Source organism: Azolla caroliniana, unplaced genomic scaffold, assembly GCF_043228905.1.
Source record: "Azolla caroliniana isolate FFs.n. ecotype wild unplaced genomic scaffold, voAzoCaro1.0.p SCAF_15, whole genome shotgun sequence".
Classification (NCBI taxonomy): Eukaryota; Viridiplantae; Streptophyta; class Polypodiopsida; order Salviniales; family Salviniaceae; genus Azolla; species Azolla caroliniana.
The window spans coordinates 17230239-17302327 of record NW_028230450.1 but is presented as its reverse complement, the minus strand read 5'-3'; the positions used below and the strand labels follow the sequence as shown (position 1 = coordinate 17302327).

At 41.4% G+C, this 72089-nt stretch overlaps 4 protein-coding genes and 1 non-coding gene across 5 annotated transcripts; 1 reads left to right on the top strand and 4 right to left on the bottom strand.

Annotated features, from left to right (window-relative positions):
• Positions 1-14998: 14998 nt before the first annotated feature.
• Positions 14999-15080, bottom strand: TRNAS-UGA (transfer RNA serine (anticodon UGA)). Its single transcript has one exon. It is a non-coding gene; the product is annotated as a tRNA-Ser (tRNA).
• Positions 15081-35929: 20849 nt separating this feature from the next.
• On the bottom strand, positions 35930-38469 carry LOC147854864 (histone deacetylase complex subunit SAP18-like). The gene is made up of 6 exons (XM_087331316.1): positions 38323-38469; positions 36971-37003; positions 36776-36886; positions 36588-36683; positions 36430-36507; positions 35930-36324 (listed from the first exon to the last, which is right to left on the bottom strand). Exons 1-6 carry the CDS (start codon positions 38452-38454, stop codon positions 36292-36294), a joined length of 483 nt encoding a protein of 160 aa, XP_087187442.1. The 5' UTR covers positions 38455-38469; the 3' UTR covers positions 35930-36291.
• A 1759-nt stretch (positions 38470-40228) lies between these two features.
• On the top strand, positions 40229-42988 carry LOC147854863 (pentatricopeptide repeat-containing protein At5g27110-like). The gene has a single exon (XM_087331611.1). The coding sequence runs from the start codon at positions 40484-40486 to the stop codon at positions 42896-42898; it is 2415 nt and encodes an 804-aa protein (XP_087187737.1). The 5' UTR covers positions 40229-40483; the 3' UTR covers positions 42899-42988.
• Positions 42989-45245: 2257 nt separating this feature from the next.
• On the bottom strand, positions 45246-47768 carry LOC147854862 (Ribosomal protein L14p/L23e family protein). The gene is made up of 2 exons (XM_087331723.1): positions 47638-47768; positions 45246-45851 (listed from the first exon to the last, which is right to left on the bottom strand). The coding sequence occupies exons 1-2, from the start codon at positions 47732-47734 to the stop codon at positions 45466-45468; spliced, it is 483 nt and encodes a 160-aa protein (XP_087187849.1). The 5' UTR covers positions 47735-47768; the 3' UTR covers positions 45246-45465.
• A 4444-nt stretch (positions 47769-52212) lies between these two features.
• Positions 52213-54076, bottom strand: LOC147854861 (uncharacterized). The gene is made up of 2 exons (XM_087330994.1): positions 52613-54076; positions 52213-52398 (listed from the first exon to the last, which is right to left on the bottom strand). Exons 1-2 carry the CDS (start codon positions 54074-54076, stop codon positions 52213-52215), a joined length of 1650 nt encoding a protein of 549 aa, XP_087187120.1.
• Between the last annotated feature and the right edge of the window lie 18013 nt (positions 54077-72089).

The following is a 72089-nucleotide window of genomic DNA, read 5'->3' as shown; positions in this document are numbered from 1 at the left end:
CGTATGACGAGTACCCGGCTACGGAGAGCCGGATGGTGCACAGACCCGGTGAGAACCGGATGAGGAGTACACGGCTACGGAGAGCCGGATGGTGCAGACCCGGTGAGAACCGGATGAGGAGTACCCGGCTACGGAGAGCCGGATGGTGCAGACCCGGTGAGAACCGGATGAGGAGTACCCGGCTTCGAAGAGCCGGATGGTGCAGACCCGGTGAGAACCAGATGAGGAGTACCCGGCTACGGAGAGCCGGATGGTGCAGGCCCGGTGAGGAGTGCTCACCGGATGAAGAGACATATTCGTAAATATGTTTCTGAGAGTCCGCCGCCTGTGGCGAGGATTGTGAGCACGAGGTCGTTGCCTCCGTGAACTCATGGTTGTACATTCTAACATAGTGATAGTTTGCAGCCCATGGGCTGCCGTGGTTTTTCCCTTAGTTTGGGTTTTCCACGTAAACATCCTGCGTACTCATCCCTTCTTCGTGTCCTTCATTATTTCCCGTTTTCTATGTATGACTCTAAGCTCGGTTGTGGCCGAGCGTTGCGTATAGGGAGCGTGCAGTTCCCGTCAAGTGGTATTAGAGCAAAACGACACAGAAAATGGACGAATCATTTGGCGGCATGTTCAAGCTCACCGGCTCCAACTATTCAATGTGGAAGTCGAAGATGAGGGACATGCTCGTGGTTAAAGATCTTTGGTTACCGGTTCAGTTCGGGGACAAGAGACCGGACAAGATCGACGCCACAATATGGGAGGTGATGCACATGAAGACAACGGCGTACATACGGTGCTTCATCGACATGAGCCTATACAACAACTTCAATGAAGAGAGCAAGGCTCATGAGCTCTGGGAGAAGATCGGCATTATGTTTCAAAACAAAAATGCAGTTAATCAGGTTTCGGTATTCCAGAAGCTAGTAAGACTCCGGTACCAAGATGGCTCCAACATGGCAGAGCACATGAATGCCTTCCAGGGGCTGATCCACCAGCCAACTTCATTGGAAGTACCTCTCGCCGATGAGGTACTAGCGCTACTCCTGCTCGGTTCCCTCCCGGATAGCTGGGAGACGATGGTTGTCAGTTTGGGCAACGCCGGGCCGGAAGGAAAATGGTTATCCCTAGCAAGAGTAAAGTCGAGCTTGCTAGATGAGGAGGCGCGTCGGAAAGATAAAGATACGAGCTCCGACTCCAAAGCGCTCCTTACCGAATCGGAACACGGAAGACATAGAAACCGTAGTCCCCAGAACCAGGAGAAGTCAGGGACACGGTCAAAGTCAAGGGGAAGGCCTACTTGCTTCTATTGTGGCAAGCCGGGACACTTCCAAAAGAACTGTCGGCATTTCCGAAAAGACAAGGAAACCGACGGTACCAATGCGAAGCAGACCCCGGACCGGAACGGTAAAGACCGGAGGGGGCCGGACCGGAAGGGAACAACGGCAATCGCGGCAAGTGAAGAAGAGTTGATGCTCATCACCGAGGAGAGTGAGATAAACCTTGCCGGCGACGAGATGACCTGGGTGGTAGACTCCGGAGCGTCGTTCCTCCTTACCCCGGACCGGAAATGCTTCTCATTCTACGCAGTCGGTGATCACGGTTGTGTCTGGATGGGGAATGAAGGTACATGCCTAATTGTCGGCATAGGAGATGTGTGGCTGACAACACCAACCGGATGCAAGTTGCTGCTGAAGGATGTCCGACACGTTCCGGAGGTTCGTCTGAACCTGATATCAGTCGGTCGGCTAGATGATGAAGGCTACATGGGTAGCATCCGGAACGGTGTCATGAAGTTCAGCAAAGAGAGCCTGATTGTGGCTCGGGCCGGGAAGGTAAACACGTTATACCTGATGAATGCCCAGCTATGCCCGGAAGAAGTGAACGTGGCATCCGACACTGTCGGTGAGCTGTGGCACAAGAGGTTGTGTCATATGAGCGAGAAGGGGATAAAGAGGCTTGCAAACGACAACCTCATTCCAGTGAAGAACGTACACTTAGAGAAGTGCACTGATTGTTTGGCCGGTAAGCAGAACCGGAACTCCTTCCGACCAAGGCCACCGATGAGACGTAATGCACCACTGGAGTTGGTGCATACGGATGTGTGTCAAGTAGACATGAAGTCACATGCCGGAGCGCAGTACTTCGTGATGTTCATAGATGACCACAGCCGGAAGCTGTGGGCCACACCGTTGAAGACGAAGGATCAGGTGCTATCCGTCTTCAAAGAGCTCCACGCGAGAGTGGAAAGAGAAACCGGTCGGAAGCTGAAGGCGGTTCGAGCAAATAACGGAGGAGAATACCGGGGGCAGTTCAAGGAGTACTGCCGCTCGAATTTACCGTGCCGAAGACGCCGGAACTAAACGGACTGGCCGAGAGGATGAATCGGCCCATAATGGAGAGGGTCCGGAGTATGCTAGCGCATGCAAAATTACCCAAGAAGTTTTGGGTTGAGGCATTGTTGACGGCGACATATGTGATAAATAGATCACCCTCAGTACCCTTGGACGGAGACACGCCACAGAGAGTGTGGACCAGTAAGGAAGTATCCTACCGGCATTTGAAGGTGTTCGGGTGTCTCGCGTACATGCATGTAGCTAAGGACCAGAGAGGAAAGTTAGATCCAAAGACCCGGCCATGCATATTCCTCGGTTATGGTGACGATGAGTTCAGCTACCGAGTGTGGGACCTGGTCGACAAGAAGGTATTCCGGAGTCGAGATATTATCTTCATGGAGGACAAGACGCTCGCCGACTGGGAGTCGGAGAAGAAGATAATGAACTCCGAGTCGACCGATAAGGATCGACTCTACGATGAGCAGACCCAACCGGCAAGAGACCGGTTAGCACTGAAGGGACCAGCCGGTTACGGTGAGGATACCGAACAGGCTGAAGAAGAAGTAGAGGAAGCTGAAACCGGAACCGGCCAAGACCCCGAATCGGATTCGGATGAAGAGCAAATGGAGGAGCCGGTTACCGAATCCCGAAGACGGAGATATCCACTTAGAGAGAGAAGGGCGCCCCGGAGATTTCCGGATGCAGAGCATGTTCTGCTGACCGATGAGGGGGAGCCGGAAAGCTTCGAAGAAGCGAAGGATGACGCCCACAACCGCGAATGGTTAAGTGCCATGTAGGATGAGATGGATTCCCTGCATGAGAACCATACGTACGAATTGGTGGAGTTGCCAAAAGGAAAGCGGGCACTCCGAAACAAGTGGGTGTACAAGTTGAAACCGGGAGATGCCGGCAACCCCCCGAGATACAAAGCCAGGATCGTGGTGAAGGGGTTCCAGCAGAAAAATGGCGTGGACTTTGACGAGATATTTGCCCCGGTAGTAAAGATGACCTCCATCCAGACGGTGCTGAGTATAGCGGCGAGCATGGACCTCGAGGTAGAGCAGCTGGACGTGAAGACGGCATTCCTTCACGGCGACCTCGAAGAGGAGATCTACATGCAGCAACCGGAGGGATTTGTGGAGAAACGAAAGGAGCACCTGGTATGCAAGTTGAAGAAGAGCCTGTACGGACTGAAGTAGGCTCCCCGGCAATGGTACCGGAAGTTCGATTCCTTCATGACCGATCAAGGGTACCACAAGATGCATGCCGATCACTGCGTGTTTGTCAAGAAGTTCGAAGGAGGCGACTTCCTGATACTCCTTCTGTACGTGGACGACATGTTGATCGTCGGACGGGACCAAGCCAAAATATGGATGTTGAAGAAGGCTCTCAACCGGACCTTCTCAATGAAAGACTTGGGTTCAACATGTCAGATGCGAAACCGGTCGGATCGACACTTCCAGCAAACTGCAGGCTATCCGGTAAGCAAAGCCCGAAGACGAAAGCAGAGAAGGCGGATATGATGAAGATTCCATATGCCTCTGCCGTCGGGAGCTTGATGTACGCAATGGTGTGTGCCCGACCGGATATAGGATACGCAGTCGGAGTGGTGAGCCGGTTTATGAGCAATCCCGGCAAGGAGCACTGGAATGTGGTCAAATGGATACTCCGGTATTTGAAGGGCACTTCAAATATGTGTCTCCAATTCGGCTCCGGAAAACCTCAACTTGACGATTTCACCGATTCGGACATGTCGGCTGATGTGGATACCCCCAGCTGTTTCGTGGCAGTCAAGGCTGCAGAAGACGGTTGCATTGTCAACCACGGAGGCGGAGTACATGGCAGTTGTGGAAGCCGGCAAGGAAATATTATGGATGAAGGACTTCACCGGAGAGCTCGGTATCCGGCAAGATGAATACCGACTCTATTGCGACAGTCAAAGTGCCATCCATCTTGCTAAGAATGCGGCCTACCAGTCCCAGACGAAGCATATCTAGCGAAGATATCACTGGATCTGGGAAAGAGTTGATGACCAGTAGTTCGCACTGACGAAGATCCACATGGCCGAGAACGGGTCAGATATGCTAACCAAAGTGCTGATACCCGACAAGCTGGATGCATGCCGGAAGAGGATTGAACTAGTAAGACACCCCATGCCGGAGTGAAGGGGGAGTTTGTTGGGAGACAGGTCCCTCCGGATGGGAAGGGAGAAGAGCAGTGCCGAAACTGTATGACGAGTACCCGGCTACGGAGAGCCGGATGGTGCACAAACCCGGTGAGAACCGGATGAGGAGTACCCGGCTACAGAGAGCCGGATGGTGCAGACCCGGTGAGAACCGGATGAGGAGTACCCGGCTACGGAGAGCCGGATGGTGCAGACCCGGTGAGAACCGGATGAGGAGTACCCGGCTTCGGAGAGCCGGATGGTGCAGACCCGGTGAGAACCGGATGAGGAGTACCCGGCTACGGAGAGCCGGATGGTGCAGACCCGGTGAGGAGTGCTCACCGGATGAAGAGACATATTCGTAAATATGTTTCTGAGAGTCCATCATGGCTATACTTGTAAATAGCCGAAAAGTCATATTAGTATAAATATGACTTAGGGCCATCTTTTAGTGGTGGTTGTTATTCTTGTTGGTGCAAGGAGAGAGAGAGAGAGAGAGCGACAGTGTACAGAGAGAGAGAGAGAGAGAGAGAGAGAGAGAAAGAGGTCGTTGCCTCTATTGTAACTGCTGCTTGTGGCGAGGATCGTGAGCACGAGGTCGTTGCCTCCGTGAACTCACTGTTGTACATTCTAACATAGTGATAGTTTGCAGCCTGTGGGCTGCCGTGGTTTTTCCCTTAGTTTGGGTTTTCCACGTAAACATCCTACGTACTCGTCCCTTCTTCGTGTCGTTCATTATTTCCCGTTTTTTGTGTATGACTCTAAGCTCGGTTGTGGCCGAGCATTGCGTATAGGGAGCGTGTAGTTCCCGTCACAATGGAGGCAGAGCCGCAGCCGACTACAACCACAACAACGGCGGAGCCCAACCCACTAGCTCAAGAAGAGCCCACCGTACCCGGACCGCCCACACACGGCGACTGCGACTCCGGGAGAAACCATCCCGACCAAACAGAGGAGCCACACCATGATGCACCTACGGGCCCTACGTCACCTCCGAACGCGGACACCGCAGCAGAGCCAAACATCCGGGCCATTTTGGAAGAGGATTAACGGGATGGGTCCAACGTGCCAGGGCACTGTCCCACAAGCGTGCCAAGTGTTGTCCGCCGGAATAGTAACCGACGGACAAAAGCGTAGGAATAAGAAATTATATAAGAGCATAACGCATATAACAGTTCACGCAGGAAGCGTGAACGGCTAAATAGACCCTGCATATATAAAGGGCAGAAAACCTCTAATAGAGGTGCGTGTAATTTGGGGGAATGTAAAGAAACACTTGATAATAGAATTCTATCTTCTCTGATTTCCTGTGTATAGCTACGGCTAATTCACTGTGTGTGTGTGTCTTGAATACCTAAGCGTGTAAGTACGTAAGTGTAACCCGTGATAGGGATTTGGTTGTAGCTGTCTCCCTTATGCACTGATAGGTTACAAGGATTCTTCCCCTACGCATTACGCTTAAACACCTGTTTGTTGTTCCACACCCACTTTGAGGTCTAGGTCGAAGGACTGACCGCGGACCGTTTTCCTAATCGGCAACTCTCACACTCTCTCTGTGTCTATCTGTACAACGATATCTCTACACACATCATAAAGTGATTGCCCTAAGTCATATTTATACTCATATGACTTTAGGACTATTTACAAATATGGCCATGACAAGCACATTGGAAACATATTTACAGATATGTCCCTGGTTCCGGTTCACACCGGTTCCTTCTTTCGGCATCGTCCGATCTGGCTCCTTCGGTTCTCATCCGGATCCCAACCGGAGGGTTCGCATTCCCAACAAAGAGGTCGTCAAAAAAGCCATGCTAAGGGGAGAAGAGGAAGGTTCAAACCAAAGGGCCGAGGCATTGCCAAAGATGAGTGTGCTTTTTGTCATGAGAAAGGGCACTGGAAGAAAGACAATCCGAAGTTGAAGAGGAAAGGAAAGCGTCTACAAGATGCAAATGTTGCAGATTCCAATGATGCGGGATCATGTATTTCCTTAGTAGTTATTCCTTTAGTGTCAGCACATCCAGATGAGTGGATTTTGGATTCCAGTTGTACCTATCATATGTGTCCTATTCGAGAATGGTTTTTTGAATTTCAGGAAGTCAATGGTGGGGTTGTTTACATGGGTAATGATCATCCATGTAAAATAGCCAAGATAGGTTCGATCAAGCTACGCAATCATGATAGAACCACAAGAATTTTGAGGGATGTGCGGTACGTGCCAAAGTTGAAGAAGAATCTCACCTCAATAAGGGCTCTTGAATCTAAGGGCCTAGTTGTGATGATGCAAGATGGAGTTCTTAAGGCAACTTCAGGAGTATTGGTAATTTTGAAAGGCATACGGAAGAACAATCTGTACTATTACCAAGGTAATACAGTGGTGGGGACATTGGCAACAAAAACTTCAAGTACCAAGAAAGACACTGAAGCAACGAAGTTGTGGCCTATGCGGTTGGGACATGCTGGTGAAAAGTCTTTGCAAATTCTTGCAAAGCAGGGATTGTTGAAAGGCATAAAGACTTGCAAACTTGATTTTTGTGAGCATTGTGTTCTGGGAAAGCAACAAAGAGTGAGGTTTGGCATTGCAATTCATAATACCAAGGGTATTTTGGATTATGTGCACTCAGATGTGTGGGGACCTACCAAGACTCCATCCATCAGAGGTAGGCATTATTTTGTAACTTTTGTTGATGATTTTTCTAGGATAGTTTCGGTGTATACAATGAAGAACAGGAATGATGTGCTTGGAGTTTTCCTTAAGTGGAAAGCTCAAGTTGAAAACTAGACAGGGAGAAAGATCAAAGTTCTCCGAACAGACAATGGTGGAGAATACAAGGGTGATCCATTTCTGGAAGTATGCCAAGATTGTGCATAAAACGGCATTTCACCGTTAGAAGAACACCACAACAGAATGGGGTGTTAGAGCGTATGAACAAGACACTTATGGTGAAAGTTAGTTGTATGTTGTCTAATGTTGGATTAGGCGAAAACTTTTGGGCTGAGGTTGTGACATACGCTCAACATCTCGTCAATCGTTTGCCATCATCTGCTATAGGTGGCAAAACTCCATTAGAGGTATGGTCTGGAAAATCTGCAACTGATTATGATACTTTGCATATTTTTGGTTCTACTGCATATTATCATGTGATTGAATCAAAATTGGATCCACGAGCAAAGCAGGCTCTTTTCATGGGCTTCAATGATGGAGTGAACGGATACCGTTTTTGGTGTCTTGAGGCAAAGAAAATGTTTATCAGTAAAGATGTTACCTTTGATGAATATGCCATGTTGAACAAGGTAAATCTGGAAGAACCGGATAATACTCCGATACAAGTGGAGGGTACTTCGAAGTAGGTGGAGTTTGAGCAGACAGTGGTGACTCTCCTATGATAGAAGAAGAGTCAAATGAGGAAGAGGTTCCAACCCAAAAACTTCTAAAGGTGTTCAGAACCAATTGCAATAAGAAGACAAAGACGAGTAATTCAGAAGCTTGGTCATTTCGTTGACATGGTAGCTTATGCAATTCCAATTTTTGATGATAATGTTCCATCCACCTACCTAGAGGCCATTCAGAGCATAGAAAGTGGCAAATGGGCTAGTGCAATGGAAGAAGAGATGCAATCTTCAAAAGAACAAGACGTGGAAGCTAATTCATCTTGAGATTTTGTAAACTAAGAGTTAGAGTCTAACTAATTAATTAAACAAAACATATGTAATTATAAAACAAAAAATCAAAAGGGGAATGCCAAACCATTGGACCACCTCCTAGCAACAACATGAGACACACCCAAACCTCCTCGATGTCCCACACCATCGAGGGTTGATGTGTGTCATACCTTGGGTTATGCAAGGATCGCACGTTGTCACGTTGTTTAGCGCATGCGTGGAGAACGAGGTGGGACCACGGGGGCCTTGGACCGAGAAATAACCGAATGAGAAGAGAGGAAGGAAGCTACCGACATACTTCACACGCGCACAGACACACACATTCACAGGAGCTGAACAATGGAGATAGAGCGAACGTATATGTATATATAAACCAAGGAGTTACAACCGGCAAGCCGGCAAGTGACAGGCTCCGACGCTTGCACACACACACAGAATGCAATACCTCCACAAGATGCGATACCCCCTTTTCACAATACCTCTCCCTCTCTTTTATAGCCCAAGGAGGGAGGCCGTTACCCCTCATTACATCATGTTTATTCCCTGTCCTTTCGGACAGGGATACGCCTCGATTTTCTCCCTAATGAATGTGTGCTACCTAAGATTTCACCTCAACCGACTTGTACCTATTTACGTACTATACATCAAAACTTGTGCCCACGTGTAAGGACCGGTTTACGCACGTTATACTCGGTTTCCGCCTAGGGATGGTTTTCTCCACAACATCCGCCCCCACCTAACCGCGCATCCACCGGTATGTGCCAAAATTAGACGCTTGCCGGAGAAGACCGGCCCACGCTTATCCTTCATCTCCCGAATCGTCATCCGTTCCGAGCCGGTCGTTGTCGCTATCCAGGTCGTCCGGGTCTAGTTCAGCCTCATGCCATTTTTTGAATGCTTTGACCCTCTTCCCCGCCACCGGTACCGCCATCCTTGTCCCGTCGAGCTCTACGAGATGGTAGATCCCATTGTCGTTGGCGCTCGTCACCGCATAAGGCCTAAACCATCTTCTTGCAAACTTCCACATTGCCTTGTGCTGGTTGTTGAGGTTGTTGTCATACAGTAGAACCCAGTCGCCTTCCTCGATCTTCTTCGGTCTCAGTCGGTGAGTCCGATCGAACCGTCCTTTGTTCTTTACCCTCGCCGCCCGTAGCTTCTCTGCGGCTCGGTCCACGTCCTCCGATCTTCGTTCCAGCTGCCGAATCCATGCTGCTAACAGCTCCTCCCGGCTCATCTTGTCGTTTCAGTCCACCGTGGCCCATGAGGAGATTTTCTGCTCCGTTGGCATGATCGGCTTCTGCTCGTACATTAGCTCTGTCGGCATGAATCCGGTTACCGAACTGTGCGTAGTTCGGTCCGCCCACAACGCGTAGGGTAAGAGTCACGGCCAGTTCCCGACTTGGCCTCCACACGCCCGTACTAACGCTTTGATGATCGGCCCGTGTCCGCGTTCCACCTTCCCGTTAGCCTCCGGATTGTACGCTGTGGTGAGCGAGAGTTTAATCCCTAGCCGGTCAAACATCTCTTCCGCCTCTTGCGCGTCCAACTCCCCGCAGTCGGCCACGATCTTACATATGCATCCATACCGGCATACCACTTCTTCGATCAGAAATCGGCACACGGCCACGATCGTTTTGTTCTGCAACGCTTGGCCTTCCACTTGGTTCATCAGGTCCTCCCGAGCCAGCACCAGATACCGCATCTGCCCTACCCCCATCGGCATCGTTACCAGATCCACCATCCACTTGAAGTGGACGGTCGAAGGGTAGGTCGGGTGAAGCTCGTCCCGATGTCGGACTATGGAGTGCACCTGACAGCTTTCGCAACTCGTCACGAACCGATGCATGTCCCGGTATAGTCCTGGCCACCAGTACTTCCCATTTAGCTTCTCGAATGTGGCCCACCTCCCGCGGTGTCCGGCCCAGGGACTCTCGTGGTACGCCGTCAGCAATTCTTCCTGTTCCTCTTTCTTCGCCACCACTCGGAGCGGGCGTAGGAAGAATCGGTACGCTTTCTTCCGAATCTGGTTGGTCTCTTCCTTCGTCCACGCCGCGTCCGGTGTCATTGTCTTCAGGAACCTGCCAATCTGGAGCCACTCCCAGCCGTACTTGCTCTCGTCAAATTCGTTAAGCGCCGGAGTGCTCCCCTTTCTTGTTGTTACGTTAGCTGACCCGAAGAAGTCCTCGCCGACTTCTTCGTTATCCGAAACCATGTCGTCCTCGTCGCTGAACCACGCCCTTGAAAGCATATCGTTCATGGCCTTATCTTTTCCGGAGATGTGCCGTATCTCCGGGTTCAGGGACTTGATGTACGCAATCCACCTGAGGGGTACGGTAGGCAGTCCGTCTCGACGATCACTTCCATCCCGATCAAATAGTCCTTGTCAGCCTTGACTGCCAAAACGATACCCCATAGCTCGCGCTTGATTTGGGCGTATCCTCGCTGCCGCTCGCTCAATACCTTTGGCCCGAACCAGATCAGGAACCGTATGCCGTCTTCATCTTCCTAATTGATCACCCACCCGATTCCAGTGGGGCTCGTGTCCATCGTCACGTAAATGGGAACTTCCTTACCGTAAACCGCTTTTCGAAGAGCCGGTGCCGCAACGAGCGCCTCCTTCAGTCTCCGGACTGACTCCGCGTGCTCCGTCCTCCATTCAAACCGGCGCCCTTTCTTTAATAACCCGTAAAGCGGCTCCGCAACATGCGCGTAGTGCGGAATCCAAATGTGATAGAACGCACACGCCCCAAGGATCCTTCGGACCTCCGTGACCGACCCGCAATCATCCTTCATCGCGGAGATGGCTTCTACCTTCACCGGGGACGGCTTCTGGCCATAAGGCCCACACAGGTGTCCGACTACCAGGATCTCCGATTGTCCGAAGGCTGATTTTTCTCCTGAGAAGGTGAGTCGCACGCTCTCGAGTCTTTGTAGCACCTTCTCGCAATCACGGATGTGATCTGTCACGAACCTCCGACAACCGTCAGGCCCGACCGACTCGTCCTTGTCCTCCACCAAACATCCTTTGATCGGGATGTCGTCCAGAAACGGCATGGTGATGTCCGGGATGCAGTTCCTCAACACCTTGTTCATCGCATTCACCATGTGCGCCACCGAGTTCGTTCCTCCTTGCGGCAGGGTACACATCCAAACTAGGCCGAGAGGAGTTTGCATCATCACGACATCCCTGCTCTCTACGGCTAGTTGGAACTGATCGTACCCTAAGTACAAATCCCCGACCGAGTAGATCGACCTCCCTGCGAAGGCCTCCGCGAACTCATCGATGGTCAGTCCGATATCTGCGTTTCGAATGGTCACCTTGTTGACCGGCTGCAGGTCCTATATGAAGCGCAGTGTGTCGTTCTTCTTTGGCACGGTAAACCACCGATTCGAATATGGGGCACTTGACAGTTCGAGGATGCCCATCTCCACCTTCTGTTTCAGCAGCTCCATCAGCTTCGGGATGTGAGCTCTGGGTACCAGAATCGGTTTGAGATTCCACGGCTCATGCGATATCATGAAGATCACCATTGGTTCCACAACCTTCGGGTCTACGCACCCGATCTCCTCCGATGAGAATGCGAAAGCCTTCCCGTGCCTCCCGAGCATTCTCCAAAACCGGTCCTCTTCCGCCGGCAGTAGAAAGTCACCCCCACCGATCTTGAGCTCTCGTAGCGTTATGTCGGTGAACGTGTGTCCTATGCTGGCCGGATCTCGTAAACTTGGGTCCGACGCGACCCCCTTTATCCATAACTGGCTCTTGACTCGTGCATATGCCGAACTGTTGTCCAACACCTTTGTCTCCATCCGTGCCGCCGTGATGTACGGTTCCCCAAGTATAACCGGATGCGAGGACATCTCCTACACGAAGAAGTGTTGATCGATCTCGACATCGCCGATTTTCACTCGTACATTCGGGCAGGCTCCATGCAGCTCTTCCGTGGCGCGCGTTGCTGCCCGTATTTTCCACCCATGCTTGGTGTTGATCGGTCACTTCCCCTTCTTATAGAAGTTCATGGACATCAAGTTGATTTCTGAACCGTGGTCCACCAACGCCTAAACCGGCTCTTGAACATCTCCGATCTTGACGGGGGTCTCCGTGGTTGCTATGGCCCAATGTGGCCTTGAATAGTGGCTCTCCGCCAATTCTTCTTCTAGAGCCATGTCTTCTAGGTGCGTCATTCGCACCTCCACCGGCTTCTCCGGCTCCGGCTCTATCAAAAGCCTTTTCCGCTTCACCAAGTCCACGATGGAGTCGTGGAACTCCTTCTTGGCGATTCTGAGCACTTCCCTCAGTAACAACTCCACTTTGCTGTTGAGGATACGTTCCTCGAGGACCTTTTGCAGGTCCGTGGTCCTCTCAATCTCCATGCTCAGTCAGTACCCGGCCATCTTGGCTTTATCCGGTGCGCCGGTCGCACTGGCATCATTTTGATTTTGCCCGAACCGGGCTCATACCGCGTCGCACCACAAGCATCGGTTCCCAGCTGGAGGCCTTCGGTCATAGACTTGTTCACCGTCGTCCCTCCGTGTTTGTGCAATCTTGAGGTCCCTCACCATCTGAGTCAACTCCTCCAGAGCCGCTCCTCCGGACAAGCCTTTGACCATGCCGGTCGAAGTCGAGCCGGTCTCAAGCCAGTCTCGGGTCTCTTCCCTTCGCGCCGGTAGGGGTACCTCGACCTTCCTTGTCGCAACAGAACCCGCCCCCGTCAAGCCTTTATCGACCCACTCACGCCATTTGTCAAAACGACCACAAACTCTCTTTACCACGGCCCAGTCGGTTGTTAGGCCGTCATCGGTCTCCAGCAGGAAGCCCACTTGCTCCCCATCCCTTGCGTCCACCGATTTAACGAACAATAGGACATGACTCTTGTCCAGTACAGTTCGGTCCAGCGCTGAAAGTCGCGCGAAGCGTTCTTCAAACTCCCGAAGGAGCATCAACGCGTTTCTCCCCTTTTCAGGGGTCTCCACCCATTCCATGAAGTCCCGCTTTGATAGCCAAAGCGCGTCATCAAGCCCGTTTTTATCAAGGAGCCGACCTTCAAACTCTTCCCAGGTCCGACTCTCAGCCCGTACCTCAAGTACCTCTGCGTGGATGCCCGGCATCGCCACCCAAGGGAATCCGGTCAGTTGCATGTCCTCCGAGATGTCCCTCATCACCATTTCGGCTCGGTAAGCCTCCAAATAGCTCGTGGCGTCCTTCCCACCAAACCGGCCTATCATGTCGACGAATGCCTCAATAGCCCTATCGAGGGCGCCTGTGCCTTCGCGCGCACTCACTATCCGATCCACAGCCGAAGCCATGGCTTCTGCAAGATCCGACCCTCTCATCTTTCTATTCCTCTACCGCCTGTTCACGTCGGGTTCACCAAATATGTCGCGTTGTTACGCGCGTGTGTGGAGAACGAAACAGGACCACGAGGGCCTTGGACCGAGAAATAACCGAATGAGAAGAGGGGAAGGAAGCTACCGACGTACTTCACACGCGCACAGACACACACATTCACAAGAGTTGAACAATGGAGACAGAGCGAACGTATATGTATATATAAACCAAGGAGTTACAACCAGCAAGCCGGCGAGTGATAGGCTCTGACGCTTGCACACACACACACACACAGAACGCAAGATGGAGACTCTGCCAGAAGCACTCGAGCGTTCCGTGGAGCAGAGTTAGCCTCCCAAAATCTGCACAAAACGACAATGGAGAAGACAGAGGAGGAGAGCTCGGTTCTGGTCCAACAGCACTTCGTCCTCCACAATATGCGATACCCCCTTTTCACAATACCTCTCCCTCTCTTTTATAGCCCAAGGAGGGAGGCCGTTACCCCTCGTTACATCATGTTTATTCCCTGTCCGAAAGGACAGGGATACGCCTCAATTTTCTCCCTAATGAATGTGTGCTACCTAGGATTTCACCTCAGCCGACTTGTACCTATCTACGTACTATACATCAAAACTTGTGCCCACGTGAAGGACCGGTTTACGCACGTTATACTCGGTTTACGCCTAGGGACGGTTTTCTCCACGACAACATGCTTAGCTAATAACAACCATAGCCATGCTCTCATAGTCTCAACATAATTCAAGCCTCCCTGAAAGAAGGTAGCTAGCCTCCTTATTTAGGCAGAAACCCTAGGCCCTAATGTGTTCACATTGACTACTTTATTTGAAGTGGTTGAGTAATAACACACTTAATAGTTATCCCACACCATGGAATTGAATATTACAATTCATACCCTAGTTCCTTTCAAAATTAACCCACATGTACTCATCATAAGATTAGGGAAAACTACGGAAAACCTATTTCCTAATCAGTTACTGACAATAGGATTTGAAATGACGCAAGCAATGACCATAAATTTCAAATCTATCGCCTTAACTGCTCGGCCAAGTCAACCATATGTTGGTTTGACTTAGAGTTTATACTATTATTACCCATTGACATTCTACTTGCTATGCACAATTTACAATCGATTCAATATTCTACACCTTGACCATAAAAGGAGGAACGTTACAAAATTATACACATGATTTTTTGCATTGGAATGATGTGTTTCAGTGTTTGATTGTATGATTTGAACATTTCACGTTAGCCACTCACTCAAATGCACCCATGGACAACGTTGAAAATTGATAGTAATCAATTCTTGCAATGGAATCAATTTAGGGGCAGTGTGTAATATATTTCAAGTTCCTTAACCACCTAGCCGAGTCAACCATATAGATGGCTTTATTTTATTATTACCCATCGATATTCTAGGTTACAATTGATCCAAGAAGATAAACAATCCTCAAGGAAGATGTTTGTAATTGATACAAACAAAGTTTTGGAATCATTTCCATTCGTTGACTGTAGGATTTGAACCTACGCAGGCAATGCCCAATAGATTTCAAGTCTATCGCCTTAACCACTCGGCCAAGTCAACTACATATTAGATTTTGTTAATCTATTGCTACTACTTGCCATCCACTTGCTATCCACTCAAGTTAGAGGTTATATTATAATTATCCATTGACAGTCTACTTGCTATCCACGATTTACAATCGATTCAATATTCTACACCTCGAGTATAAATATTCCTCTGAGGATGAAGGTTGCAAAATGATACAAATGATTTTTCGGATTGGAATAATGTGTTTGCATATAGGATTCGAACATGTCACGTTAGCCACTCACTCAAGTGCACCATATAAATGGGTTTATAAGGCATGGCCTCTTAAATTTCAATCTAGAACCCTCTAACAAGTAAAAGCAATTAGCGGGTATCATATTTTTACACATCAACATCCTACTTTCTATCATCAGCTTACAATATACTCTTACTTCTTGAAGTCGAGGATAATTATTCCTCTAATGAGGAAGCCCGAAAATTGATAGAAATCAATTTTTCCACTAGTGTCATTCATGTGTTGAGTGTAGGCGTCGAAGCTATAGAAGCAATTCCTAATAGATTTCAAGTCTCTCACCTTAACCACTCAACCAACTCAAGCATACATATAGTTTTACTTTATTATTACCCTTCAACACTTTCTATCCTCGGCTTACAATAGATTTTCAACTACTTCCTCAAGGATAAATATTCCTAAAAGATGAAGTTTGAAATTGATATTACGTAGAATTTTGCCCTCGAGGATAAATATTCCTAAAAGAGGAAGTTTGAAATTGATATTATAATTTATTACCTAGAATTGTGTGTTGACTACAAGATTTGACTAAGGATTTGAATTTACACAATCAATGCCTAATAAATTTCAAGTCTATCACCTTAACCACTCAACGAAGTAAACCATATGTTAGTTTGAATTATAAAAATTATTACCCATAGAGACTCTAGTTTCTTCGCTCGGCTTACATTCATTCTTGACATGGATGATAATTTTTGCACTAGAATCATGTGTTGATTGTAGGCTTTCGATGTTATAGAGGCAATTCCTAATAGATTTCCAGTCTCTCACATTAACCGTCTAGCCATTTAACCATATTTTGTTATTACCCGTATTCTAATAGATTTCCACGATGCCTAATAGATTTCCAATCTCTCACCTTAACCATCTAGCCATTTAACCATATTTTGTTGTTACCCGTATTGTAATAGATTTCCAGTCTCTCACCTTAACCATATTGATGGCTTTATTTTGTTATTACTTACTATCCTTAGGTTACAATAGATTCTCAAAATAAATATTCTTCAAGGATGATGTTTGTAATTTTTTCTAACGTGGAACCATGCATTGATTGTAGGATTAGAGCCTATGCAGGCAATGCCCAAGAGGTTTCAAAGCTATCGCCTTAAACACACAACCAAGTCGACAACATATCAATTTAACATATTCTAGACTGTGTATAAATATTCCTTTAACAAGGAAGGTTACACAATTATATAAATGTTTTTCTGCATTGGAATGATTTGTTGACCATAGGATTTGAACATATTGCATTAGCCACTCACTCAAATGCACCATATAGATGGGTTTATATTGGTTTTCGTTAGAGTGTATTGTATTTTTACCCATCGACACTCTTCTTTCTCTCCTAGGTTTACCATAGACTCTTGATTTTGGAAATTGAGGATAACTATTCCTCTAATGAATAAGGTTGAAGCTATAGATTTTGAGTCTCTCACCTTAACCACTCAACCAAGTCAAACATATATATGAGTTTATTTTATTATTACCCATCAACACTTACTTGTTATCCTCGACTTACAAGAGATTCTCTACTCCTTACTCGAGGATAAATATTCCTCAAGGAGGAACTTGTCTGAAATTGATACAAATCAATTTCTTACATCGAACCATGCATTGACTATAGGATTTAAATCTACATACTCAATGCCCAATAGATTTCAAGTTTATCGCCTTCAACATTCGGTCAACTCAACATATACTGGGTTATAATATTTCTCTTCCAATGAGGAAGGCTAAAATTTTATAGTATTAATCTTTGCACTAGAATGATGTGTCGATTGTAGGTTTCGAAGACCATATAGGTAATGCCTAATAGATTTCAAGTCTCTCTCCCTAACCACCTAGCCAGGCCATATAAGAATTGCCTAATAGATTTCAAGTCTCTCTTCCTAACCACCTAGCCAAATGGCTTTATTTTGTTAATACCCATCTATACTTACTTGCAATCCTCAAGTTACAATATATTCTCTATTCTTTAACTCGATGATAAAGATTCCTCAAAGAGGATGTTTGTAGTTTAAAGTTGATACAAACCAATTTCTTTCTTGGAATCATGCATTGGTTGTAGGATTCGAACCTAAGTAGGCAATGCCCAATAGATTTCGAGTCTATCACCTTAACCATTCAACAAAGCCAACCATATGTTAATCCTTTTTGGATTTTATAATGTTATCACCTAATTGTCGGTCTACTTGTTATCCAAGATTCCGAATAGGTTCAACATCAAGGATAATTATTCCTCTAATGTGGAATGTTGAACATTAATAGTAATCAATTTTTACACTAGAATCCTATGTTGATTGTAGTTTTCAATGCTATAGAGGCAATGCTTAATAGATTTCAAGTCGCTTGTGTTACCACTCAACCAATTCAAGTATATATATGGGATTATTTTATTATTACCGATCGACACTTACTTGCTATCCTCGGCTTACAATAGATTCTCTAGTCTTTGCCTCGAGGATAACTATTCCTCAAGGAAGAAGTTTAAAATTGATAAATCAATTTCTCCGTTGTGTGGAGGGGTTCCATGTTTGGAACCACAACACACCACCTCGACGGATTGAGGTGAGGGCCTTCTCGACAGGTAGAGAAGGCCACGTGAGTCATGGGCTTGTAAGTTTTCTCGACGGATGGAGAAGACACCCATGATTCACATCATGGGAGGATAAGCTAGAGAAAAGGGTGGTTGGGCGGTATGTTTAACACGTCCAAATTCCTTACTTAGTTATCATTCATGTAGTCAAGCAATGTCGATACGCAAGTCCGAGTTCGAGTCCGGTCGAAGATCCACCCTAATCACAAAATTTCGGTGGTGTAACAAATGGGGAGAGAAAGGGGTATGAACACCATATAAAGTTAAAATTTATCACGTTTTCGGACTTGTCTTTGGCCTTAACAAGTTACTAATTCACGCTTAGTGACCGGAATCGGAACCCGAAAAATCCTTCACGACCATCATTGCGGAGTAATTGGATTGACAAGATTGGTTTTCCAGCAAGATGGCTCATTAATGTGTTAAATACCAAATTCGTTAAATTCTTGTAACTTTGTTTCCCAAGCTTGGAATTTCGTGCAGAAAATTACGATTTGCTCCTTTTTTACCATGATTAAGTTAAATCAGTGCTTGTACAAGATAACTTAAATATAAATCATATTAAAAAATTTTAAAAATAATAAGTTCACGAGAGCATGTAAATACAACAAGAATATTCTCAGCTCCATACATAGAGTGATCAAGAGATAAATGAAAGAAGAATAGGTAGAAAACAGTACATGGAGAAGAAAAGATCACAAGTGGAGCTCCATGGGTGGGTATCTTCGAGTTTCGGTGCAATGTCTCAACAAACGATAGCCACATTGCCTTTTTGTCGTTGTTGATCTTGCACGCCCTCTTGATTTGTAGCCCTTGAGCTCATTTTGGATTTGAGTAGCATTTCCGTGTTGTTACTAACTTCCCCCCTCAACATTGAGCCCTCTTCACCCTTTTATAGAATTCGAGAGGTTCTCTCTCAAATAAAAATAGTGGGTGTTTTTTCTTTGGGGTGTTGAAATGGAATGATTTTATCAATACTCAAATACGTATTTATATAGCATGGTTTGAACACTTCAATACTCAAACACGTGCTTATATAGCATGGTTTGAGCACAAGCATGTTGCCACTCACAAGCATGCATGAACACTACTTGGCATTCATGCAAGCATGTCACTTAGCATTCATACAAACATGACATTTTGTGATCATGCATTAGCCTATATGAGGTGGCGACATTTCATAATATCACATATTGATGTATTGAAGGTTATAAGATCATTATATGTATTATATGATCTATCTTTGTATTTAAGGTCAAACATAGTTTCTTTTTTGACGAGTTTGGAGTTTTGGTATGTGTACATAAGAATACCACCAAGTTCAGATATTGATCGTACCTTAGGTTTGATGAAGATGGAGGCACACATGTATGAAGCTAGAGCTCTGCCACACTACGAGAGTCTCTATCAAAATAATAAAGATGACCCCTTCATGAAGGTAGATAGAACATATGCTTGTGTAATCCTCTCACATTTCCACAAAATATAACACGTTCTTGACAAGAACCTCATGAATCTTAACAAAAAACAACTTTACACCCTTCCTCAATTTTAAAACATTTGTGGCCTTAGTTACAAGGAGCTCTCCACATACAACATACCAAAAATATAGAGGTCAAGGACGTCCAAAGTTAAACTCTCAAAATGCATTGGAAACACGTTTTTTAACTATATCTTGTTTACCTTATCCGAAACACTATTTTTGTCAATGTCCTTTAGAGATATGCCCAATTTTTCCATTTTTGTGTTTTTGTTCTTACGGATTTTATCTATATTAGTATATTACTTATCAATAAAAATGTCAAAGATGTTGCTTTTAATGAGAGGTACCAAGTTCAAATCTAGAATCCTTTTATGTTCAAGTTGTAACTACATCTTATCTATCTTAGCAACAAGAGGTTCTCAGTTCAAGTCCAAGCATGTTCGAGTTTTAAGCGCACCTTCTTAATTTTAACAACATAGGTAACAACTTTGGTTATGCCCTTTAAAAATAATGAATGTAACATATCGATATCAATCATTTGAATGCTTCGCATATTTACAAAGCCATGCAATTCGATCAAAATGGTATGACTTTGGTTTGAAATGCTCATCCATGATAAGGTTTTCGTTTGATCGACCTTGAACCACACACATCTATTTAGAAACACAAAATATCAACTTTCATAAACAATATATATGCAATCTCGAGTGTGACCATCTGCACGCATATAACAAAAATAAATAAAGACTTGGCACTAAATATCTAAAATCCGATGGCCCCCTTAAAGTAAACGGAAATCATATGATGACGAAAACATAAGGTAATAAGATAATGGGATCGTCCACTACTCATTTCATCAATGATTACGATTAAGAAATGGAACTATTTGCACTTATACCAGCGTCCAAATTTTGAAGGGACTACTAAGGCAAACACATCAACTCACATCATCACGAAATGAAAGATTTGACATTTGAGCCATCACCAAAAAAGCTCGGACCATAAAGGAAAGGATGGGACGAACATGCCATAATGGCCGAAATAGATGCATGAAGTGGGGGGCACTTTCACAACCCATTGAGGGAAATGGTTCAAACTTCAAGGTGCACGCACGTAATATAAGATGATGATGACGAAGAAGAATATGAATGCAAAATAGAAGTCGCATTGAAGCCAACCAAGATTTTGACACTTCATCCATAGTAAATCCTTACATTCTTCACCATATGCGACAACATTGTAGACTTATGATTCTAGTGCTGGATAAATGAAGAAAATTACATGTGGCGATGACCTAGCTATGGGGCCAAAAACAACGCATTATGGTATCCAATACTCCCCTGTTCTCGAGATTAGTTTTACTTATCATCACACACATCGTTACTTCGAGGTACCCATGCATAGGAGCCCAGGATGGCCCAAGGAGAGGTTGTTGGTGGTCAAAGAAAAATGTAAGTTACAATAGCTACACTAGAAAGGAAGAAGCATAAACATTGGTATGTCCCCGGGGAGTTACACTACACTCCAGTAGCACCTAGACTACGCGTACATGTGCATTGGCCCAGAGCTCTAACATTACCCCAAAAGGCACCTAAACAAAATGCAACTAACATTTTTTTGTAGTGCATGCCATCCTTAGTGATGACATTCCCCACTACCATGGAATTGAGAGCCACGGTGAGAGTGAGGGTGAGAGAGAGAGAGAGAGAGAGAGAGAGAGGGAGGGAGGCATGCCTAGGGCATTGGATGGAGCTAGCTAGCAAATAGATCTCCAATCCATGGATCTAAATGTCGGTCGGTCGACGAGAAGGTTGTTGACACATGAGCGTGTGGGCACATTGGAAGTACGTTTGGGGCGGCCCAACTCCCGGCCACGACAACAAAGTGACAAGTCGAAGGGGAACGGGGCCGGGGCCGGGGGTACGGAGAGTTAGGTACTTAGGTTAAGTACCTAACAATGAGCTAGATGAGCATTCAATGGACTCGGGGTTGGAAGGGTGGATTAGGTCGAGCTAGGATGCGCATAAGAGCTCCGGCATTCCATGGATTCAGATCGATCGGAAGGATGGATTGTGTTGAGCTCGAGGTAGGGTACGCGTAAGAGCTCCCGACCAATCAACGGACTCTCGGATCGATCGGAAGGATGGATTATGTTGAGCTAGGGTTAGGGTGCATGTAAGAGCTCGGCTACGCCATTCAACGGACTCTCGGATTCGATCGAAAAGGATGGATTATATTTTGAGTGGAGTGAGAGCTCGGCTCGGATCGGTTGAAAAGGATGGATTATATTTTGAGTGGTGTAAGAGCTCGGCTCGGTATATAGAATAACCGCCTGTCCATGTCGGTGCGCTCGGGATGCCTGCAGAATCATTACTACTACTACTACTACTACTACTGACTGATTGATGGACTTCAGATGCAAAGATAGCCATTGTGTATATATAATTAGAGAGATATGTAGAGGTGTGAAAGTAGTAGTCTACTACACCACTAACTAACTAACTAACTAACTAACTAACTGCCTATAACTTAATTATGTAGGTTAGTGAATCATTAAGGTGCTAATGAGGTGGTTAAGTAGCTAATTGCTAGTTGAAAATTCATGGATTTGTAAGGGAGGTGAGGGCATTGGTGAGAGCTTGGACCTGCCTCTGCAGGGAGACGATGTAATGGGCAGCTTCCTCCAGCAGCTCTTCCACCCCCTGATTAGCATCTGGGCCCCCCAAGAGCTGGACTCCATCATCATCATTAGCTCCTGGTTGTGCGTGATTAAGGTCCTGATTGTGGTTTAATGGGTTCTCATTATGTTCTAACAAGTGCTGATTAGACCTCCTTGGGCGGAGATTAAGGCTTGAGTGGAGCTTCTTGGGGTTCTGTGGCAGATAATCACGGAACGCGGTGGCCTGCTGGGCCCGTTTCTGGGAGGGATTAAGGAGCATATTATTCTGGGCTAGGTTTAAGTGGGGGCAAGTAGCGCCTAATCGGAGGTGATTAGAGAGGAGGAGGGAAGGGTTAGGGAGCATTGGAAGGAAACGGTGAGGTCTTCTGCTGCTGCTGCTTCTTCTTCTTCTTGAGTGGGGGCGATAAGGCCAGCGATTCAAAGAGAGGAGGCGGCGATGGCGGCGGCGGGGCCCAAGATGGCGGCGCAGGGGAGAGGAGACAGGAGGGGTAGTACTAGTACTAGTACTAGTAGTAGTAGTAGGGCTGAGAGGAGAGGGAGCGGCGGCGGCGGCGGCGGCGTCGGAGAGGGAGAGGTGAGCGGCAGCCCTGAGGGCCAAGAAGCGCCGCCCGAAGAGGCGGAGAGCGTCATCATCATCATCACCATCACCATCATGATGGTGATGGTGATGGTGATGGCCATGGTGGTTATGACAGTTATTGTGAGGAGGAGGGGGAGAGGCGGCGCCGGCGGCGGAAGGGCGGCGGAGGTGGAGATGGCGGCGGAGGCGGAAGGAGGATCTCCGCCCCACAGCTAGTGGAGATGGAGGCGTACATTTCACCATCTCTCTCTCTCTCTCACTCTGTGTGTGTGTGTGTCTATCTCTCTCTATTTGTATATCCTTCTGTGTGTGTGTGTGTCTCTCTCTCTCTCTCTATTTGTATATCCTTCTGTGTGTGTGTGTGTGTGTGTGTCTATCTCTCTCTATTTGTATATCCTTCTCTGTATGTGAGTGTGTGTGTGTCACTCTCTCTCTCTATTTGTATATCCTTCTCTCTTTGTGTGTGTGTCTCTCTCTATGTCTATCTGTTTGTGTCTCTCTCTCTCTCTCTGTATGTCTATCTGTGTGTGTTTGTCTCTCTCTCTCTCTCTCTATGTCTATCTGTGTGTGTGCGCGCGCGCGCGCGCCACTCTCTGTCTATCTGTGTGTGTGTGTGTGTCTCTCTCTCTCTCTCTCTCTTCTCTGTGTTTCTCCCTCTCTTCTGTGTGTGTGTGTGTCTCTCTCTCTGTGATGACACCAAAATACATACACACACTCACTCATTCACACACATATTTATAGTGTGTGTGTGTGTGTGTGTGTCTCTCTCTCTCTCTCTCTGATGACAATGCCAAGGCATCATCCATATGGTTTATTAGAACCATTACCAATTCCAAGCAAGCCGTGACAATCCATTGCTCTAGACTTCATCACAGATCTTCCAGTCTCTAAGGGGTTCAATGCGATTATAACGGTGGTTGATCGATATACGAAGATGGCTCACACACTCACTCATTCACACACATATTTATAGTGTGTGTGTGTGTGTGCGTCTCTCTCTCTCTCTCTCTCTGTGATGAGACCAAAATACATACACACACTCACTCATTCACACACATATTTATAGTGTGTGTGTGTGTGTGTGTGTGTGTGTGATATTTTTTTGTTTTTGTTAGTAGTGGTAGTAGTAGTAGAAGGAAATACCCCCACCCCCTATATTTGGTGTTCTAATCACTCACTCACTCTACAAAAGAAAGGCTCCTTCATACATACATTACATACATACATACATATAGCCATCAGAAACCTAGAAACCCCAAATGGGAGACCAGGAGGTCATGGGTTCAACCCCGTGCATTCCACACATTGGCATTTAGTGAATTGAGAGATGTGTGTGAAGAAGTAATAGAGAAAGCGAGAGAATCGGGTTTCGAACCCACGACGCAGTTCTAGTTGTGTAATTCTAATTACGAAAAGAAAAGCTGAGTGTGGGTGTGTGCATGTGCCAATTTTCAAGAAACATTTTGCCAAAATGCATGAGAGCATTGCTCATTCCTCGAATATCTCTACTCCATCGTTCCGTTCCTTCTGTCCCGAGTGTGTCCATTAGAAGCTCAACTGCACAAGTGTGCTCGCGTGTGCAATTGAGCTTCCAGTGATTCCCTAACAGACGTGCGTATATGACCTGACACCCCCGAGGAGGTGCGGCCTTCTGTTAATGTGTTTAGCATGTCTCGTGCACACCTGATGTAGATGAAAGACGTGACAGATAAAACCGAATCAAGGTTTGTACAAAGATCATTGTTCCCAAGGGAGAAAATGCTAGTACTTCCCTTGAGTGTTTTTGTGGTTCATGTGGACATCCTACCCATGCAATGCCCCGAGACATCAGGCACATTGTGAACAAATTTTACATTGCATGCATGCATATGCATATCGCACCCACAAACAGACCCACCAACCTATTATTTTACCAGTACAAGATACTTGTTCTCATCATCAGGGTCCAATGCAAATTCTTTCATTCATTGCTCACTTTGTGATCAATTGTTCAAGAACAAAATTTTCAAGAGCTTGTCTATCAACAGGAACGAATTTTCAAGGTGTATGTTCGGGATAACTTTCATTATATACCAAAGTATATTAAAAAATGTTGAAAGGTACTTCCGTTTTCCTTTTTATATGTATCACGTGTTTGCAAGGAGGGATGCGCACTAATTGCATTGTAACTGTTAAACTCGATTAAAGATTCATTGCTTTGAGTTGTCGAGCTTGCTTTTCCTACCAACCCCCCACATTGGCTTATTTGAGGGTCGTCTACTACAGACACATTTATTTGACTCTTACATTCTTTTCAAATTCGTTTTAGTTAGGAACCATATCATGTTTTATGGAAATATCTAGTATAAATATTCCTCGACTGGTTTTAACAAAAATATTTCTCAAAGTGTTATTATACACAGCCACCACTCCAATCCTCGTCAAAAAAAGTCAAATCCAAGGATTACGCAAAATGTGAGAAACTCTCATGCGGACAAGGATTAAATCTTTGTGATTGGCAAACGCCCCATAAATTTGGTCTAAGTTGGGTCTTTTGTACTGAGATCTCTTGTTGTAGCAAAGAGGCATTCATCTCTCCCCTTATATATGTTTTAAAGTTATTAGAGGCATTGAAGTTATTAGGAAAATGAAGAGTGGAGACATATTTTTAACACTTTCCTAAACACACTTGAATGAATGAAGTGACAGAAGACCCGCAGAGGGAGTTCTAAGAGACTTTTGTGATTGAATAAATAAGGTAGACAGAATATTTGTCCATCAATTTTCACCTTTAGATTGTTGGTAACTAAAGTTGGTTCTTCATGTGGTCTCCATAAAGAGCACATGTCTATGGTCTCTTTGAATCTTCGGAATTTATGCCTATGTATATAGATAGCGATTAGAAGACTATATGTAGGCACTAGTATGGAAATAGAGACCTCTTTCTTGGCCAACATTAGTATTTTGTTAGTAAGTATTTTCTTTCTTGCTTTTGGTCTATCATCGAATATTAAAGGTCATATTCTTGAGTTTACGAAGTTCACCTCCACTAGATATTGCAATGTTACTGTTTGGACGTATCTTTAGCAAAACATTGATTCTCAAATCTAGTTATGCATTGTCATTCATTTCATAGCAGTAACTAGACTTTCTAATGTTACACTTGACTCATGGATGGAGAGGAGACTTATTGTCCTCTTGTTGTGATAACATCCAACCATTTTCCATCCTACTAACTTAACCTAAGATGTGCTCCACATTCACCAAAATGTCGTATGCATCTATACCCAATGCCACATGGATAGAGTTGTCTATGAAAACATATTAGAACTACTGATTATAGAGCAAGTATATGAAGTTCAATAGTATATGGCCATGATCATTATAAAGACTTTTCCCTAATCACATTTCACTATCAACTCTCTACATGCATGCATCGCTAGTAAACTAAACCATAGGAACATGCATATTCCAAGCGGATGACTTCAAATAGATATTAAATTATCACACTCATAATTTTCCAAGATTCAAGTAGATCGTAGCTTGTACCTCTTCATATGTCATACTAATGCATTATTTAACTCTGGTTGTAATTGGTGTGTGGATGGTAGTAACCATTAAGAGTAAGCAAAATTATGGTTCGATTATAACCCACAAATTCATATTAGGTTCTTGGTCCTAATGAAGTCCATCTCTTCCACACAAATGAAGACGATGTTACAATGAGTAGCCCAAGTGAACAAAGTTGGCCTTTCCATTTAATATTGTTGGGTTAGAATCCAACTTAGCAAATTCCTATAGTATGTTGACCAAGAAGCTTTGTGGCCCTATCCTACCCCCTCTAGAGTTACATACACCACACTAAAGTTTACGATATGTTGCTACTAAGCTATCTACAAGACACATAAATTAACCTAGATAGTAAATTAGACTTCCTTATATTAAGCAACATACAAGACACTCAAGATTGCTACATGTTGTTAGAAGGCTAGCTTGCCAATACCACGCATGGGCTTTACTCTTACAACAACTTTTGTGTCATCCTTTCACCCTTATTTTCATATCTTCTTATCATCATCTCTACCTATCCCCCTCACATACTAGGATTTTCATCCTTTCTCCCTCTACCACCACCTTTTGTAGGTGGTGCATAGAGCAACACATAAGAAACACAACTTTGAATCACTTGCTCTTATCTCTATACTACACATGGCCTTGCAAAAGCCGTCACCAACACCTTCTTGTACAACATCGAGTACCTAAGCCACTCAGGTTAGACCTTTGTCTCCATTTAGCAAGACACTTCAAAATTTGACATGTCAAAAATAGACTTATTAGCTATGTTTGGCAAGTAAACTACAAAACGGTTGAGTAAGTAGCAACTTAAACTTTAAGACTTCCCATCATAATATTTTCATCACTTCTTTGTATAACATTCTACTCTTGAACAATTGCAAAGGTAAAGTAGCAAGGTAGAAAGCACTCGATGGTTCATCCAACGTTGATAAACTTAACAATGAAAGAAAAAGTATGGGTACTATACCGGTCACTATGTCCTTTGAATTGTGTTTGTGGGGATTTGTTTGGCTTATAAAAAATTGGGACAACTAATTGTACTTCGAAGTCACATTCCATTTTCACAATACAACTTGTCTAACAACATAGCTTATTTGAGCTTTAATGAAGTTGATCAATGTGTTTTACTAGTCAATCAGTTTAAACTGCTACAACTCTCTCTTTGTAGTCCAAAAGGCTATGTAAGTAGTCTCATTTTCTTGAACTTGATCGGAGGGAGATTCCCCGATTTGTGTATAAGCCTCCTTATATAGTCTCTTTGTAATAATCCTTCCTAACTAATGGGAAAGTAGCTTCATTTTGGAAAAAAAATAGTTTGTTGTTAATAATCAGTCAAGGAATGGAAATGACGAGAAAAACAATACCCATGCATCAAGGAAGTGCCACAAGCATAGATCTTTTGAGTCTCATCATAGGCAAAAAGAGAACCAATTGCTAAATAGGGTCTAGTAACTAGTGCCGTTTTTTAAAGAAAAAAAATTCAGAACATGCTCCTTAACTTGGGTACAATTTTAGAACTACTTATACTACAAACTACCTAAAATTTCAAGAGTTTGAATGCCACTTGTTGGTGCATAAAAATTGGTAGGACATATGTTATCTTTTGCAAGGAGAAAGAACATTAGATTGTGTAAAAGCAAGCAAGACTATAGGCATGCTTTTTGGATCCTAATCTTAAGGTAACTGTGTCCCTTTTAGTATGGGAGATTAGAGCCGATTTACCGTATGTAGGTTGTTCAAGCTCAACAGTGTAAGAAAGCACATGTTTAGTGAAGAAGCTTGCCCATACCATATAGATGGGCCCATCATAACAAAATGAAGACACGAATATGAATGTGGTACAAATGTTTCACAAAGCATAAACAAGAACTCTTGATACTAAATTGGTGGTGATTTTGAAAGACTTAAATTCAACACATAAATGTGAAGTAATAGAAGGTTGTATTTACATAATTGTATGTCTAGAATATTGTCATTTCAATCAATCAAGGATAATCAAACAAATGGATTAACTAATGAAAATGAAGGCCTTATTCAACATATGTGACTTCAAAGCATAAGATTAAATGCTATGTTAATGGAAAACATTGTATAAAATGATAGTAATTGACGCTATTGACTACTCTACTACAATAGTTCATGATTCTCCGAGGAATTCACAGTTGTTCATCTTTAAAATAACATCTCTAATCTATTTAGCTAGAAGTTATTCATGTGCCTCACCCTAGATTCATGATTAATCCTATATTTTGACCCTTTCCCCTCATTTCAAGGGGCACATCTAGTATTTAGAGTTTGCCTAAATTTGGTACCATTCCCATAGCCCCACACAAGAACATTGTTTTACCCCTAAATGGTTCAGTCAAATATTGTGATTCGATGCATATCAGGGAGAACCAACTAGTTCTAGGTTCGAGTGGCATTCCAACCCTAACGACAACTCATTCCTTGGATTTTCACCATCACTTGATTCAAACCTCCAATTAGCTTCACCCAAACTTCATCTTGGTTATGCATAGATTACTCAAGTTTGAGTTTATAACCAATGACTATGCCCCAATAAGACTCGTTTTTATTATGTTGTTTGAGATATATGGATTACGTGCATGGCAACAAAAATATTGCTTGAGAACAATCAATTGAAACTTTCCATATTTGGTGTAATGCATTAAAATTAGTTCAATTAGCTCATTCAATTAAATGTCATTTCTTGGACAATATGAACACATTAGGAAATAATAGCTAGAGTAGAGGAAAGAATCTACCTTCCAACCCATTGGACACATTAAATCAATGATTCATAGCCATCAATATGTGTGTGAGATCAAAACTTGGGGATGTCAAGCCTAAATTGATATGTTTCATAGTCCTAGCACATTTTTTAGGGGACAATAGGAAGGACAAACATTGCACATGGAAATCAAATATCCTTACATATTTGCCCAGTTGTAGTGCATGCAAAGCCACTCGTTCTGTAGCATGAACATGCCTCCTTTATTCACATATATTGAATTATTCTTCTGTGTAAACATTTACGGTAGTCAGGGTGAGACTAAGTTAGGCATTGGATTTTTCACGAATAAAGGTTATATGCAATATTTCATTCATGTACTTGCACTAATTTTTTTACCTCAACAAAGAGAGATCATTGTGTGGTTTTGACATCATGTGAAAACTCAACTAGGGTACAGAAACTAAGCAGAACCTTGCTTGAAAAGATCGTGGAATTGTTTCACAACTTTCGAAGTGCCAATAAAGTATATAGTATACTAGTTTATATCACTTACACATGTTTATTATGGGGTCTTTTTCATCGTTTTGGATGCTCATATTGTTTCCTTACATGCTTGGGCTCTAAAATATTGATAATTGGCTCCTTCATTTATTTTGTCACACTTTAAAAAACGTATTTCTGGTTCATAGAGCACATTGTGAGGGGATATGGGTAAAGGTAAGCATCACAAATGGGTAAACCCCCCACTAGCTTTCAAATATTTATCATGCTCTGACATGCACCAAGTTGTAAGTACTATATAGTATAGCATTTGCCAACTAGGAATGACCTTGCTTGAAAGAGATGGCCCTGGGCAATTTCTATCGAGCCACCAATAAACTTTAGTGCTCTCATAGTTTAAATGTGCATCTACGTATATAGGCACTAGAGCCTCTGTCACATTTTCCATGGGCCTCCGTTTCATAAGATCTCCTTAACCCCCCATTCACGGACATCTTTAATAATTGGTGGTGATCATCCAGTTACCTTGTCATTATATCAAGCCATTTGAAAGTAGCTACATGTTATTGAATGGGGTGCAATGGCAGCAACTCACATTTCGAAAACAAGCGAATACTTCTCTTCCCACCATGTCATTTGTACATGAACAAAATTCAATGATGAATGAGCTCTAGCGCTACTGCATTTGAATGACACACATCACACACATGTATTAAACAATGCACCAATATTGTGGAAATTTGTTGTTTAACAAATTCCAAGGTTGAGATATGTTTGGCATGTGAATACGTCATGTTTGCATGCATGTTACCCGACATAAACCTAAACATAAATGGGGACGTACATATAGATATGTATATTATGGGAAATGGATGATTATTATCACATATACATTTCTACGTAACTTACATTTCTACATATTTTACAACTCAAAGGACATGCATATATAATCAATGTAAACATGAGTTTGTGAGGCATGTTGCGAAATACCACACCAATTGCATGAAAGCCACATATATTGCTCATTTTCGGTTTTCGAGACTTCCAATCTAAAGTTTTTCGCCATACAATAATCCATTTCTACGGAAACTTTTCTCACAATTCTGAAAATATAAAAATCTTCAACTTTTTAGAAAGCCAAATTTTACTAAAATCACCATGAACAAAGTTACAATTTATGAAATGAAATTCTTAAGGAAGCTTGAGTTGCATTCTCCAAATGTAAGTAATGGATCTAAGCGAACTCTTTCGCGAACACCATCTACCAAACACTTCTTTTTACAATTTCATTTTCCAATGCATTGATGAGATTTGAGATAGAGAGATGTATCACTTAGGTTTCTTTCCGAGTTCTCTAGTTCTCTGGGCAAATGTATCAGTTTTTTTTAAGGTCTACTATGGGATATCCTCCTTATTTAAAATCAAATTTCCAAAAGTATGAACCTTTACCAGCCAAGATTGCTATCAAACTAGGTTGATTAAATAAGTCTTTAAAATTTGTACTAAAGATTGGGTTATTGGATGTATATGTATATATTTGTAGACTAGATCCTAGAGTGAAAAGACATAGAAGGTGTACAAATTGCATATGACTCATGACTACATTCACATTTATAGGATACATACAATTACTACACACAACAACATTGCGTAGGCCAAGAAGCTAAAATATCCTAGTGGCATCCCGAAACTTGTTCTAACCTCTAACATGATGGAGTGGCAACATGGCATGGCCCAAACGGTGGTGTGAACGTACCATCCCATTCCCTCAAAAGATAAATAAATTATCTTTTTTACTATTTTATTTTCATGCACCCTATAAAAAAGAAAAATATGTGATGTGGCAATTATTTGTTGGTTTGTTTATTTGTGTTTTGATTGGTTGCACATGCAAGCATGTGATAGATGGAAAACTATAAATTAGAGCACGTGCTCCCGTCACAATCCATGCTATGTGACCAAAATGATGCCTTTTCATACTTGCCCGGACAAACTCAATGCTCTTCCAGAGAAAACCTTGCCATTTTCTTTTGTCCAACACAAGTCAAGGAGAGAGAAATGACCCAATTCTTAAGGGTGATCCTCACTAATTAGACTTTGTTTTTTTGTGTGGGAGAGGGGGTTGCTTTTTTCCACCACAAGAAGAAGAGAGTAAAAATATCAAGTATGGTTGTGTCTTTATTGTATGTATACACTCTTTCGCTATGGTTTCGGAGATCAAAGCATGCCATGAAGATTGGTAGGTGCAAATCACATTGAACTCTCTAGGTCAAGGCGAAGGGGGATTTTAATTTTTGGTCCCTCCCTCTGAACATTGAGATTTATTTACTTACTTATCTATCTGTAAATCATCCCATCAATCTGTTGCGACTTTCTCCTTTCCCATCCTTGTTTGGATCATTGCAACCCACCAACCAACCCACCCACCCACCCAACTACACCACCTTTTTACCCCTCACGTTTTACTACGACAACGGCTCGTAATCCCCACCAACTTACAGCTTGAGTTAGTGGACATATTTGAATCCATGCATTTTTACTTGCACTACACATCCACACATGCAGATACTATATTCAATGCAATCATTTCACCCCACCATCAAGCAATGTCTCTCTATGCACGTGCATTACAATTTATGTCTCTATTATAGCGTCAATGTCACGAAAGTCGACTTTCAAAAGTGACAACTAAGTTATGTACCTAAATTGTAGCCAATGAAGAGATAATTGATAATTACTATTGAACCCACTCCAAGGGCTACTAAATCATTTTTAGTCAGTTTATTTCAAACAACTTTCCCTAATGGGTTGGAGAACTAAGCAAGCAAACTCGGCATAAGCATGATTGTGACTTTAACTTGTTTTTAATAAAACACACAATCAACACAAACATAAAAGCTATTTCATGCGCTAGGTATAGATTAGTTGAGTTTTTTTAATTGATATCCAAGTTGATGTGACACCTATAAACTAGAATTACGTTAAGGAATAGTGCTGACTCATATAGAACTTACACCATGTTTACACCTATGTCTAGGTCGCATCACATCATTTGATTCATCATGACCTTACACGATTTACACAATTGTTTCCATTCCGCAAGTTATGTTCCATGTGAAAGTAAGTGCTGCCTTGATGATTCCGTTTGCAAACCATTATCATTTGTTGATATTTTTGGGTATGTTTTAAAAAAAAACATTGATGATTAATGGGGTCCCATTGCATTCAATTGTAGAGTTTTCTATTTCACATAACCTCTAGGCCAACCCAATTTTCCCTTTAATAGGTCTAAAAAGAATGTTCACATGCATATGCTCTACACAATAGCATTCAATTCCAATCAACATCAACAACCTTATATGGGGATTTGCTTGCATGGCCCCCTTAACACCCAAAATGAACTAAATTCTAGAGTAAGCAATGTCGGATGTATTTTCATATTTTGTACAAACCATGAGAAAACAAATACTATCAACAAACATAAGTAAAGTGGGAATGGATACGGGTTAAGCGCTAAAAAGTATTTACTACAACCCATTTACTCATGTATGAGTATTCAATCCCCTACCTCTTCCCTCATTCAAACACATGAGACCCACTTTGTTGAGAATAAAGAAACAAGTTTCAAGTGCTCCCATGTGCAATCAATAGCATGATAGTGAACATGTTTGTACACGTGTATGAGTTCGAAGTCATTTGGTTGTGCACATGCATTGTCATATGTGTTTTGGTTTTCTCTTTCAATCCAATTTCTAGACTAGATCCAAAAGGCCAAGAACATCCATATACACAAAATCATGTAAAAATGGTTAACATTTTGAAACTTGAAGGACACGATATTTTAGTGACAAAAAAATTACGATTGTTAAAATCAAGCAAAAATACTCTTTTTCTCTTAGTAGGCAAACCGCACTACATGTAGAAGATCATTCATGTCAACATTGAACGGTTGACACCTTGCATATGCCTACTTTATCTTCTACCAAAGAGAATGGGAAAGTGGTGTAGGTACATTGAACATTGCTAGAAGTGATACTCATTTATAAAAACATGATTTATTGCGTGCCCAAAGGAGATCTACTTCATTCAATACGACATCACCGATCACATTATCGCAATCAAATCTAATTGACAATGTCGGCATACTAGTTATGTATTGCATTGGTAGCGTCTTACAAAAACGTGTGCGCACGCGCGCACACTTTTATCGATGCATTATATTACTGTTGGGAGACATCAAAATGAAGTAAAAACTAGTTGAGGCCCTCACTTTCACACACACACACACACAAACATAGACAGGAACATGCATGATCATTTAAGCATAACCAATAAAGCTTCTTTACATTACAAATTACGATTTTGTGATATATTCTGATGTTATAAGTGATTTATAATGCATCTTTAATGTATACATGTACAATGTACATCCTCCTGTATATATTAACTATTAGACCCCAAACTTGAATGGAAGGTGAATAGTCATAAACGTTAAGTGCACCTATGTCCTAGAGGACAAAATCATGTTGAGAGTGTAATACATTAAAGAAAGCAGATTATTTGTCTTTATCCCACGAGGCTTACATGTGGAAGTACCATCAAAGGTCCTTACAATACTTAATATGATTTTTTTTTATCTCATCAAGTGTCCTTGGATAACCATGATTCACTCTCTCACAAAACATGCGTTGACACACAAACTAGTGGTAAACGTTTGGTGACTGGAAGAAAAAATGATCAAATCATTTAGTTAATTGTGATATGTTGATTGCACCAATTTAGTACTCAACAATGCTTTGTTCTACTTAAGGAGAGACATCTATGGACATCAATAACATGCTTGTAGAGAAACTAGCGAAAAAAGGACACGATATTCCTAGACATTGTAGGCTTACAAATATCACTAGAAGAATAACTATTGGCATTGTCACACTCAAGTAGTTTACACAAATATAATGCAAATAAGAGCTACATACTCTGGAGAAACAAATAGATTTATCCATTCATGTAAGTTACGACAATTATGAATTTTTCAATATACTTTCCATATCATGCTATGTATAGATGGATTACCTAATATCAAGCAAGCTCTTGAAACATGAAAACAATTTTCACAATACAACACCAAATAATGCAAATCATACATTTGGAGAGAAGATGGAGTAACATTTTATGGCAGGCGAATTTAGTGGCCAGATACACAAGGACCTAACCAAACAAAATCCTTCTCAACTGAATATATTTACGGAGGACCAATTAGTGTTCATTCTTGTTTGATGGCCCATTGGCACAACTTCGTATAGGTCACAATGAAAATAATGGTTGCTCAACAATATATCGCAACATTTCATTTTTCTTTGACACTCGAATCCTCTGATGATTTTAGTGGGAAGTTGTTCGTAGGCTTCAATGGTAGACAACATATATGCTCATAGTTTTATTATTAATAATTCCATATTCAATTATAGATATTTGAATTAATAATTATATGTATTTAAAAGAATCTGTGAACATTAGACATCGTATGAAGGAAAATAGAAAATTTACTGATGTCATTCATTCAATAAGCGTCTCTTCTCAAGGTTATATAACCAAAGAGATATAACAATGTTGTAACACAGGTTTGTTTGAACAATAAGGAATCATGGGTGTCATGGTGTACTTATGTTTTTAAGTTTGTCACCTATTTGCTAGGTGCTGACCACACTAAATATTCACAGCAAAAAGAAGCTACAAGAAAGCACACATTTTCAAATTTTGATATACGCATTGGTTCCCTATGTATTCCATAGAGGGGAGGGGGATCAATGGGGATAGCATTTCTTTAACATATCACTAGCCTATTTGGCAAGTAATTGAGAAGGCAACTGTACCGAAAAGTTGTCATAAGATGCATTGAAAATATGAATGTTGAAATATGATCTGCCACATTCAGAGTTGAGTGGTGTAGTTGATCATGGGAAGGAACAAAGAGATCATCCAACAAGCCCTTTTCGCGACTAGTCAACTACCATCATAGCATCCTCAAATGTGGATTCTATAACATCATTCATGATTTTTATTAGGAGATCATGTAGTGAACCACAAGTTGCAAACTAGTATATGGTAGATGGATTCTTATTCTCATTCAACACCACCGATAATTCATGATTGCGTCCAGTTTGTTCATTACTACCCAATATGAACTTTTCTAGCTCTCATAACTCTCATAATTAGGGGGTGGAGGATTGTCTACTCTATTGTAAGCGATCCCCAACTTTGTATTGATTAGTTGCATTGGGAAGATTCCTAGGCCCTAAATGAGTTCCCATACGTCTAATGAAAAACGTGTATAGATAGCTGTATGATAATCAGAAAGAAACTAATTAATACAATTTATGACCCACGTGGATAGAGAGAAGGGAGGGACGGTTGTGATGCATACCAACATAAATATATACATGAGTACAAAACCATAGTTAATCCAAAAGGCTGTAATTTGATTCAGCATGTCATCATAATCTCAAGATAAATGACTTCAGCCATGATACATATATTTGCATTGCATATTTTCTGCTCACTCTGTTTTGGTTATGATAACGTGAAGTCCATTTCATGCATACTTGCTTCAAGGATGTATCGCCCACAAGAGCAAAAGAGACTAAAAACATTAACATTGTCACATGATAACCTATGGTTTTAAATACGCTCATACAGCTGAATGGTACTCGAGCAGTTTGCATAGAGAGATGAAAAGTACCAGTGGCAACCGTATCATCCTTTGTAACCAGTGAGTCATTTTTTAGAGTGAGTGATTTGAACAACACCAACATGTCATTCATCACAGTATAGCTACATCAAGAAAATCTCCTATCTGTAAGATCAAAATCATGGGCAGTTAAAACAATTGATCCAGATAAATATACATAATAAAGCACATTGTGAGGCTAAAAGAACATTTTCACCATGAACAACAGACCTGAAAGCCAAGGTCACAGAGTGTACGATGATGGTCATCACTTCCTCTCCTGCTCCCATTAGCATTGGTTATTCCCACCTGAATTTCTTTATCAGTAACTTATGTCTATAGAGAGAGATGAGGACTGCAGAAAAATTACAAAGTAAGTAGGTCCTTACATTACGAAGGATATTCTGACCTCGACGATCCGGATATACAAAAGCAAAGGACAATCTAGCATCTCTTCTTCTAGCCTCTGGTGCCACTTCTTTGACCTGAAATAATAGCATATCAAATCAAGAACCAAAACTTTAATGACTTCTTCTAAAGACAATTTTTTTGTTGAAAGCAAGTGGCAGGTGATCACCAGATCAGTCAACTCCCTTAGTGTTGCATCCATCCATGTATATATTTGCACTTCATCTCTTGGCACTTTGCCTCGGTTAGCATAATCCTCCATTGTATGATGCTCTCCGGTCTTAAAACAAGACACCACGTTTAGAAGAAGCTCACTGGCATTTCTTTGAGAGGGAACAAGAAAAAGAGATTCAAAGAGACTTACCTTAGTAAAAACACGAATGAGTAATGGACATGTCTGCATGAAATCAAACCAACAAAAAATCAACCCCTTAATGGAACTTCTTAAACTTTCCAATTGAAACGAACAAATATGAGCTTAGTGTGTTACGCAATAACGAACCATGCAAAAACTCTAGCTTAGAAGGCCTTTAATGATTTTCATCAACTCCAACAAAGTAGCCAAAATGTCAGGAAAGAAAGGTTGAAAAGTATGATGATGGTTTCCCAAAAACCTTCAATTTGCAAGGAGAGTTGGATCAAGCACTGTGCAGTCCTGTTCAGAGATGTGGTACTGTAAATCAGGGACCATGGTGTCAAAAATCCACCAGGGATGCTGAGTCGATCATAAGGTCAGTTTTCCAGATAATTTCGCAACTAGCAGGGGGTTCTTCAGAAGCATCATATGCTGGTCTCTCTTGCTTTTTTGCAGGCTTAAAGAGCATCTGTTGGCATGTGTTGTGTAGATTTCTAAGAAACTGTAGTTATTTGAAATACGTACGTCAAGTCTCCCTTCCTTTTCTGTATGTTCACATGCATTGTGTCATTTAGTCATCAACTGAAGTCAGGAAATGAGTTTCCTACCTAAGGAAACATTTTTTTATGCAACATATCTGTCTTATACCTGTTGGAAATCATGGAAGAGATCTTCCTTGTACCAATATGTTTGTATGTTGCTTCTCTATGCAGATGATCTAGAAGTATGGATAGATTATGGTAGCACTTAGATGCTTAAGTCAATCTTTGTGATGCCACAAACATGGATCATCCATTGTGCGCTCTAAAAACTTCTGGCCATTTGAGATTTTCACAATGCCAAAAGCATTAGGCATAGGTGATGGGTTTCAAAGATACATTGAATGAGAAATGCAATATAACATTGGATGCGAGAGATTGCTGGATTTACATACACATCTCGGTGGAACCGGATATGGCTCTGCAAACTTTGGCCTCAGCACAAAAAAACCATTGAATATATTACTGAAGGTCTCTTCACCTATTCATCTTAGTTGTATGTTTCAGTTTTTCGCTATATGTGTTTGGTGTGTTTATGCATCCTCTCGGTCCTGAAAATGTTTGTATGTTCGAACTGCTGTTCGAATTCTGGGGACTTGGATGGGTTGAAGAAAGCAGGCAGTGTTTAAAGGCACGAACAAAGATAAAATTACATAAAGGCGATGCTAGGGATCCTGCAAAACACGAAGAACGGAACTTTTGACCAAGGGGGAAAATCTCAAGGTATATTACTGATTCATTCGCGCACGGAAAGGAACTCTCTCTCTCTCTCTCTCTCTCTCTCTCTCTCTCTCTCTCTAGACATGGAGGAAGGAAGCATACCTTCTCTCTGTCGACAACATAAGGAGGTCGAGGGGGTGCTCTGCGCTGGGGGGGTCCAGGTGGAGGAGGTCTTGGCTTGGGCAAAGGATGATCTCCTCCAGCAATACCAAGCTCCGCCATCGCCATCGCCATAGCCGCTGCAGCTTCTTTACTCAACAAATCAAAACAAAAACAAAACAAAAGTGGGAGGGAAAATTTTGAGAGAGGGAAGAGATCCTCCTCCTCAAATCCTTCCATTTCTAGAAACCCCTAAACCGGTGGCGGTTTACGGTTTACGGTTTACGGTTTACGGGTTTAGAATTCGGAGAACCTGGTCCCCCGCATGCTGCCCCATGAAGAAGACGACGAAGACGACGAAGAAGAAGAAGAGAACCCATCACAGAAAACACTTGGGCCGGGCGGCCGCACCGTGAGAGAATACGAAAACCTCGATCCACGGGCCCCGACAAACTTGCGTGCGTGTGCAGTTTCTACCTCTTTTTCTATCTCTTGTTGCAGTGCAAGTCTCCACATGACAAAGCATATCGGGGCGAGGCAAGTTCTGCCCAGTAGCAGATTTTTAAGGGGATAGCCCTACAATTGATTCAGGTATCGACGTAGTTGCGAATGTTTTGTGTAACAGCTAATGGCCAGAGAGAGCATAAAGAACTCTTGAAAGCGAAAAGCAGAGTCTTTGTGGATGCTTCAAGATTCCACTTATTCTCTCAAGTATATGAGTCCCTAGACATATGTAGTAAATATCTCCCCTATACCCGAAGCTTGCAGGCCATGCAACACTTTGAGCCCTATGTTCCTTATGTTCCCTAAGTTCGAGTTGAGATGTGATGAGTTGAGAGCTTTATAGTGTCAATGATGAGTCGTATGTTCTCGATGGGATGAGTTGAGAGCTCTGTAGTGTCAATGATGAATCGCCCCCTTAGAAATGAACCACATTCGAAGAAACACATGCACCCCAAAAAAAACATGAAGAGTGTGGAAAAGCTTACATGTCCAGACAAGCTCACCAAAGGAACCCTCTAACTTATAGATATGTTCTTGATGGGATGAGTTGAGAGCTCTGTAGTGTCAACGATGAGTCATCCCCTTAGAAATGAACCACATTCCAAGAAACACATGTACCCCCAAAAAAACATGAAGAACGTGGAAAAGCTCACATGTCCAAACAAGCTCACCAAAGGAACCCTCTAACTTATACGTATCCATAACAAAGGGCAAGTCCCTAAGCCATAAGTGTATCTACCAATGACCAAAGTTGACATAATGGTCAACAATAGGACCCCATAAAAACGTTGTCATGATTGTATGTTATAACATTAACATTCGTGGTTGATCTTATTCACATGGGAATCTTGCACATCTCAATCTTAACTCGAAGAGATAAACATTGACACACTTAGGAGCATACTGCTTTATTGATGTTTCCCGAATAGTCTGGTCTCGACATGTTAGCCTGACATATCCAAATGGTCAAGCCTTCACATGATAACCTTGGCATACAAGAAGGGGCTAGCCTAGGTATGCATGCCTAAAAGGTTTGGCCATCCCAACGCGACCCTCCAATGATCGATTGATTACCTAACTATCTCTAAGCATACATACATACATGCATACATAAACGCATACATACATACATGCATACATACATACATACATACATACATACATACATACATACATACATACATACATACATACATACATACATAAACACATACATAAACACATACATACATACGTGCATACATACATACCTACATACGTGCATACGTGCATACATACATACATACATACATACATACATACGTGCATACCTACATACATACATACATACGTGCATACCTACCTACATACATGCATACATGCATACATACATGCATACATACACAGATAATACACAGATAGCAAATTCTGAGAACAAAGGGTTCTTCTTCCTTCATTAGGAGGAGGAGGAGGAAGAATTAGAGGCCACATATCTGTGCCTGGATGCAAAAAGAGCACTTACCAGAGGAAGCATCATGTCCATGCTCAGCATCAGACACAAAAGACTATGTTCTTTTTCTTCACCTTCATTCAAATCATTTGTAACTGATCATGGCTTCGAGGATATCAGGTTAGCATTTTCTCTTTTAGTACACTTGGTTTGGTCTCCTGACCTCAAGGTATGGATCCCATCATCCAAAGCCTTTTTGTCAAGGGAATGCATTCTCTTCATAGCCTCTTTCAAGGTTCCCGATTGAAAGAAGATATAAAATTGCTTAGATCTGTCCATTCCACCATCCTTACCATGGATATGGTCCGATCTAATGGTATCTTAGAACAAATTATTTCAATATTCGCCTCACATGAGTCTGTTTTGGAAGCAAGCTTGATCTTTTGCTCGATCTCTCATCCGTCTGTTCGATGTTATCATGATATGATCCCTCTTTATGCTAAACATGGAAATGGTGTCAGAGCTTTTGAGTTGTACTCTAGAATGATGATAGAAGGCTTGAATCCGAATGAATTTACCTTTCCTTGTATCTTAAAAATTTGCGGTGATATCATTGCTCTAGAAGAAGGCAAGTTGTTGCATAATCAATTGATTTATCATGGGTTTGAATCAAATATTGTGGTCGGAAACACACTTATTTGTATGTATGCAAAGTGTGGAAGATTAGAAATGGCTCAGAAAGTGTTTGAAACATTGCCTAATCAATCATTAGTCTCTTGGAGTTCAATAATTACTGCTTGTACACAACATGGCTATGGACATCTTGCTCTTCAAATTTTTAATGAAATGCAAGATGCAAAGGTAAAACCAGACATAGTGATATTTTCATGCACTTTGAAGGCTTGTTGTATCTTGAGAGTTTTGGAACATGGCATGTTAATTCACAGCCAGATGCTAGAAAGTGGAATTCTGGTAGATGTAGCTGTTGGAAATACACTTATTGATATGTATGGGAAGTGTGGGAATCTAGATGATGCTAGAAATGTCTTTGAAAAGCTATCTCATCCAAATTTGCATTCATGGGGTGCAATGATTTCTGTTTGTATACATAATCATCATAACCGCCTTGCTCTTGAGATTTTAGAGAGAATGCAAAATAATAATGTTCATCCAGATAAAGTTGTGTATATATATGCATTACAAGCATATGGTGCCTTAGGCGCCATTGAACATGGTAAATCAATCCATGATCAGATAATTCAGAGCAATCTAGATGCTGACATCAGTATTAGAAATTCAGTCATTAATATGTATTCCAAATGTGGCATGCTAAATGAGGCCTATAAAGTCTTCAGTGAGCATCTGCACGGAAACTCTATACCATGGGCTGTAATGATGGCAGCATACTCAGAAAATGGACTTGGACTTCCTGTCTTGCAACTTTTCCAGAAGATGCAGAAGCAACAAATCAACAAAGACAAAAATACATTTTCTTATGCTTTAAAAGCATGTGGCCAAACAGAGGCCCATAAGGAGGGTAGGCTCATACATGACCAAATTTTGAAATTTAGTTGGGACCAGGATTTAGTGATTGGGAATAGCCTTATTGACATGTATTGTAAATGTAAGAGCCAAAAAGAGGCACGCAATGTCTTAGATCTGTTGCCAAACCGTGATGTTGTGTCATGGGGTGCAATGATGTCTGGATATGTCCAAAATGGCGATGGTCTTTTAGCTATAAGTCTTGTTCAAGATATGCAAAAGGATCGTATCAAACCTGACTCTCACGTGTTTTCATGCCTTCTAAAAGCATGTTCACAATCAAGTTCCTTTAGTGAGGGTAAAATGCTCCATCATCAGTTGCTTCAGGGTGGAATCAAGGTGGATGAATTCATTGGTAATACACTTCTTAACATGTATGCCACCTGTGGGGACATTGAGGGAACATACAAAGCTTTTGCTAGCCTAGAAGATAGAAGCTTGCCATTCTGGGGTGCAATGATTGCCAGATGTGTTAGTCAGGATAATAGCCTTCTAGCTATTCAACTTTACGAGGAAATGCAAAGAAAAGGGATTGATAAAAATGAATTCATAATGTCATCTATCTTGAAAGCATGTACTGCACTTGGGGCAGTGTATCGAGGGAAAATTATACATGATCAGATAATTAAAGACAAGCTCGAATCAAACGTCTTCGTCGAGAATGCTCTCATAGATATGTATATAAAATGTTGGAGCAGAGATGAAGCGGTGAGAATATTAAAAGCTTCAAAAAACCAAAGCATCATATCATGGGGTGCATTAATTGCGGGTTATGCAGAATATGGGGATTCCACTCTTGTTGTTGAATGTTTACAATGGATGGAGTTACAAGGATTATTACCCAATGAGTCTATTTATGCAAGCATCCTTTCAGCATTTGGGCATGACGGACAAGTTGATGAAATACCCTTGTACAATAATACCATGACTGGAAATTATGGTGTTGAACCTAAGGTGAAACATTTCAATTGCATAGCTGATGTGTATGCTCGTGCAGGGAACCTGGAAGCAGCGGAACAATTACTAGGAAGTATACCATGCCCGCCTGATATGTATAGTCAAACCTCTTTCATAAGTGCTTCGAGATTGTATGGAGCAAAATGAGTTGTCTCACTAATATGAGCTTGATCCAAAGAAAAGATCACAAGGATAGATCTAAACTCTTAACTTCCAAAGGACTACATAATAACCCTATAACCCTACAAAATTCATATTCTTGCTCATTCTCAACATCACAATAAATGATTTATAATTTGAATATCAAACGAGCTAGAAATTAGGAAATGTGTTAATAAATTGAACTACAATCTTTCAACCAAAACCCAATAACCCTACATAATACGCATCACAATAAATGGTGTCTAATTTGAATATCAAATGAGCTAGAAGTTAGGAAATGTATTAATCATTGAGCTATATTGTGAGGTGGGCTATGCACTTACAATTATGCCATTTGACTCAAACCATTGTTGCATTTCAACCTTGAGTACCTTCATTTAGGGAGCTCCCAAAGCTGTTTGATACAGGTCACAGATCAGAATAATTCCTCGATAATTGTAGCGGCTACTCCCATCTCTAATTGGATAATATCATGGGACACCATTGCTTTGTTCCTTGTCATGCAGGCAAACAATGAGACCAAAGGTCTCTCTAAATATTTTCAGATAATTGCCTTGTTCAAACGTGGTTTCCAGGTTTCTACTACATATAGAAGAGTTGGTGTCACATGTTTATCAAAGAGCCTTAGTTTTAGTTCGTGGATCTTGGAATTGTACACTTAATACGCTCCTCAATGCATTGTTAACTATATTGTGTTTCAACAACTATATTTATCCTGATCCAAGATTTGTTACAAAATAATGAATGCTCAATTGTTTACTAGTGTTGAATCCTAAATCAGCTTTGGCCATCACATTTCTTATTCATTGCTTGATAAGTAAGATTTTCAAAATTTGGAGGTTTTGGCACTAGTTATTTGTCTAAGAGCACAACCAACCTTCACTATTTTTTACCATTCTCATTCAATCCAAGACATTATTTCCTAGCTTCACATCAATCTTTCTCGTTGAAGGTCATGAACAACATTATGGACTATGGATGGGCATCCCCATCATAAAGAAAATTTGCAGAATTTAACGTGGCAACACATTTACTATTGGTGAAAACAAAGGAATGTAAAAGATATGGCATGGTTAGGATTTACATAATCAAAATGGCACATCGAAAGACAAACCAAAAACCAAAAGAATTTCTCCATATGTACAAGAGTTGTGACAACATTTCAATGTGTCACAACATAGCCTACGTTTAAAAATGAAGCCTTAAGTCACTATACAAGAAGATAAGAAAAGGTTTTGGTGATCTTATTCTTATTTGTTTATTCATATAGATTCATTTCAAACTTTTAGAGTTGGTGGTACTAATAGAACACTAGTAAACAATTGAGTTAGAGGCATTCAACACTTTCATCAAAGATATAAATGCCTACCTCAACACATCTTATGTGTGACAATGACGCTTGTCTAGCTTTCAAGTTGGCATTCTACCATCATAAAGAAATACTTCAGACTTTAACTCCACAACAAGGAACCATGACACAACCAGAATTGGTAAGTGCCAAGATCAATCTTGCTCAAATGCTCCATAATGGAAGTCAATGTGCACTTGCTCACTAAGAACTATCATTCTCTAAAGTGAAACTTGATGTTCCACGTAGTTCCTATGATCATTTGATGTGTAGGCCTAAAACATTGGGGTCCAATGCTCTGGTGTACTCCATAATGTGGCCTACCTTACAATGGCATGTGTATGACCATGCTATTATCCTAAACAAGAATTGAGGAGTTAATTCAAACCCAAGGAGCAAAAAAGCTAGCTAGCCTTGAAAAAAGGGAATGAGAAGCTAATGCAGGCAAACTAAAGATGTGATTTAAAACTCAAATTCATTTCCCTAATTGTTTCAAGAAACACAAACTACTCAGCCTGTTTTAACATGCTTCTGCAAGATATACATACTTGAGGGAAGATGCCAATTAAGTTGAGTAAGACTACACTTTATTGTATAATATCTGTAGTATCTCAAGACATTTTATAGGTTCTAATACATTTTGAATTCACAATGAATGTTGCCAACTGCATTTTTTCAGTACATTGTTTCCAGAATGCTGCAATGGATTCTATCTCATGTGAAGTAGAGGCTTACCAAGTTGATGATGATCAGTAACTGGTCTGAGACATGGCTATCTGAGGCAGCAGTTGTGTGTACTGCTTTGCTGAATGAAGTTGCCACCTTACATTCATTTGTTAACAAAACAAAACACCTTTCAAAATAATCGCACATGACACAATATAATTGATCAGTTTAACATCAGCATTAAGTGAGGGAATGATTTATCATTCACAGTTTAGCTTCTTTTTGTAGGTAGAAACAGTAAGATACACCTATCATCACTGCTGTCTCAAACACACTGCCAAAATTATTGAACATACTTTAGGCCACATTATAATATCAAACTTTCTTAGGTTCAACAAGTCATTCTTACCTAGAGGGATTGTGATGGGGAAAGACCCTCATAAATCAATGGCCCCAAGGTAATATAATGTAACTCTATGAATTCAGATGGTCCCAGAATTGGACTCTAGCCTCAATTTGAGTGTATCAATCATTTGATTTATGCAACATGCTCAGCCAAGGATAAGACTTTGACCATTTTTCTTCTTCGAAGCTCATGGCACACGGGTCCCATTATGCGAGTCCCAACAGGTTCTCCTTGCTTGTTGATGATCACAGCAGCATTATCATCAAACCTCACCTCACTTCCATCAGAGCGAGATCGAGGCATCCGAGAACGAACAACTACACAATAAACTACCTCTCCTTTCTTCACTTTACCACGCCCTAGCACTTCTTTTACCGAGGCAATAATTGTGTCTCCAAGGCGAGCTAAACGAGTTCCATTCATCACCTTTATACACTCCACAATCTTTGCACCTGAGTTATCAGCAACAGTCAGCTTTGTCTTCAACTGGACAAATGTCCGGCACTGTTGAAAGCAAGCTGGAAGCAAAACAAACATAAGAAAATCTTGATCACATTCATCATAATTTCTAGTATGGCGTGATCAGAAGATTTGATACAGTAAATGGTATTAATGAAGTTATTGTATTGACTGGCTCATTTACTGCAGATATAGTTAATATGGATTTTTAGAGGGAATAGCACCAAAATTGGAAAGCCAGTTTTTGTAGCAATGTTCATAACTTTCCTCTAGACAAAGCTTCTATTTAAGCTCCTATAAAGAGATAATTCCGTTTAGCTATGCAATATAATTGGATACCAAATCTTACCATTCCAGAAGTTTTATTATTCAAACTGTCAGAGGATGTGAATGCAACATGTGCATCTATAATTACTAGGAACAATATGGTGATTACTGCAAATGAACCCAATTAAAAAAGCTAACGCAAGAATGTTGGCTTCCGTATTAGTAGTTCAAATTGATTGTCTCTATCCCTAAATTCTTGGACCCTATTATGAACCATCATCACGAAACAAATCCAAATCCCAGTAGACCAAGTGCCAGATAGCAGCTAAAACGCATGTGGCACCATTGTATCACTAAGACTGACTTTGAATTAACCTTTCCTTTCCAGACTGACTTTGATCCCTGCTCAACTGGTGGATCTTGTGGTGACAGGAAAATTGATAATCTAACCAATGGGATTCTATCCCAGGGGTGAGGTAGGTTGGATGCTAGTGGTTCTAAGCTGATGCCAAATGAAAATGAGTTTGGTTACAGCTTTCTTTGTGACAGTCTGGAAAGGAAAGGTTAATTAAATCTGATTGATTCACACAATGTTTTCTGTTTTACCTCAGTGGTATAACATTCCAATTATATATCTTTCACCACTCCGAGGTAAATCGTACAAAGATTCTTATGAAACTAATCATAGTACCTCAATTTGTTACAGCTTGCATGATCCTAAAGAAGCAATAGCCATCTGGAGTAACAATCTGTGGAGGTGTTTTGCAGTTTGAATAAACTCAAATCTCGGACAAATTATGAATCATTCTGATTCTATATTTCAATTTCTGTTCACTTGCACTGCACTGATGTAACATGACTTTGCAGATATATCAGATTTTATTCGATTTTTTTATTCCCTATTGGGGATGTAGAAAGTAGGAATCAGCTACTCAAGTGTAGCGTACATTGAAGCCTGGATATCCCTCATGTGGAGACTCATACATACTCCTGATATATACTCAACAGTGAATTGAAAAAGGTTATAAGGAAGAAAGGAAACATTGTTTTCGCGGATTTCCTAGGACAAATCCAAATGGGTGAAAAGATTGTAGGTCATATGAATAGAGCACCTGGCTATGGAACATAGCAAAATGTTGGACTGAAAAAGGTGTGCATGGTGTAAAATGTACAGACATCTAATCAACATATAAACTTAGAGATCAAATGTGATACATTTAAGCTGAACATTACTTTTCTTATGCCTACACACCAGAACTTCAACATTTTTCTCATTATGTATCAACTGCATCACCAGAAGAATTCCATCATCACTAATCCCATCACAACAGTGAGCAAAATCACGTCTCCCTGTCGAAATATATTTATGCATAGATTCCAGAGGCTAAGTTTAAAGGTCACAGGTATGTTTCAATTCCCAGGATTCCGCGAAGGTTTTTTTTACCTTCAGATATTCACAGGATCGTTCGGAAGGTTTCACGGGAGGCCAGACCGACACAGAGAACCATTTTTACAACACAACGATTGAGAGAGAGAGAGAGAGATCAGAAAAGAGGGGAGAAAGGGAAGAAGACTTGCCGTAGGATGTGTTGTTGTTGTTGTTGAGGTGCTGGTGTGACTGATGCAGAAGGCCTTGGAAGAGGCGATGGCGGCCCAAAGAAGAGAACATAGCCATGGCTTCCTTCCTGATGATACAAAGCACAGACTAAACCTTGCTTCTCTGTCTCTCTGTCTCTGTCTCATAATACACACACATACACATGCATACATATACTGTATGAACCATACGCACCATACTTACATTCGCGAATGTTTAAATCATGCGGGTATGGTAAACACCCTCCAAGAATGGTAAAATACCATACTTTGGGATTAACTATTTATTACGAGGTAAATAAACCTAAAAAAAAGGAAAAAAATAATTTAAAAAGGGAGAAAAAAACCCAAGAATGTTTGAATAACATTCGCATTCGGTTTCCAACATATGAATGCGAATGTTATGCTAGACGAACACGAATTTTACGTACTATGCATATACATACACACATCATATACATACATACATATGCTTGTGTCTATTTTATGCAACCAATCATTAAATAGGGTCTGGCGAGGGAATCGCGGCCTCCGGCCACAGACGGTGCAGGTCGCCCAGAGGGAAGGCGCATGCGATCTGCATCGTCCGATTTGGATTAGAAAGAACGCGCGCAAAAAATATCTGTCAGAGAGGTCGCCCACACTCTTGAGTCCTCGGTCGCCCAACCTTGACCGTTGTAGGCCGCCCAACTGCCCGACCATTTTAAAAGGTAATAGTTCGCGTTATTCCTAACAATCGGCAACGGTTCGGTTTGAACTGAACAAGAACCGCGGCTTAACGGTTTCATCTGTTCGGTTCGGTTTTAACATCAAGAAACCGTGGTTTAAATGGTTTTTTATTTTTTTATTTACATACGGTGCAGGTCGCCCAGAGGGAAGGCGCGTGCGATCTGCATTGTCCGATTTGGATTAGAAAGAACGCGCGCAAAAAATATATGTCAGAGAGGTCGCCCACACTATTGAGTCCTTGGTCACCCAACCCTGACCGTTGTAGGTCGCCCAATTGCCCGACCATTTTAAAAGGTAATAGTTCGCGTTATTCCTAACAATTGGCAACGATTCGGTTTTAACATCAAGAAACCAAACGGTTTTTTATTTTTTATTTAAAAATAAATAAATTTAAAAATTGTTTTTAAACAATCTTTTCATTTTTAGACCTTGTTCTCACTTTTTAGGAACATCTTAAAAATTTTAAAAATTTTAAAAATTTTAAAAAATAAAAAATAAAAAATAAAATTTTTGACCTATGTTGAAAACCAAAACCGAACCTCGAAACCACAGTTTTTATGGTTTAATGGTTTAACGGTTTGAAATTTGTTTAACTGTTTCGTGGTTTGGTTTGGTTTGGTTCAAGTTTCAAAATTTTTAAACGGTTCGGTTTGGACCCTCTCAAACCGAACCGAATTGAACCGATTGTTAGTTATTCCTTACACTTAATAGGTGCAAGGTTTGAATCTCGTTTCGTCTCTTAGTGAGAAGAGGGTTTATTTTGCTTTATATTGGTCGATTTTGGGGTCAATTAGGTTTTCTTTTTTTGGGGTTTCGACATTTGGTTTTGGGATTTTAGCAACGAGCAATTGATTCTTGCATGTGTATTCCTCCCATCAACGAGGAAGATATTAATATATGATTGATTCAATATGTGAAGCTTATCAATCAATATATGTGCTACATATCAAACACACTAAATATTGGCAATACAACATTTCTTTCTAGTGCACCTTTTCCTTAGATTATATAGTTTACAACAAAAATACAAATGCAAAACCAACTTACTATAATAATGAAATATGTTTCAAATCAAACCACCATTACACCTAAGGTTCAAATGATGTTTCAAAAAACAATAATTCATTAGACCAAAGGAAAGCAATGGAAATAGTTCTACATTAGGGTTTAAGGTTGCACACTAACAACTTGTTGCTAAGAAAACGGCTTTAAAACACAATACCATTCCCGTAAAAATGCAACACTAACAAAGAGGTTTAATTTTTTTGCTTATAAGATGAGAAGTTTACTAAACAAAATAATATCTCAAGAATATTGATCTTTGCAACATAAGCTATGCAAAAAGAAATATTTGTCTAAGCCTAATATAACATATGAAGATCATAAAAGAGCTATATGTATAAGCTATAACATTACATAGTATTTTATAGATATAATTACAAATCTTTGAGTGAACCTTATTTCACTTAGTGGAAATGTTACCAAACCCCAAAATGCTTTCTTCTTTTCATATTTCATCTATCTAGTCAACGTTGTACCTCTTTTTACATGCAAGTGAACACAAATTCAATCTTAATTTATCTAAGATGGCATTTAAACCTAATAACATTTCTCCTAAGGTAATAAAGTTGACAAAAAATTAGGCGATGCCTTAAGGTATATTGCATTCTCATTTCTAAGCATGATTCATCTCGATCATTTCTAAATCTTTTAGTGATTAATTGGATAACAGAATGTGATTAACCGTTGAAAATTTAAGATAGAGATGTAATTAACTAGGGTATGAATAAGATGTGCCTTTGTGAGAGTATGAATCAAGTGTGCCTTTGTTATCATGATATAGCAAGACTCAAACCCATGACCTTATGTTACATGGGTTGAGCTCTTGACCATTAGACTATATGTTGTAATACAAAGAATATTATTTTCATTTAAGTTTTACTATAGAAAATTGATGTATATTCCAGATTTTTCTGGAACATTCTAGAAACTTCAAGAGTACTCTTGAGAACACTATAAAAGGAGGCACAAGGCATTATTCTGAACCAAATCGGTTCAACGCTAGCCTTAAGCCTCTTAGCTACTATTGTATATTCTCTTAACATAATATATATATATATATATTGTTATCATCATTCTCTCTCTCTCTTTTTCGTAAATGAATGTTTTGTTATTAAAACAAGATGATAATACAACCCTTGCTATCTTCACTACATCATGAGTAGTGATAATGCATGGGAAACCCTCTCATGTGTTGCAAAACTAGATGGCATACCTCTATCTCCTCTCGGGACAATGTCCCCAAACAACATAGTTGCGAAAATTGCCACATCAATTTCCCTTTCATCCTACGAAGTTGTTGTGTTACCCCATGAAGTCCATCAAACAAGAACCCATTTCTCATGGTCCAATTAAACCACATCCTCCAATACCTAAGGTAGTCAAACATGACCTTATATGATGGTGCAAGCATGCCTTTATCGTCATCAATAAAAACCCAGTTAAAAGGTGACAAAATATTGCCTGTTATTGATGCCCAAATTTGTGATATAACCACCCAAATGGCTTTAGCAACCGGACATGTAATCTTCCTCAACCACCGTGCAAAAAAAACATGTCCCATTTGAAATATTTCGCCGTTTTAAAGCCATCACCAAAGGCAACCCACCAACAATCACACACCAAAGAAACACCTTAGCACGAAGCGGAAGATGAGACTTTCATCATGCATCCAAAACTCTAGCCCACCACTTTGCATGTCGAGTAATATACCATGTGTACCTTGGTTGCTAACCAAGCTCTATCTTCAACCAACTTATGGTATACATCATTAGTGTTCACCACAAAAATTGATTGTCCAATACCAAACGACCAATCTTTCCATGGGTCCGCAACCATCAACATTGGAATTGGGAAAACTAATCTAGGCAATGCCAATATTGATTCCCAAATGTATCCATATCCCCGTGGTATATGAAACTTATTTCTAACTATCCTAAAGGCCATCATTTTCCTACATGACTATAATATACCATCTTCCACCGTTACCAATCCCAGTCTGGCCATTCGATTAAACTGTGTATTTAGGCTTTCTTTTCCATCCCAATGTAGTAGCCTTGAAGATGCCAATACCTCAGCTGCCAAGGAATTAGTATCTTTTATACACTCAGGGGGGCTCCAATGAAATAATTCCAAGCATCGCTGCCAAGAAAGCACTAATTGCTAGACCATAATAGATTTTGAACATTTAAATGCACGGGTACTATTAACAACATGCCACCACGATGTTCTAATTCTGGTTTTCCCATGGTATATACCAACCTTTTCCACAAAATAACGAATTATTTTTGCCCAAGGTTGGGTACCTATGCACATACCTTTCAACAGATTGAATCTTCGAGCCACCATATGATCCTCCAAATTTAGTAATGTAACTCCCCCTAACCGTTTTGGAGTACAAATATTGTTCCATGATACCCAACTCATACCCAATCTTGATTCTTTCTTCCACAATGCATATTTAAGTGAACAAGCTAATTGATCAAGTGATTTCTTTGTCCAAGGTAATAATGGCAAAAAATAAGAAATCATTGGAATCATTATACCTTGTACCACTTTGAGACGAGTACTAAATGACCATGCTTGAGACTTCCAATACATAAATTTGTCTAAAATGGTCCCCGATATCCAATTCAAACTTTGAGACGTTGAGATATCAACACCAATAGGGTAACCTAAGTGCCGACACACATTGCCTTGATCCAATATTTGGCCACACCATCCAAGATCCACCAAATCACTCTTCGTGCATCTAATGAGCATCGACTTTCACATATTTATATGTAATCCTGATGCCAATGCAAACACATTCCACACCTCCATGGCTTTTGCTATATTATCAGGTACCGCTTTGAGAAATAAGAATGAATCATCAGCCAATGCTTGTGCTATCAATTGTTTTCCTAATGGCAGAGCTAGTCCAACTATTTCCCCACATGTTGCCAACTCATGCATCTTCACCAAAATCGGGTGTGTAGCATTTGCAAATAACAATGGACTCAATGGGCATCCTTGTCGAAGTGATATTGCCAATGGTATTGCTTTAGTTACTCCACCATTTAAATATAATGTGTGACACTGCACCTAATCCCACCAACAAGGGGATGCGAGACATCCTTTCCCCAAAACCCATATGGGACAAGAGTTGATTAATAAAAGACCAACTTACATGATCATATGCCTTCTCGATATCTAGTTGTATCATTACAATTTGCCATTTGGATTCTTTTGCATAATCCACTGCCATTTGCACATTCAAAATATTATGCAAGATATCCCTTCCTTTAATAAACCCATATTGCATTGGATGAACCACAGACGACAATACCTTTTGAAGTCTATTTGCAATTACTTTGGCAAAAATCTTATACAACCCACCCATTAATGATATCGGTCTCCATTGAGCAAAAGACATAGGAGATGCCACTTTTGGTATAAGCTTAACCATGCCTATTTTCCATGAATCAGGCATTTTACCAGAACTCCACACTTCTTGGAATAACATTGTTAGAGGACCTTTGAGTTCTTGTACAAATGCTTTAAAAAACTCATTCGTAATGCCATCCCAACCCGGGCTTTTATCAACTGAGAGATGTGACAATACATATTCGACCTCCTCTTGTATATCCTCCTCCATGGTCCACATGTCATGTTGCCCACCAATCGTTGTAACCGAGTTAAAGAACATTGATTTTGCTTGTGTTATGTCATCATTTAGATTACCTTCTTGCCCAAAAAGATTCTTGAAATGCTTAACACACTCATCAATAATCACTTGTGGGTTTGTATTTAAAGTTCCATCAATCTCTACACATACCACATTCATCCTAGCATGAGATGCATGCAACCCATGGAAAAACTTATGTGAATGACAATTGTGATCATGTACTTCACTTTTCATAGCCATCACCCATGATTGTTGATAACTACAAACCTCTAATAGTTGTAAAGCATGTGACAATGCCTCTTGAATATCCAACAACACATCATCAAATGAACATTTCACCAACAATGCATTACATCTGTCTAGAAATTGTTGGATTAAACTCATCTTTTGTTTATGGATGGAAGCTTGATGAATTCCATAATATCGTGTAAAGCGTTGAATATTAGAGAGACAAACATCCCATGATGAAAGATCATGAACATTGACTTGTCTAGTTAACTCTTCCACCAATTGTCCCATAGCATGTTTAAAGTTATTATGTCCAAGAAAAGATGAAGTAAACCGCAATGGTGGTTTTCCCAATAACGATCTAAAATCATGCATAGTTTGATGTGTGCAGTCCAACACAATTGGGAAGTGATATGATAATCCAATCCCCCTATACACTTGCATAGTCATAAGCGATGGCAAGAATGTCTCATCATGCATAATGTAGATTCGATCCAATCTACTCCAAGTCGATCTATATTGTGCAGATTGAAAAGTATAACCAACCTCATGTCCATTAATCCAAGTCCATGCATCATACCTTAAGACCTCCATCATAAACAAATCCCAAACCTCTCGTTCAAGAGCATCCATGATGCCATGCATCGAAGTAGATTGACCCACCTTTGAACACATGTTAAAATCGCCTAACAAAAACCTACTCTTCCATGGCGTAAAACTTGATGTAAAGCTCTCCATAGATTGATATGTTGTCTTGCAACATTTGGTGCATAAATGCCACCACCCAAATCTTATTCCCTTCATAATTAACTTCAACCACCAAGAATCAACCATGAACATCTCTTTGAACCACTATTGGTTTCAAGTTGTCCCTTACAATAAGCATTATGCCTAAATACAACCCTCCAGTGACCCCAGCATAAAACATACGATTTTGCTTATACTGAAGAGAAGACCCAGACCTAGCATGCTCCTTATGTTCTACTGCAAATAATACATCCCATTGACAAATAAAAACAGTTTTCCACATACTATATCGCTTAGACGAAGAACAAATTCCCCTTACATTCCATGTGACTATTTTCATCAATCACTAATTAGGATGTTTATTGGCCTGTTCACGTTCCCGTTGTGCCAATATGTTGGGTATATCCCCGAAATAACCGGTAGTAGAGATGACTAATACTTCCCATGGTGATGTGCTAATTCCAGAGTATGCCACAAAGGACAATGAGGTGCCAAAAACTAAGGAACCAAATGTTGACAAAGGTAAAGGTGTCGCTATTTTGGAACATAAAGTCAGATATATTGAAGAAAGAAGACAAGACTTAATAGATGATGATGGGTCTTGGATTAAGGTGGCCTCTAAGATCAATCATCCAAGGCACCAAAAAGAGAAGGTTCATGAACATTATGGCCAAGAGAGGGGTAGCTCCTCTAAAGATCCTATGGGGATGTCTTATGCACCTAATTATGATCAATTGAGAAGAAGGTCAAAACCGTGACAAGGTTCACTGTATCAACAATCTAATCAAGGGACAAAACCTTTCAACCTTAGATTTGATAAGAATGGTAAAATCAATCTACCATTACACAAACAAAATTGGAAAAGAAATAGTTCACGGGGTACAATGATATCCACCGATAGACATCAACCATTTGTGCAAAATGCATTTGCATATTCTCTCTCTCTCTCTCTCTCTCTCTCTCACTCACTCACTCACTCACTCTCTCGTTCTACACCTCCCTTAGTACTAATCCTCATCTTTTAGTACTAATTCCTTCTCTGTCTTAGTACTATTCCTGGCAGTTCGAACCGATTTGCCGTCTCCTTCCTTCTCTTCCTTTATATTCTTACTTCTCCCTCCCTTCACACTAATCTCTTATTCCTCTTTTCTCTCATACTATGGCCACTGTCAGCGCTCAAGAATATCAATCCGTTTTTTCGGAGTTGCAATGCTTGAAAGAGAAGTTTCTCGCATTGGAACAAGAAAATCAACAACTATTGGGGGAGCTTCAACAAATCTCCTTAGAGAAGCAATAGACGCAATAACAACATGGGGAACTAGCGTTACGCGTGCAACAGCTCGAAGCAACCATAGTGTGAAAGTGTTTTTAGAATTCAAAGTATTGAAGTCTACAAGAATATAAGGTATGGCGCGTTCACATCCGGAGGGCAAGAACACGAACCAAGGTCTCAAGGATAAGGCAAACTAAAAGCAAGAAAGATGGAGAAAAGTAAAAGAAGAAAAAAGCGGGTCACCAAAACACAGTCTACAACGAACTCTCATAACTCATTCGTTTGGAAGCCACATATAATGTGCAAATATGGATTAGAAATCTTGTGAAGAGAGCTAACCATAGATTTTTAAAGCTCTAAATTTGGAGCTTGGAAGAGGGAGATATGACGATTTGAAGATTGTTGTGTCATAGATAAGAATAGGACTCGATGAAAAACTCTAAAAAAAGCATAAAAAAGAAAGCAAGGGAAACTTATCTAGTGGAAGAAAACTTTGTATAAAGCAAGAAGAGTAAGGTGGTGGGGGAGTTTCTTTCTTGTAGTGATTTCTTTCCAATTCATGTAGTGTTGTTTGAATTCTTATCAATAGATATTTGTAGTTGTATCTTCTTTCTCTCTTCCTTCTTTCATGATCAATAGATCTTTGTAGTTTTAGATTTATATATCTTCTTTATCTTTTCTTTCTATCATCTCTCTCTATCACATAGTAGCAATGCTACAACAAGGACCCAATACGCAAGGGGTTCATAAAGAACCCGAGATCAGTCTTCCCATGAAATTCGATGGAACGTGATCGCAATTTAGAGGATTCCTTAATCAGGTACAATTAGTCATTCACATGCATCCTTTCGGATATCCCACCGATGCATCATGAGTGGTTTTAGTAGGCACGTTGTTAAGTGGCTCAGTTTTGGCATGGTTCGCTCCATTGTTAGAAAAGGAATATCCTTTACTAAACAATTTTGAAGAGTTTTTAAGTGAGTTTAAAGCCTGTTTCGGAGATACTGACAACATAAGGAAAGCAATCAACAAAATCTGATGATTACGTCAAGGTGATCGTCCAGCCTCCGCATACGCTGTAGATTTCTGCCTACTCGCCTTCGATATCCCTTGGGATGACCAAGCACTAATGGATCAATTTCGTTATGGTCTACGTAACGATGTCAAGGATTTACTCTTGACCTTCCCTGAAGAACCGAACTCATTGATAGAAGCAATCAGTCGCGCGGTGAGATGTGACAATCGTCTTTTCGAATGACGTTTGGAATGTCAGTTCCAGATGCCAAGGGTAAGATCAGAGCCCACCTACGCCTCAGTGGTAGCAAAACCTTTTCCAAGGGAGTCATATAATGCGTCTCCTGTGAATACTCCAACTCCGATGGAAATTGACACTACACATCATTGTAGACCATTATCGGAAGAAGAAAAGTAGCGACGCCGAGCAAATTGACTATGTCTTTATTGCGGTGGACCAGGGCATATTGCAGTGAACTGTCCCCATAGGCCAAGAAGACAGGTAAACCAAATACTTGCTAGTTCTAATTGTACTAAACCCAAGTCTATTTCAGTAGGAATATCTGATAGTCCTAATAGTACTAATAGTCCAAATCAATCGAACAAATTTGATGTCCTTAGTTAGTAAGAAGAAGAGTTAAATGACCAAGTCTAGCCAAAATAGGAGCCGTTTGGTTGGACAACCCTAGATCTTTGTAGCCCATTAGTGGTTTCATTCCCTCTAAGAAAGTTAGCAATGTGTTCTTAGCCCAAGTAACAGTTATTACTAAAAGTACCTCTGCAGTACATGTCTCAGTACTCCTACATTCCGGAGCTAATTCTTGCTTCATGGATAGGAATTTTGCCCAAGCTCATCAGATATCCCTAAGAAAACTCTCGTGTCCAGCCTTTGTAGTAGTCATTGATGGTCGTCCCATTGCTTTCAGAAATATCATAGAACAGTTAGAGCCCGTTAATATTGTTCTAGATAATTTAGCATGTGTAGTATCCTTTAATATAGTTAGTATCCCAAAACATCCCATGGTTCGAATTACATAACCTAGACATAGATTGGAGGACAAGAGAAATCCGGTATCGACAAACCCGAGGATCTACTCATAAGATTGCAACCATTTCGCTACATCAATTGCGTGAGGAAGGACGCAATGAAGAAATGTTTCTCTTCGCAGTATCAATAAAACCCTCCAACACTACTAAAGAGGAGTCCACCGTTCAACTTCCAAAGAAGTATCGTCATTATGCCGATGTGTTCGATAAAGTACAAGCCAATACACTTCCTCACCATTGACCGTATGATTGCCCCATCGATTTACAACCGGGAAAAGAGCCACCATGGGGACCGATCTACAATTTGTCACCAACCGAGCTAGAAGTCCTTCGAGCCTATATAGAGGAGAATTTGGCAAATGGTTTCATTCGACATTAGAAATCTCCAGCCGGCACACCCATTTTCTTCGTCAAGAAAAAGGATGGATCACTTCGTCTCGTCTTAGATTACCGTGGCTTGAATAAGGTCACCATCAGGAATAGGTATGCACTTCCCCTTATCTCAAGTCTTTTAGAATGGATCAATGGTGCAAGGTTCTTCACAAAGATTGACTTACGAGAAGCATATAACCTCGTACGGATCCGACCAGGAGACGAATGGAAGACCGCGTTTCACACCAAATATGGGCACTTCGAGTATACGGTCATTCCATTCGGCCTCACTAATGCGCCAACAGTCTTCCAACACATGGCAAATGATATATTCCGAGATCTCTTGGATGTTTATTTGATCATCTATTTGGATGATCTACTGGTTTATTCGAAGAACCAAGAAGAGCATGATTCTCATGTACTGTTAGTACTGAAACGACTTCTAGAACATGGTCAACACATGTTCTACCCTTCCGTGGTAACCAATATACCTTACATCACTCTCCCTCCCACTCACTTTCTCTTGCATGATATCCTTCCCCCATAGCCTCTCTTTATATTAACTCTACCCCTCTTTTATTTTTACCTAATTCTCATCATACCCTTACCTATTTTCAACTCTACCGCTTCCCTACCTTTTCAATATTTTAACTATACTCTCCCCCTCACATTTCCTTATTTTTAACTCTGCCCCTCACATTTTCACTTTTAGCATCCTCCCCTACTAATGTTTCTCCTATCTTCCAATTCTACCCCTCACCTTTTATTTTATTTTTAGCATCTTCCCCTCATGCTCTTTTTTTGTATTTTCTAATCCTACCCCTCCCCTCATCTTTTATTGATTCCTATTTTTCAATTCTACCCCTCTCGTACTTTTAAGTAATTCTCACCATACCCTCCCCTCACATTTCCTTATTTTTAACTCTGCCCCTCACATTTTCACTTTTAGCATCCTCCCCTAATTATGTTTCTCCTATCTTCCAATTCTACCCCTCACCTTTTATTTTATTTTTAGCATCTTCCCCTCATGCTCTTTTTTTGTATTTTCTAATCCTACCCCTCCCCTCATCTTTTATTGATTCCTATTTCTAAATTCTACCCCTCTCGTACTTTTAAGTAATTCTCACCATACCCTCCCCTCACATTTCCTTATTTTTAACTCTGCCCCTCACATTTTCACTTTTAGCATCCTCCCCTAATTATGTTTCTCCTATCTTCCAATTCTACCCCTCACCTTTTATTTTATTTTTAGCATCTTCCCCTCATGCTCTTTTTTTGTGTTTTCTAATCCTACCCCTCCCCTCATCTTTTATTGATTCCTATTTCTAAATTCTACCCCTCTCGTACTTTTAAGTAATTCTCACCATACCCTCCCCTCAGCTTTTCTTATTTTAAACTCCATCTCTCACTTTTAATTATTTTAGCATCCTCCTACCCCTCTTCTTATTTCTTGTTTCTTCCTATTTTTCTAGTCTATCCTAATACCCTCCCTTCCCCCTCACTTTTACTTTTCCTTTTTCACTTTTTTTTAACTCTACCCTAAAAATCGGCAACAGTTCGGTTTGAACCGAACCGAACCACGAAACTGCGGCTTAACGGCTTAGATTTCAACGGTTTGGTTTGGTTTGGTTCAAGTTTAGGTTTTTTTAAACGGTTCGGTTTGGTTTCAACAATCAAAAACCGTGGTTTAAACGGTTTTTATTTTTTATTTTAAAAAATTTTTATTAAAAAAATTTTAAATTTTAAAAAAAAATTCAAAAAATTTTAAAATTTTGTTTTTAAACAATCTTTTCATTTTTACACCTTATTCTCACATTTTAGGAATATCTAAAAAATTCTAAAAAATGAAATATTATCAATTTTAAAAAATAAAAAATAAAAAATAACAAATTTAAACCATGTTGAAAACCGAAACCGAACCACGAAACTGCGGTTTTTACGGTTTAATGTTTAACGGTTTGACAAATGTTTAACGGTTTCGCGGTTAGGTTTAGGTTTCAAAAAAATTAAACGGTTCAGTTTGGACCCTCTCAAACCGAACCGAACCATTGCTGATTGTTATTCTACCCCTCACATTTATACTTCTTCCCCTCCCCTTACTTTTCCAATTTTTCGCTCTACCCTTCCTCCTTCTACTTCTAATTTCAATATGCCCCTCCCCCTTAAAACCTTATTTTCCCTCCTACCCTTCCCTTTTTCTTATCTAAATGGTCATTTCACCCCTCTCCCCTCTTGACTTCTAAAATTTCGTTCCACTCCACTTTTTCTAAAATTCATTCTACCCTCCTATGATTTCTACCTTTTTATGTTCTACCCTTCCTTCCTCTTTTCTAAATTGTACTCTACCCCTCTCTCTTTCACTAATTTCAATCTACCCCTTTCCCCCTTCCTTTTTTCTAGAATAACATTCATACCCCTCCCTCTTCTTTTCCTCTTATCACCCCACCTCTCCCACCTCTTTCCCTATTATCACTCTACCCCTCCCACTTTTAGTAATTTTCTCCTACCCCTCCTCGTTTCATTCTTCTTAATCTCACTCTACCCTTTCCTCCTCCACTTTAATTTCCAATCTACCCTCCAATTGTTCTCAATTTATCTTCCTACCCTTTCCCTCTCATACCCCCCTCCTGTTTTCAAAGATTTCCATACAATCTTTTGATACACACCAATATACTTCACCCTCCCTAAGTCCCACATCACACACTTCTCTTCTACCCTTCTTCTCTCTTTCTCTCTCATACTCCCCTACTTGTTTTCAAATAAGCCCATAAAATCTTTTATCCCACACCAAATATATCAACCCCCATATCTCCCACATCATCAAATTTGAACACACACACACACTCACTCACTCACTCACTCACACACACACACACACACACACACTCTCTCTCTCTCTCTCTCTCTTTTCATACTATGCATTTGAGAACACATGCAATCTTAGAGATATTAAGTGTTGGGTCCTCAAGAAATATCTTTTCAACACTTTGGTGACACCAGTTCTTCTTTATGGGGTGGAAGTATGGGGCGGTAGCATCCCTAAATCTATGTGGAAAGAGTTTGAAAATGTCCAAAAGCATTTTCTTACCAAGTTTCTACAAGTTAAGAAACAAACGCCCTACACCCTCCTCCTTGAGACGGGATCGCTTCCCATTGAGATCATGGCCATGGAAAGGGTTGTTGAATACATGCTTAAGGTTCAAAAAAGTCCCTCACATCGACTTCCTAGAATTGCATGGGAAGCAAGCAAAAAGATCCAAAAGACGCATAAAAGCAAAATTTTGTGTTCCAGTTGGATGCAAGATATAGAAAAATGGTTTGGTAGATGGGATGCGAGACACTTGCTTCATGATGCATCATTAGATTCCTCTATAAATGAGGCATTTTTGCAACGCCAATGTATCATGACATGGGACAAATGTGGAGGCTCACGCTTCACACATTATACTACACATGTTGCACCTAACTACAAAACCATATTATTTGCGGAACGGGGAAATCGTACACATCCATACATGTTAGAGCCCATACCGTTATCTTCCATTCGAACCATTGCTTCCATGCGACTTAGCTCACATGCATTGCGATGTGAAACAGGGCGTTGGGGTACAAGTGATGAGAGTGGTCAGCTATGCACACTTTGCCCTAAACAAGTTCACGAGTCTGAGTATCACACTTTGATACAATGCTCTGCCTTTGATCATATTCGACCATGCTTTCCACATCTCTTTGATCGAGCCCAATCTTTGCATGAATTCCTCTCACAACCACAATGTGCACTCTCGATTGCAACATTCATTGGTAAAGTTCTTGAACATCGAGAGTCACTACTCACTTTCACACGTATCACGTGAAATGTAATATTTTTGGTCTCATAGGTCATATTTGACCTCCGAAGACGATAATATAATCTCTCTCTCTCTCTCTCTCTCTCTCTCTCTCTCTCTCTCTCTCTCTCTTCCCTTATCTTCCCTATATAAACCCCTCAAATTCTACATGGTCATGTGCACTGATGAGCTCTTTAGGAGCGAAACTAGTTTGCCCACATTGACCATTCCTTTGTATTACCTTTTAAGTTTGTTAATATGAATTAGTTTTTAGTGTATCTCTCTCTCTCTTTTCGTAAATGTATGTTTATATTAAAACAACAAGAAAATACAAAAAAACCTTGCTATCAAAACTACGTCAAAGGTAGCGATGTGGCAAGGACAACCTTCTAAGGTGCTGCAATACAAAGTGACACAAATGTAACTCGTTTGGGGACAAAGTTCGCATACAATATAATTGTGAAAATTGCCAAATCAACTTTCCTTTTATCCTACATATCTGTTGAGATACTCCAGAAAGCCCATCAAATAAGAAACCATTCCGCAAGTTCCAAATATACCACATGCCCAAGTACCGCAAATAATCAAACACAATCTTATAGTCTGGGGATGGTAAAACTCTATCACCTTCAATGAAAACCCATTGAAAAGGTGACAAAACATTTCCAGTTAATGACCCCCACAGTTGTGATATACCTATCCATATACTTTTAGTAACAGGGCAAGATATAAACCTGTGTCGAGAATCTTCATCAGTCGTCGTACAAAAGACACATGTACCACTACTAATGTGTCTTCGTTTAAAGCCCTAGCCAAAGGTAACCCACCAACCATAGCACGCCAAAGAAACACCTTTGCACGGAAAGGAAGATGAGACTTCCATCCTACATCTAAAACTCTAGCACACCATTCATTTCCACGGATAATGTGCCATGTATCCAAAACCTTGCTCTGTACCCAAACTCTATCCTTAACCAACTTATGATAAACATAATTTGTGTTCACTACAAATAATGGTTTCTTGTTATAAAAAAACCAATCTCTCCACGATTCCACCACCACCAATTGTGGAATCGCTGATGATAAAATAGGCAATTGTACTATTGTTTACCAAATTTGACCATATCCAGGAGGTATATGAAATCTACTTCTCACAGTTCAAAAAGCCATCATCTACCGCTGTGACTCTAAAATACCATCCTCCACAGTTACCAAACCTAGTTTTGCCATTCTATTAAACTTTGACTTTAAACTGTCTTTTCCATCCCATTGTAATAATCTTGAAGATGCTATCACCTCTGCTGGCAAAGAGTTGCAATCTTTTCTACAATCAGTTGGTTTCCAATTCAACAACTTCAAACTTTTTTTGCCAAGAGACCATTAAATGTTGAACAATAGTAGGTGTTGAACATCTAAATGATCGAGTGCTATTAATAACATGTCACCATGAAGTTCTAATTTTTGTTTTACCATGTTGTATCCCCACTTTCTCCACAAAATAACAAATTATCTCTGCCCATGGTTGAGAACATGAACATATCTCTTTCAAGAGACTAAACCTTCGACCAACCAGATCATCTTCCAAATTGAGTAAACCGGCTCCTCCTAAATGTTTCAGGGTACACATATGAAGCCATGAAACCCAACCAATACCAATGTTGGACTCTTTCTTCCATAACGTATACCTAAGAGCACGAGCCAAGTGATCAAGTGATTTCTTTGTCCAAGGTAATAAAGGCAAAAAATATGAAATCATCGGAATCATAATTGCTTGCACCACTTTGAGACGAGTAGCAAACGACCAAGCTTGGGACTTCCAATATATAAATTTATCTGCTATGGTCCCAGAAATCCAAGATAGGCTTTGATTTGGTGAAATATCCACACCAATCGGGTAGCCCAAATGCCGACAAATCTTCCCTTTATCTAATATTCAGCCACTCCAAACAAGATTAACCAAATCTTGTTCAGTGCATCTAATCAACAATGACTTGTGCATATTAATATGTAAACCTGATGCTAAGGCAAACACCTTCCACACCTCCATGGCTTTGGCTATGTTACTAGGATGCGCCTTGAGAAACAAAAAAGAATCATCTGCCAATGCTTGAGCTATCAGCTGATTCCCTGAGGGTAAAACAAGTCCCACTATATCTCGACATATTGCTAACTCATGCATTTTAACCAAAATTGGGTGGGTAACAATGGAAAATAATAATGGACGCAATGGACATCCTCGTCTCACTGACCTTGTTAATGATATTGCCTTAGTCACTCCACCATTTAACATGACATGTGACACTGCACCCAATCCCAACATAAATGAGAGTCGAGACATCCTTGTACCAAAACCATCTCAGACATAAGTTGGGCAAGAAATGACCAATTGACATGATCATAAGCCTTCTCAATATCCAATTGTATCATAACAATTTCTTGTTTTGATTCCTTTGCATAATCCACAACCATTTGAACATTTAAAATGTTATGAAGGATGTCCCTTCCTATAATATTGCATAGGATGTACAATAGAGGGTAATACCTTCTGAAGTCTATTGGTAATTACTTTGGTAAAAATCTTATATAAACCACCCATTAATGATATTGGCCTCCATTGAGCAAATGAAGTAGGAGAAGCAACTTTAGGTATAAGTTTGATGAGCCCAATCTTCCAGGAATTAGGCATGTTACCAGAACTCCACTCTTCTTGAAAGATTGTCGCAAGGGGCCCTTGAAGATCTTGAACAAATGATTTAAAAAACTCATTTGTAAAACTCGTTTGTAATTCCATCCCAACCTGGACTTTTATCATTTGCAAGATGTGATAAGACATACTCCACCTCTTCTTCTCTTATGTCCTCTTCTATACTCATCACAACTTGTTGCCTAACATTGCCCTTGATGGATTGAAAAAACATTGCTCGTGCTTCTTTCATATCATTATCTAGAATACTTTCATGACCTAGAAGTTTTGTAAAATGTTGAATACATTTATCAATAATTACTTGTGGATTTGTACTCAAAGTTCCATCAACTTCTATGCGGACCACATGCATTCTGGCATGAGATGCATGTAACCCACGAAAGAATTTATGTGAGACAGAGTTATGATCATATACCTCTTGTTTTTGGTCCCTCATCTGAAATCGTTGATAACTTCTGACCTCAGGATCTTGTAGTGCTTGATTCAATGTAACTTGAATATCCAATAATACGTCATCCATCGAGCTTGAGACCAACAAAGCATTACACCTGTGTAATAATTGTTGGAGTGCTCTCACTTTTTGTTTATGTACATTTGCTTGAAGAATCTCATAATGTCGAGCAAACTGTTGAATATTAGAAAGGCAAATATCCCATGAAGAAACACCACCAATGTTAACTTGTCTTCTAAATTCTCCAACTAGTTGTCCCATAGCATGCCTGAAACTTTCATTCTCAAGAAAAGAAGAATTAAATCTAAGTGATTGTCTTCCCAATAAAGCTTTAAAACCATCCACCCCTTGATGTGTGCATTCCAAGATAACTGGAAAATGATCAGATGATGCAATACCTCTATATACTTGCATAATCAACACTTCTGGCAAAAACCTTTCATCATGCATTATATATATGCGATCCAACCTACTCCATGTTGATCTAAATTGTGTGGATTGGAAAGTATACCCAGAATCTATTCCATTAATCCAAAGCCATGCATCATACTTCAAAACCTCTATTGCAAATAAATCCCAAGCCGCTCTTTCTGGAGCATCCATCAAACTATGCATCGAAGTAGATTGCCCCACCTCTGAACACATATTGAAATCACCCAATAAAAATCTTGGATTTCCATTACTAAGAACTTCATTCAAACGTTGCCAAAGTTCAATACATTGAGAGACTTCATTTGGTGCATAAATAGCAACAATCCAAATCCTTTGCCCTTCATAACTTATCTCTACCACTATGTACCGACCATGTATATCACTTTGAACTACCACTGGTTGCAAGGTATCATTAACAATAAGAATTACACCTGAATAAAGTCCACCAGTGACACCCGCATAACAGACATGATACCCATTATGTTGAATAAAAGACCCAGATTTAGCATGGTCCTTATGCTTTATTGCACACAATATATCCCATTGCCCCTCAAAAACATTTTTCCACATACCAAACTTCTTAGAAGGAGAACAAACACCCCTTACATTCCATGTGACTACCTTCATCAACACTAATAAGGTTACTTCTTCAGAACCTAAGCGCGTTCCCGTTGAGCTAATATCTCTAGGATATCTCCAAAATAATCACTTAAGACTGCAAAAGCATTTTGTACAGATGGTAGCTGGTTATGGACCGATGCCTCTATGACTCTTGAATTACCTCCTTTCCAAAGTTGCTTCTCTAATGGGGAAATGAGTTTTTACCATTTTTATCAAATCTAAGGTTAAAAGGTCTTGATACTTGATTTGATTGATAATGAGACCTATGCCAAGGTTTTGATTTTCATTGAGATTGATTGGAAATCACCTTTGATAACCCCATAGGATTGCTAGATGAACCTATGAGTTCTTGTCTTTATTTTAATGGAACATTCTCCTTATGATAACGTGAGAACCTTCCATTATCACCAACCTTGGTCCAAGGTCTTTCCTCTGTTTCAGACTCTTCTAACACTTCTTCTACAACACGTTTACCTTTTTGCTCCGAAGGCACTATAGTGTTTTCTTTACCTATATTTACCTCCTGACTTGTGTTCCTCTAATGTTCTTGCGTTACTTGATTTAGCATTACCATATCATTACCTCCTGACTTTTGTTCACCAATTGGTATTTTTTGACATTCAGCCATAAAATGACCCAATCCACCACATTTAAAACAATGACCAGCAAATGAACCCCAATGCAATTGGCAACGAAATGACCGCATTTCCTTCGATTTTATATTTAACCACAACGGTCTCTTCTTAGTTGTATTCCACAACATACATAACCTATATCTATTACGCACTTTTGGATCTGGAGCAACTATCACTTTTTCAAGTTGTTCCATTACACTTTGTATAATGGGCCACAAAAATGAGAATTTACACTCTACTTCAACCCATATTGGACACTCCTGCTTCAAAATCTCTTCAAAATTTGCTAATGGTCGCCATGGAACAATGTATAACAACTTATTATTGAAGAAAACTGCGATACGAGATAATAATCTATCTCTTTGTTCTTCAGTACGAAATATAACCTCAAAAAAACCTCTTGGACCTTTATACACATCCTCCACAGTATTTCTACCCACCATAACATTTAACCATTGCCGGACCCAATCAACTAGGAGAATTTTTCCAGTAAAGAAACAAATAATACCTCGATCATGGAACATGGAAAAGGCCTTCAAGATGTCCTTGCGGGGCAGTTCCACCTCCACAATATCATCAGTCATTGTGTCCACCAAAATCTCTTCATCATCGGGTAGCACGTTATGTAATGCTTGGTTTGCAATAGCATGGATTGTCTCCCAATATTGATCACTCATTGCCGCTTCCTCCCCTTCAACCGCAACTTGGGCATATGATGGCTTCTGCACCATATCTATATCCTCCTTTTGCTGATTCGGATGATCAATCTTCTGTTTCTTCAAATTGATATCTTCAGTCACCATCATGAGAGAAAGAGAAAGAGAAAGAGCATTTTCTCTTCCTCCTCTTCTTCCCTAATTCTTCTTCTTCTTCTTCTTCCTCTCTCTCTCTCTCTCTCTCTCTCCCTCCCTCCCTCCCTCCCTCCCTCTCTCTCTATCTCTCTCTTTGACTCACATTTCTCTTCTTTCACTCTCATTCTCCCTCACATACACCCACCCACCGATTGTATATTGCTTGCACTCCTTGTATCGACCTCACAGTCTAAAACTCACACCTGAACTCATGTGGCACCGTTGAGCACACTACAGACCTAGGTGTGGCGTCTGCAGTCAGTATACCACCCACTTGCGGGTGACCGGCCAACCACTTGCCGAGGATCAATGTGTAGCACATTCCTACCTACCTTGGCAACTCACATGCCATGAGTTTTGTGGTTGTTTGGATGCTTCAAGCATTGCTAGGTAAGCATGCTTGAGCCAGAATGATACTGGGATGGGTGACCTCCCGGGAAGTCCTGGTTACATCCATGATAGTAATGGTTTCGGGGGGTGCCCATTGCTATCGAGAGTGGACATGCTCCGTATTCGAGCAGTGTACTGATCCGCTCTCCAATCCATCTCCCCGATCTGGCTCATCCTCCCGGATGTCGATCCGGATCTAGTTGAGCTTGCTTGTTCAACACTTGCCCTCAAGCTCAATTTGAGGTCGGATCGTGGTGTTAGTGTCTGTGGCAGCCGGTCCTTCCACTCGGCTCCTTCTGGCATCGTTCCGCCTTGCTTGTGCTCCTCGTCTGCTCTGGTTCCGCTTTCCTCGACCCGTCCGGTATTGCGTACCTCGACCTCCTTGGTCAGCTTGTCTATTCAACAGGCGTTTGTCGATCCATCGATTTCTCTGTGTCGGCATCGAATTCTGCTGCCTTCTCGTCCGGTTGGCCTTTAGTTGATTCGGCTTCTTCAAATCTTGAACCGAATCGGCTTCCTCCGATTCGCTCCAGCTCTTGTCTGAATTGGTCGCTCTTGATTCGTTCCGGCTCTTGTCCAAGTCGGTGTTCTCCAACTCGTCTCCTGGTTTCAGACCCTTCACCACAGTAGACCATGTTCGGGTCTTGGCCTTCTCCTTCCGGTCGGCTCTGTCCTTCTTGACTCTTCCACCACTGCCGCTTGCTCCGACTTGTTCGAATGTGCCAACTTCCTTTGTCGACTCGGCTTCCTTTTTCCTCTTGTCTCCCCCTTTGTTGGTTCTTCCCTTTCCGGTTCATTGTCTTGTGCCATCGGCAATTTCTTTGCCTTTGCCCGTTCTCCCCCTCAAGTGCGGCACATCGAGATGCTAAACAACAAGCATTTTGGTGAAGTGTTGCAACTTGTTTGATCCGAGCAGTTTGGTGAAGATGTCGGCAACCTCCCGATCTGTCTAAACATACCGAAGTTCGACTTCACAACTCAAGACCCGCTCACGCACAAAGTGATAATGCACTTCGATGTGCTTTGTTTGAGCATGGAATATAGGGTTCTAGGTGAGCTATATGTTGCTCATGTTGTCACAGTGGATCGGGATCGGGGTAAGCACCTCGATCCGGAGGTCACGCAGCAGTTGCCGAAGCTAGATGGCTTCACAAGTGGCATTGGTAGCGCCCCGGTATTCAGCCTTAGTGCTTGACAGAGCCATTGTTGGCTGCTTTTTGCTACTCCACGCAACAACCACGCTACCAAGTGAAAACATGTAACCAAAGGTGGATCGGCGATCCGATGCATCACTAGCCCAGTCGGCATCGGTATATCTGACTAGCTTCCCAGCTATACTGTGTTGGTATAACAGTCCTTGATCCTTCGTGCCACTAACATACCGGAGTATCCGGTGTGTGCACTGAAGGTGCTCAACAGTCGGCTTCTGCATTAACTGGTTGATCACTTCAACCGGGTAACTGATGTCGGGTCGAGTGATTGTCAGGTATATGAGGCTTCCGACAATATGTCGGAACCGTTTCTCATCACAGGCTGGGCCGGAGTCGGGACGTAGCTTCAGGTTCTGGTCCAGGGGTGTAGAGATCGGTCGGCATTAAGTCATGCCGAACTTGTACAACATATTCAACACATAATGGCATTCTAAGAGCAATATGCCATCGGGGGTGCGGATCACCTCGATCCCAAGAAAATAGTGAAGGTCCCCCAGGTTCTTCATTTCAAATGCATCCGATAGTTGGGACTTCACTCGGTCGATTTCAACGAGTCCGGGTTCAGTGATGACTAAATCATCTACATAAAGCAAAATATAAACCGAACTGTCCGGACCATTCCGGATGAACAATGAAGAGTCAGCCTTGGAGGCCACAAACCCCATCTTACGCAACTGGTGCATGATCTTCGCATTCCAAGCTCGAGGGGCATGCCTTAGACCATAAAGTGACTTCTTGAGTCGGCACCTTGCCGACTTGTTCATCGCTAATTGGAAACCGGGGGGTTGGATCATATAGAGCCATTCTTCAAGATCACCTTGAAGAAATACATTCTTCACGTCCATTTGGTGTAGATGTCATCCCCTTGCCGCAACAACTGCCAGTACTACACGAACCGTCATCATCTTCGCTACAGGAGTGAAGGTCTCGTCGTAGTCCATTCCGTGGGTCTGTGCATATCCCTTCGCCACTAACCAGGCCTTGTACCGGTTAACCGAACCATCAGCATTGTACTTTACCTTGTACACCCATTTGCAACCGATCGGTTTATAGTGTCGGGGAGGGTCAACGAGGTCCTATGTGTCATTGGCATCGACTGCCCGCATTTCTTCTTCCATAGCGGCACACCAATTTGCGTCCTTTGCCGCTTTTGCGTAGCTCTCCGGCTCACGCACTTCTGCCACTTTGGTCATGTACGCATAGTGATACGCCATGTACTCATTGTACACGTACCGCGTAATAGGGTTCTTCTAGCGGGAAGACCGACGTAACTTGTCATCACCCGGTTTGGGGCCCTTCTTGGCCGCTTCGGATTTCATTCCCGAAGATCCACCTTCATCCTTTCCGGAGTCGGATTTTCTCCGATCCGAGTCAACATTGCCGGTTTCGTATTCCGACATTATCTGCTTCCCTTTCTCTTTGCACGTGAACCGTCTCCTCAGTTCCTTGCGAGGGGAGAGCACGGCAGAGTCTCCACTACTCACTGGTTCCTCATCTGATTGGTCACTTTGACCCAGTCGCTCGTTCGGTCTACTCAACTGAAACAATTTCGGACTCTCTTCTAGAGTCTCAAGCTTGTCATCTTCTATCTTGACCGGTTCAGGCTCAGTGGCCTCATCCTCCGGGATTGGGTCGGAGTCGGAAGTCAGATTCGGTAGAGAGTACCACGATGTCATCTCTTCGAACTCAACATCTCGGTTTACTCAGACCTGCTTCATCAGGGGGTTATAACACTTATACCCCTTCTGCTCATGCGAGTAACCGACCAAGATGCACTTCTTTGACTTTGGATCAAGCTTCCTCCGCTTCTCATCTGGTACATGCACATATGCTATGCTGCCGAATATCCGAAGTTGTCTCAAATTCGGCTTGCGCCTGAAATACAGCTTGTGTGCTGACACCTTGTCTCTGATCCGGTTTTGGATGTAGATGGTCGTCCGAACCGCCTCAGCCCAATAGAATTGGGGCATGCTTTTCTCCTCCAGCATTGCCCTTGTCGCGTCGACAATTGACCAGTTCTTCCTTTCGGCCACGCCGTTTTGCTCCGGTGTGTATCTGCAGCTGAATTCTCTCCGAATTCCGTTCTGTTGTAGATAATTGTTGAATTGGCCGGAAAAGTTTTTTTTTTCGCCATTCGACCGCAGGCACTTGATCTTCCTCTCTGTTTCCCATTCAACTAAGCTTTGAAGGTTTCGGAAACATTCGAAGACTTTGCTCTTCCTCTCGATGAGGTAGATCCACGTGTGCCGACTATAGTCGTCGATGAAGGAGACGAAGTATCGACTCCCGCCAAGACTAACGTTCTGTGTCGGTTCCCATACATCCGAATGGATTAGGTCGAGCTTGTTACAGCTCCAGTTTCGTTCGGTGGGGAATGGAAACCAGTGTTGCTTCCCGAGTTGGCAGGCTTCACAAATTTTGGCTTTCCAACCGCTAAATTTTGGCAAACCGGAAACAACTTGTTTCGATTGCAGGTCCTGAAGCCTCCGGTAGTTGACGTGGCCGATCCACGTATGCTAGATATCAATGTCCGATTCAATTTTCTGTCCTTTGGCAAACATGGCGGTGCCGACGTCATTAGTGTTGAGGATGAACATCCTCCCTTCTCTTCGCCCTTGCGCAATTATCCGGCCTTCTTCCTCGATGAAGCACCCGAGGTGCGTAAACCGCACCTACATTCCCTAGTTGACGATTTGTCCAACCAACACCAGGTTCTTTGTGATAGTTGGAACGTGTAGTACGTTCATCAGCTTCCCCTTATGTCCGACATGGCTTAAAGGTACTTCTCCGACATGCACTATGGGGTGAGGGGTGTCGTCTCCAGTTTCGACAATCCCCGGTTGTTCCGGTTTTTCGAAAAAAGAGAACCACTCTTCATGGCTCGTCATGTGGTTGGACACTCCGGAATCAACGTACCATACTTCCTCTGATTTGGAAGTAGTCTTCTTCATCGAGTTAGCCTTGTGCTTCATCACGAAGGATGGCCCTTTACCGGTCTTCCCGGTTCTGGATCCTTCTGATCCTTCTGCGTAGTGCGAGCTTTGCCAGTTCCCTTGTCTGGCCTTGTCGGATCCGGATTTATCCGAATCGGCATGTTTCTTCCAGCACTCGCTCTCTTTGTGGCCTTTCTTGCCACAATACCAACATTCCGTGTCAGCCTGTCCTTGTTGGTTCCC

What these genes read in the sequence shown, in the direction of transcription:
- LOC147854862 (XM_087331723.1), bottom strand. Translation starts at nt 47,734, where the DNA reads ATGGCTATGTTCTCTTCTTTGGGCCGCCATCGCCTCTTCCAAGGCCTT. An exon ending in CAACAACAACACATCCTACG is followed by an intron (nt 45,852 to 47,637) that starts GCAAGTCTTCTT and finishes TTTTGCTTCCAG; the next exon opens with CTTGCTTTCAACAGTGCCGG.
- LOC147854861 (XM_087330994.1), bottom strand. Translation starts at nt 54,076, where the DNA reads ATGGAGAGCTTTACATCAAGTTTTACGCCATGGAAGAGTAGGTTTTTG. An exon ending in TCGAGAAGGCATATGATCAT is followed by an intron (nt 52,399 to 52,612) that starts GTAAGTTGGTCT and finishes ATTTTGGTGAAG; the next exon opens with ATGCATGAGTTGGCAACATG.
- LOC147854864 (XM_087331316.1), bottom strand. Translation starts at nt 38,454, where the DNA reads ATGGCGATGGCGATGGCGGAGCTTGGTATTGCTGGAGGAGATCATCCT. An exon ending in ATGTTGTCGACAGAGAGAAG is followed by an intron (nt 37,004 to 38,322) that starts GTATGCTTCCTT and finishes GATTTCATGCAG; the next exon opens with ACATGTCCATTACTCATTCG. An exon ending in TAAGGGAGTTGACTGATCTG is followed by an intron (nt 36,684 to 36,775) that starts GTGATCACCTGC and finishes CTATTATTTCAG; the next exon opens with GTCAAAGAAGTGGCACCAGA.
- LOC147854863 (XM_087331611.1), top strand. Translation starts at nt 40,484, where the DNA reads ATGGATCCCATCATCCAAAGCCTTTTTGTCAAGGGAATGCATTCTCTT.